The sequence below is a fragment of the Hyla sarda genome, chromosome 4 (assembly GCF_029499605.1).
Source record: "Hyla sarda isolate aHylSar1 chromosome 4, aHylSar1.hap1, whole genome shotgun sequence".
NCBI classification, from domain to species: Eukaryota; Metazoa; Chordata; class Amphibia; order Anura; family Hylidae; genus Hyla; species Hyla sarda.
This window is the reverse complement of record NC_079192.1, coordinates 17729506-17801594: the sequence shown is the minus strand read 5'-3', so window position 1 is coordinate 17801594 and position 72089 is coordinate 17729506. Positions and strand designations below refer to the sequence as shown.

Below are 72089 nucleotides of genomic sequence, written 5' to 3'. Positions count from 1 at the left end.
TCAGAACAGTTTATTCCTAACGTTGAGCAGCAGAGTACCCCTTTAAACTCAAGATACATGTGCTCAGACAGACATAGTGAATATAATGCAAACATGGTCAGAGTAACTGGTGTAATTAACAGCCCAGAGCAGCACCTGTATAGGCCTTATATATCCTCCCAGTGATGAAGGGTTAACTCTTCCCAAACCAGGGAGAATAAACACAGAAACTGTTCAGACACAAATCTAATGTCTGAACAGGAACCAAAGCAAAAAAATGCAAAACACAGACAAATGGACATTACATTTGGTTTTGCTTGATTCTGTGTATCTATAATTTGCTTGGCAAGTTCCCTGACTATTCTACTGCTTACTGTATTAGTACTGCTATGCTCTTTTCATTATGGACTTGGCTTGTTTCACTATGATTATAGGTTTGTATCTACATTCCCAGTTTGTCTGCTATAGTTTGTTAACCCTTTCTTTGCCCTGCCCATTTCTCTGACTTCAGCAATGTGTTTGTTTGTTACTTTGACTTCTCAATTCCCTGCATCTCAGCAGGCAAAGAATTATAATAGTGTATAAGGACAGAAAGGGAAATATAATAGCGTGGGGCACAGAAGGGTAACAATAATATTGTAGGAGCAAAGAGGCATATAATAGTGTGGAACACAGAAGGGAAAATACAATAGTTTAGTGGCAAAAAATATAATAGTTCATTATAATTGTGTGGTGCGCAGAAGGGTCATTATAATAGTCATGGGGCACAGAAAGGGAATTATATTAGTGTGGGGCTCAGATGATCCAATATAATAGTATGCTGCACAGAAAGGTATATTTAATAGTGTATGCACACAAAAGGGACATTATTAAAGTGCACATTCATGAAAGGCGAGGGGCAGAGAAAGGGAGTTATTTATTTAGTAATTTTCAGTAATTTATACATTTTAAAGCATTATATTAGGAAAAATACAATACACTGATATTTTTTTTTTTTAACTACCATAGGTGTAGTAGTTATCCTGTATATTGCTGCTGTGCATTTTTGGACCGGAGGGAGTAGCGGTAGTGTCAATCCGTGGCATACATTTTCATGAATCTTGCCCTATTTCACCAATCTCTGAAACCCCCTTATTCCTAACTTTCTCTTGTATCTTATTCGGTGATAATGAAAAAAGGAGTTTATAAGTCACTCCTATTTTCGGCCTAAGCTGTGATTCTGTCCTTACATATTCTATCAAATTGTGATTCCCTACACTAAATAATTTCTTACTACCCGCTTTTCTATTAGCTTTCCAAAGCTGCCTATACCAAAAGTGAGTGAGACAGTCCCTCGGCTGAAACAGCTGTTTATCTTATTATATCATTAAATATAATTATGTATTTTTTGTGTATATCCGTTCTGGGAATACGCTTCTATATACAGAAAATCACTTAATGTTTAATTCTCAGTATAATTCCCAGGATGGTCGAGAGCTTCTTATAGAAAGTGAGCCGAATAATACCAGCGGAAACTGGGAGAGAAATATAAGGTGAATGGAATAAGACATTTAGGTCTGATAATATGGTATCTAGTAACAGAGAACTGATAAGTAGATTCAGGAAACCAGGCACAGTGTGGTCTCTGCAAAAGAAAGTAAGCTATAGTCATGTTCTGACTTTAGGATTAACAGCTGTATGGAAGCACATGGAGAGGCATCACAAGGCCTGGTTACAAGTAGCACTAGTTCACCAATGCCTGCTGTCTGCTGGCTTCTACTAACACTAGTGTACCACCCCTGCTGTCTGCTGGCTACTCTAACTTCCACTACCAACTACCGTGATCCCAAAAAAAAGGGATAATTTTTTTAGGCTTTTCATACATAATCTGCTGTATTTCTTCTTCACTATTTTAGGACACCAATCCTGTTGCAAGTGTCGGAACACTTGGTAAAAGCCATTCCAATAGCTAGGCATTCATTTTAACACCAGCAGGCATCTGCCAACAACCAGGGATATTTTTCACAGCTTGATTTTAGTGTTAGTAAACATACAAAATCCCTTAGCACATTAATTAGTTACCATGGGTTACCGCATGTCGCCATAACTGAGCCATTCTTATGTGACCCTAGCAGTGTTATACAGGGCTCTAGAGCTCTTAGGCAGTGTTATATGTGTGTTTTGAGGATTATTGCATTATGGGCTTTAGTAGAACCTGTTCTTTAGACCCGGCAAATCGAACTTTTGAAGAGCTCGCTCACCGCTAAACCCTACTATAGATGATACTGTCTAAAACAACCGCACAGTACTATGTTCCCAATTCTATAGAAATAATAATTATTTCTAAGTTTACATAGCACCAACATGTTCCATTGCATTGTACAGACCTTGTCATCACCTCTGGAGCTTATATTAACCTATCAATATCTTTTTGGAGTGTGGGAAGAAAACATTTTTGGGAATTGAACCTAGTGCCAGATATGGATTCATTCCTATTTTTTTTTTATTGCAGGGTTCTGGTTTAAACAATATCTTCTTCCTCTATGACCGATTCTCCATCTTGATGACACAATTCTTAGAGACAATGAGGCTTCGGTTCATGCTCTGTATCTTACACTTCTTCTATTGTATTGAATCTAGTTGCAGACTGACCGGTAAAGAGCTCACAAGCATTTCTATGGATGGGAATATAATAATCGGGGGGTTAATAAATGTTCACATTGTAAGACTCACGACAGTAGGCAGAAGCACTCAGGGTAGTAGTGGATCCGCTGGACCTGTGTGGTATATGACGTGGGCCATGTCAGCGAGTGGAGTCTAAGGTGCCGCTGGTTATCACCAGAGCCTGCCGCAAAGCGGGATGGATTTGCTGTGGCAGGAGGCACCCAGGTCACTACCCCTGGCAAGACTCGACCACACAAGTGGCTGAGGAGATTCGGCAATTGAAGGTCTGGATTAGAGATGAGCAAACTTTTGAAAAATTTGATTCGGCTGATTCGACAAATTTTTTGAAAAAATTTGGTTCAATCCAAATTTATTTGTGGCGAATTTATATTAAAAATGGCTATTTCTGGACTACACAGAGCCTCAATAGGGGTGTAGAACACTTTGCTTTATTCTATCATGCATTTGGAGTGTGCTGAGGTAGTGAAATAATACTGTTATTCAGAATGACATGCAGATTACAGGCATCACTTTTAGTATCACTGCCGAAAAGCGGCACAATGACAGAGCCTGGAGGTGGCATCAGTATGAGGAGGCCATATAGTGGCTGAATGACACAGCTTGGATGAGGCTGAAGCATGAGGAGACCATATAGTGGCTGAATGACACAGCGTGAAGGTGTTGGCAGCAAAAAGGTGACCATACAGTGGCTAAATGACACAGCGTAGAAGTGTTGACAGCATGAGGAGACCATATAGTGGCTGAATGACACAGCTTGGATGTGGCTGAAGCATGACGAGACCATATAGTGGCTGAATGACACAGTGTGAAGGTGTTGGCAGCAAGAGGAGATTATATAGTGGCTAAATGACACAGCGTGGAGGTGTTGGGAGTATGAAGAGACCATATAGTGTCTGAATGGCACAGCCTGGAGTTGGCAGCAGCATAAGTAGACACTAGGGCTTCACAATCCCTAACATTAAAATACAAATTTTGAAATTTAAATGGAAGATTTAGGGTAGCTAGTGTTACCATAAAAAAAATTTTTAGGCCCAGACCCAGGCCCAGCAGCATCAGTAAACCATATATTGGCTGAATGTCACAGCCTGGAGTTGGCTAAAGCATCAGGAGACCATATAGTGTCTGAATGGCAAAGCCTGGAGTGTGCAGAAACATGAGGAAACCACTGAAATTTAAGATTTTAAAATTGAAATTTAAGATCTTTAAATTGAAAATTGAAATTTTAGCTCCCAAGTTTTAGAGTCCTGGGCCCAGTGTGTGGGTATAAATCTAATCTAACAAGGAGTCACATGTCACATGGCAGCATAATGACAGAGCCTGGAGGTGGCATCAATATGAGGAGACCATATAGTGTCTGAATGAGACAGCCAGGAGCTGGCAGCAGCATGAGTAGACACTAGGGCTTCACAATATCTAAGATTAAAAGATTCATTTTGAAATTTCCATTGAAGATGTATGGTACCTAGTGCTACCATAAACAGATAAAGGTAATGTTTGTGAGAAGTTGGGTCTGGCACCACTACTGTGAATGCATCTAGAGAGCTATATTGGGAACAGTATAACACAGCTTAATGGTCATGTCTGTCTGCTAGATAGTTGCTACGGGTGATGGCGGTGCTCGTATCAAGAAAGTCCAGTATAATAACACAAACTTTGCAAGTAGAGAGTATAGATAAAGCACTCACCACAGCCAGAGGTTCAGCAACAAATTTGAGCTTTAATTCCAGACTGGAGTCGGTAAAGCAGAGCAGACAGACACACAGGGAGCATGGATGGAACAGGTGAGGCGGGGGCGGGACAAAGGGGTGGCAACCGGTTTCACGCACTTAGGCGCTTCCTCTGTCCTAGGCCCAGCAGCATCACTAAACCATGTAGTTGCTGAATGACACAGACTGGAGCTAGAGTTTATGGCAGCATACGGAGACCATATAGTGTCTGAATGGCACAGCCTGGAATTGTCTGAAGCATGAGTAGAACATAAAGTGGCTGAATTGCATAGCTTGGAGTTGGCTGAAGCATGAGGAGACCATATAGTGGTTGAATGAGACAGCCTGGAGGTGACATCAGGAGTCCTGAAAGTGACCCTAATGCAAGGAATTTCTGAAACTAGCAAACAGCACCTTAATTATGTTTTGCAGTATCCATGGCAGCACAATGAGAGAGCCTGAAGGCGGTAGCATCAGCATGAAGAGACCATGGAGCAGCACAATGAGAGAGCCTGGAGGTGGCAGCATCAGCATGAGGAGACCATAGAGCCGCACAATTAGAGAGCCTGGAGGTGGCAGCATCAGCATGAGGAGACCATATGGTGGCACAATGACAGAGCCTGGAGGTGGTAGCATCAGCATGAGGAGACCATAGAGCAGCACAGTGAAAGAGCCTGGAGGTGGTAGCATGAGGGCCATGCCAACTGAGGGTTGAGTCTGAGGAACCCCCCGACTGTTGACTGGGGCTGTCAGATGTCACTTGGGATGAAGTAGATGACTGAGTGAACCGATCAATCATGGCTGCTGGGTTGCTGGTTGCAACATGACTGCTAGCTGACACCGGGAGCTCAGACCTCTCACTGCGACTCTGGCTGCCACACACACCCCTACTCTGCTGTGACTTCTGCCTGCACCTGATGAATTTAGTCCTCTGCCACTCCTCTGTGCATGTCTTGACACTACTCTGCCTGACATACTTATTGCGTATATGAGGAGAGTACAATACGCTTTACTACGCTTAAAACAGTATTTGTCTAGAACAGCAGCAGGTGTGTACTATTGGCTGTCCTTTCACAGTATCTAGGCCCTTGGCAGATTAACAGGTACAAAATAGTACACTACTTAGATGTACGCATGTGGTATGCACTTATTAGGGCATAAAAATCTGCTACAGTACGCTTAAAAACTGAGTATTTTTGTAAAACACCAGCCGGTAATGACTTTTGCCTGGGCTTTCACAGTATGTAGGCCCTTGACAGATTAACAGGTACAAAATACTACACAACTTAGATGTACGTATGTGGTGTGCACTTATGAGGGCAGAAACATTTACTGCAGCACACTTAAAAACGTATCTGAGTACAACACCAGCCAGTAAGTACTTTTCCCTGGACTTTCACAGTATCTAGGCCCTTGACAGATTAACAGGTTTAAAATAGTACACTACTTAGATGTAGGTATGTGGTATGCACTTATGAGGGCAGAAAAATGCGCTACTGTACACTTAATAAACATATTGGAGTAAAACACAAGCCGGTGATTACTTTTGGCTGTCCTTTCAAAGTTTGTAGGCCCTTGACAGATTAAAAGGTACAAAATAGTATACTACTTAGATGTAGGTATGTTGTATACATTTATGAGTGCTGTAAAATGCTCTGTATACTGTATGCTTCAAAACTTATTTGAGTAAAACACCAGCCGTTGATTACTTTTGGCTGTCTTTTCACAGTATGTAGGCCCTTGATAGATTAACAGGCACAACATAGTACACTACTTAGATGTAGGTATGTGGTATGCACTGATGAGGGTAGAAAAATGCGCCACAGTACGCTTAAAAAAACTTATTTTAGTAAAACACCAGCCGGTGATTACTTTGGCCTGGACTTGTACAGTATCTAGGCCCTTGACAGATTAACAGGTACAAAATAGTACACTACTTAGATGTAGGTATGTGGTATGCACTTATGAGGGCAGAAAAATGTGCTACAGTACGCTTCAAAAATTATTTGAGTAAAACACCAGCCGGTGATTACTTTTGGCTGTCCTTCCACAGTATGTAGGCCCTTGACAGATTAACAGGCACAAAATAGTACACTACTTAGATGTACGTATGCGGTATGCACTTATGAGGGCAGAAAAATGCAATACAGTACGCTTAAAAAAAAATAAAAAATTTGCACAACACCAGCAGTACACAACAGGGCTGTAGCACAAAAAAAGTTGTGTACTAAACACAAAATTGCACTCTGTCAAAGACTATTAGGAATGGACTGCTGGGTATTATACCGTCTACAGACTAGTATAACCAGCAGATAATTTGTTGTGGAACAAAGACACAGAATTGCGCTGAAAAATTATTCCTCCCTCCTCTGCTAAGGTTTATGAAGTTGAGGCAGCTTGTTGAAATGTATGAGGCAACACACAGCTCTCTGCCCCTCACTGTAATACAATGCTGAAGAAAGTGACTGGGAGGTTTATGGCTACCGTAAAAATCCTTTTCAGTGGAAAAAACACTGCTCTCTGTCCACCAGAACGCTGATGTGACTAGGATGTGAAACGCTGCTGGAATGAGCTTATCAGTGTAACACACACACATCAATGACCGTCCCATCTGTATGCAGTGTAATGAATGAAGAGCCGCAAAATGGTTGCCGAATATATAGGGCTGTGACATCACAGGGGTGACTGGCTGCTGATGGGCTGCATCTTGCATGTGATTCATGGTCATCCCGCCTACTTTCCTTCCCGCCAGAGGTATCAGCAGAGAGCACTGTGGTCTACGTCATCTTACTTTTTGGTGAGTAAATATTCAAGACTTCTTGGAACAATCGGTTTTACCCTCCATAGTGGAAGCATGCCAGGGTTTGGAGATTTTCTCAACTTGATCAATCCATCCATGGTGGTGGGAAATCAATGTGTGATGAGCTGGTTGAGGCAATGGTGTAGCAGGGTCTGGTGGTATTAACCCCTTGGTTTGTCATGACGCCAGGGTGAGGTTGTATTGTATAGAAGGTCCTGCCGACAACCTGCCCAGAAACGGCAGGATAATAAACGGAATGTCCACAGCAGGATTTATGAGATAACTGGAACTTTTACTTAACTTCTTGTGCAAAAAGACTAGTAGTCTTTAGCTTTAAGCGAGCCACAGTGCTACTAATAGTATGAGTTGAGTTGAATTGTAGTCACAAGGAATTAGTAAACAGAGCTTTATAACTCACGGTTTGAGTGGCTGCTGTTCTTTAGGCTTTGGCCCAGTTGAGATGAATTGAAATATGCTGATTTGTGCTTGTTTTGGATCCAGGAGATAAGAAAGAGAATTTAGTGACTACAGACCCTTATATATCAAGGAGGCTGGACTAATCCCATTGGCTGCAAAGCCTGTAGGTCCTGAACCCAGAGTACTCTGGGTACATCACATGACCCAGGAAGGTCCTAAATATCTGTACCACCATTATAATATATCATTTGATCTAGGTAGGTCATTTACAAGCCCTGCAGGAGAGCCCTGTGGAATGGAGGGACTCTAACTGAGGGGACAGGGACAGGACAAGGTCCTGTACCGGGATACCACAAATGAATACAAATATTTTAGGGAAAAAATTTTTGGCTACAAATTCAGAGACCAGATGCCTCCTAAAGTCATTTTAAACTCATCGATAAAAAAAAGTATGGGCCAAGAAAGTGCAGTGAACATTCGGAACAATTACAATGATACAATGTCTATCTAGCAGTTCATGCAGGCTCTGCACAATTTCGGTAATTGTAGGTAAGGGAGATGAACCATTCCTCAATGGATCATGAGCTGATATTGAGAACTTCAAGCCTTGGGAGGTTAGTGTAAGCTGACTGAAAAAACTTTGACAATGTTCGTACTACCACGGCTGGATTATTTTGAATTAACCCTTCTTTACTTACTCGGCTCTTTTATTGCCCATATGTTGCTGACCTGGCCTGTCCGGCTTTCCTGACGCCCATGCACTTAGCGAGTGTAGGGCCATCGCCCAGTTGGGGACTGTCGTTAAAGGCGGATCGGCTAAGCAGGTAGGGACACTGGTTGGGTCAATATTTAGGTCTGCATTGATCCCTACCATGAAGGGGACAGCTAGTGAAAGACAGTACAGAAATAAACATGCTGCAGATAGCTTGGGGGGGGGGGTTATCAGTCAGTGAGTTAAGTAGGTGTCACACATGATACATCTCATGGTGGATAAAAGCAAAGAGCTGTCTCAAGACATTTACAACCTAATTGTTGAAAAAACATTATCTACAACCCAGTCCAGTCTAAAGTCAAGTCTAAAGTCAAGTCTATTTTAGTCTGCGTGGCTGTACTGAAACATGTTCTTGTAGACCCATATTTTTTATTTTTAAAAGAGGTAAAAGGAGAAAAAGCCCCCCAAAGTTTGTAACCCCATTTCTCTCAAGTAAGGAAATGCCTCATATGTGGATGTAAAGTGCTCTGTGGGTGTACTAGAGGGCTCAGAAGAGAAGGAGCGACAATGGGATTTTGGAGAGCAAATTTTGCTGAAATGGTTTTTGGGGGGCATGTCACATTTAGGAAGCCCCCATGGTGCCAGAACAGCGAAAAACACCCCATATGGCACACTATTTGGGAAAATACACACCTCAAGGAATTTAACAAGAGGTACAGTGGGCATTTACACCCCACCGGAGCTTGACAGATCTTTGTAACAGTGGGCTGTCCAAATGAAAAATCTAATTTTTCATTTTCACGGACCACTGTTCCAAAAATCTGTCAGTCACCTGTGGGCGGTTAAGGCTCACTATACCCCTTATTATGTTCCATGAGGAGTGTAGTTTCCAAAATGGGGTCACATGTGGGTAATTATTTTTTTAGCGTTTATGACACAAAAAGTGTTCTATCGGTAATGTATTACCATCCAAAATGATGCATAGTACAAAGACAAACTGTTAAATATAGTAGTGAATTCTCATTTGTCATATATACATAAATATAGTCACTATCCCATTGAACATGTCTCAAATGCTGCCCGACGTGTTTCAGACATAAGTATGGTGTCTTCTTCAAAGGCATAGAAGGAGACAGTGACCTAATAAGAAATACACTATTGCATATAGTTTTAGCATGGACCAGAGTCACCTATACAGTTGCGACTCTAGTTGAGGTACTCAGTGCTTGTCATAGCACGTCAACAAAGATAAAAGATATAGTGAGCAGTGATGGCCTTAGGTCCAGTCTGATGACCTGTTTTGGCTACTGCGTCTGTGCTCCAATATGCGCAAACCCGCTGTGGCGGGGAGCCGAGCAGTTGTGCTGGCTTCTGTGCGCACGATCTCATCTAATCTCCTCATCATTGGTTCCTATGGGGATCTTTGGACTTTTTATTTACTACAGAACAACCCCCATTGTTCGGGCCAATAACTACTCCTTGAGTTGTCTTCTCCTGTTGTCACTATCGCTCTGTTTTCTTTGCTCTTTAGTCTTTATTGGTTATCTCCAGTATGAGATATGTCTTTTAAGACAAGTGACTTTTGGTGTTGTATTTGCACTTTGTGTCTCCTGCATCTTGGCCAAAACCAATATGGTAGTCATTACTTTTAATGCCACAAGGCCTGGGAGTAAACTAAGGAAATGGACTAGACCACATGTATCCTACCTCATAATCATCTCCTGTATCCTTATTCAGATATTTCTTTGCATTATGTGGCTGACATTCTCTCCTCCCTTCGAAGAAGTCAATTCAGAAAGTAATTCTGGAGTACTAGTCATTCAGTGTAATGAAGAGTCACCATTGGCTTTTTAGTCCATGCTTGGCTACCTCAGTCTCTTGGCCTTCATTAGCATCATTGTAGCTTTCTTGGCCAGGAGACTTCCAGACAGCTTCAATGAGGCCAAGTTCATCACCTTCAGCATGCTGGCCTTCCTGAGCGTCTGGTTGTCCTACATTCCAGCATCTCTCAGTTCACAAGGAAAAAATATGGTGGCCATGGAGATCTTTGCTATCGAATCATCAACCTGGGGTCTTGTTATTTGCATATTTCTTCCAAAATATTTTATTATTGTATTCAGACCCATTCATACCTATATTAATGGACACCTCCCAAATTTTTCCGGAGTATGTATTCTATAATCTCCCCTGACCAGTGACAACTATATAGTTATTACAGTAAATTATGAGAATATATTCTAGTGCTATTAGGCACCCTAAATCCATTATGTGATGATAATATGGGATAATTTGGCTATTATGCTTTGTACTATTAGGCACAATATATCCATGAAAGCAGTTTTTCTCTTTCTTTTTCTTTAGATTTTTGTTTCTTTTTTATTTACCTTTATTAGCTACTATGCAGATTTAGTCTAATCCTTTGTACGTGGGTAGTTTGGCCGAGTGTGTGAAGTGGGCGTGTCTTGCTCCCGCGGCACACACACACCTAAACTCCGGTTAGCAATGCATATACATGAACTTCCCTATGATCTTAACTGTGGGATCATAGGGTGTTTATAGAGGTCCGAGGAACCTCTGCCTTAAATACCAAATTGTTATGAATAAGAGCAAAGCCCGCCCACTAGCAGGCATTAAAGAACAAGCGTTGGTCTGAATTAGACAACGCGTCATTAAGCTCTGCCCCCTGCCTTGCGTCATGGAGGGGACGGCCCGGGAAAGTCGCGGAAGTGGTACAGGCTTTAACAAGAGAGATGCCGGCGTGCTCTCAGTGCGCTACTCGAGTGAACAGGCTCGCAGACCGGCCACTGCAGGTCTCGTTCAAACTATAGACGACCCGGGCGACACGTGAGTTACTTGATAGTTGATATGTGATGAGTCTCAGTGTTCGGTGATTGTTAGAGATACATGTATATTGAAGGTGGCATTTGCTATTTACAGGTTTATCCCCCTTACATGGTGCGTACCTTGAACATGCTAGAGATATGGAAGTAACAGTGCATATGTGCATATGAGGATATCGTACACAGGTAGTGTGAAGCAATTTTTCTGTTTTATTTTTCTCCACAAAATGAACAGTTCATGAGTGACGCCTATTACAGTGTGACCGGGGATATCTTCCTTTCTTTTAAATATATTTATATTTCACATGGAATATTCACTTTCAAACGCGTCCCCAGATAAAATGTGCCACAAAATCTGAATCATAAAACAACTTTTGCATTCTTTGGTGACAGGCCAATGAAGCTATTGATACACTAGGACCAGGATGGGACTTCAACTCCTCCACCTCTTACAGTTGTGACATTGAACATTATATTTTTTATGATTTCACACCATTCTCCATCTACAAGTTCTGCTTAAAGGAAAACTGTCGCATATTTACTCCCGCACTATCAACAGGTACTGAGTGTGGGAGACGCTGATTCCTATGAGCCCTACCTTGCCCGGATCCGCCTGGCCGTTTGCCCGCAATCTTAGTTTTATTACATGTGGAAATCTGTCTGTAACTGGCACGGGCGGGGCTACTGTAGCTTAACTTGCACTGACGTCAGTGCCTCCCGCTTATGAATATTCTACACCCCTCCCTCCAGTTAGGAGCAGCGAAGAGAGGAAGAGCTGGAGGGAGGGGGGATGAATATTCATAAGCGGGCGGCGCTGACGTCAGTGCAAATTAAGCTACAGAAGCATCGGCCGTGCCAGTTATAGACAGATTTCCACATATAATAAAACTACGATTGCAGGCAAACTGCCAGGCGGATCTGGCCAAGGTAGGGCTCATAGGAATCAGCGTCTCCCGCACTATCTATCAGTACCTGTAGATAGTTTGGGAGCAAATATGTGACAGTTTTCCTTTAACCATCTAAGAACTCCATTGAACTTAACTTCATTATTAGATACAACTGGTCTATGTGACCCCTGAATATTAGTTCGCCTCACACGATGGGGAATAACATAAGGAAATTGAAAAAGCTAGAATTTTAAATAGAGATAATCAAACTACTTCTCCATGAACAGGCAAGAAGATACAGTAAGCCTCAAAACATGTGTATAACACTGCTCTAAAGCTCTGTATAACAGTGCTAGGAATGTATTCAACTAACGTTAAAGTGGTTTTAAGGCTCATTTATTTTTTGCGACATGCGGTAACCCATGGTAACTAACAGCTTGTTCACTACACTAGCAGATTTTTTTTTTATGTAGCAGAGGTGGTCCGCTCACAGAGATCCCCAACATGCAATAGAGCACAGAGGAAGGCGTGGACGCATTTCGGGTCGTGACCATTCATCTATGCTTGCAAATATTGGTTACACACAGGTATATATGGTGATCCCTAAGTGTAGAGGGAGGGGCAGAGGGAGACAATCTCCTACCTTAACCTCTGCCTCACCACCAACGGATCAAACCAGTACACAAACGCATAGAGAAAACTAAATTTGAATATAACCTGAGTAAACAAAGGCACATATAAAAAAATAAATAAAGGCTGCACATATAAAAAATGGAGCAACACATTCTAAACAACCTACTAATTAAAGGCTAGTAACAAATGAAGAAACAATATTTAATGATGAAAAATGTCATCCGTTCTGCAGTTCAAACCTGATGGTTGCAAGGTCTGTAATGCGTAAATCCAGTATATTTCCCTATTCCGCAACAGTTTCCAATGATCCCCCTCCTCGTAGAAGTTTGCAAACAAATTCCACCGCTTGCTGATTTTTTAATTAATATATATATATATATATATATATATATATATATATATATATATAATAAAGCTGCATGAAGTATCCCTGTTAGGAAAATGCCTGCCGGTGTTAAAACGCACATGAGATATTGAAAGGCACAGTGGCTTTTTCCAAACCTTCCAAAAATAATCCATTTTTGAGAGTGGCAACAGGTTTGGTTCCCCCAAAAAATGAAGGAAAAATATATTTAGTATGAAAATTTTACAAAATAATCTTTTTTTTGTTGATCTTGGGTTGTGTGTGGGTGTGTAGGCCTTTCTGGTAGTATCAAGCGCTATGGTGTGCTGGTGGTGGTAGTAGTAGTAACCAGCGTACAGAAGAAAATGGCAGACTGGTGGGTGTTGAATTCGCAAGTGTACAGCATGAGATGATGGATCGGTAGGAGTAGTAGTGGCCAGATTAAAGCAGGAAGTGACTGAATGGTAGTATCCAGCGTACAGCAGAAGATGGCAGATTTGTGGGAGTTCTACTATCCAGTGTAAGCAGAAGATGGAGACAAGTAGTATCCAAGGTACAGCAGGAGTTGACAGACTATTGGAAGTTGTAGTAGCCAGCTTACAGCAGAAGGTGGCAGTCTGATGCGAGTTGAAGTATCCAATGTAAGACAAGAGAAGGAGACCTATAGCATCCAGCTTATAGCAGAAGTTTGTAGACTGATGGCAAAGTAGTAGCCAGCATACAGCAGTAGATGTTAGACTGGTTGAAGTAGTAGTACACAGTGTACAGCAGGAGGTGGCAAACTGGTAAGAGTTGTGGTAGGCAGCGGACAGCAGGGGTGGTGGTAGTACTGTCTAATCAGTGGCATCTGGCACAAGAGGTTTAACCCCTTAGCGCAAATGGACGTTAAGTAACATCCATATACGCGTCCCCAGATAAAATGTGCACTTTCAAGGTGAGTGCGCATCATACCCGGTGGGTCCTGGTTGCTATAAGCAACCGGGACCCACACTAATACCGGACATCGCCGATCGGGCTGATGTCCGGCATTAACTCTTTAGACGTGGAAATCAAAGTTGATCGCCGCTTCTAAAAGTGAAAGAAAAAGCATCCCAGCTGCTCAGTCGGGCTGATCAGGACCATCACGATAAAAATGTGATGTCCCGATTAGCTAGGACGCAGCAGGAGGGTGGCTTACCTTCCTCCTATGCGTCCGATTGTAGATTGATTACTCCAAGCCTGAAATCCAGGCTTGAGCAATTAATCACCGATAACACAGATAAATGCAAAGCTATGGCTTTGCAGTAATCTGTGTAAAAGATCAGTGTGTGCAGTGTTATAGCCCCCTATGGGAGCTATAACACTGCAAAAAAAAAAAAGAAAAAAAAAGTTAGTAAAGATCATTTAACCCTTTCCCTGATAAAAGTTTGAATCAGCCCCCTTTTCCCTTAAAAAAATAAAAATAAAACTGTGTAAATAAAAATAAACATATATGGTATTGACGCGTGCGAAAATGTCCGAAATATAAAAATATGTTGTTAATTAAAACTGCATGGTCATTGACATACGCGCAAATAAATTCCAAAGTCCGAAATAGCGTATTCTTGGTCACTTTTTAAACCATAAAAAATGAATAAAAAGCAATGGCTCAAAAAATTTACCCTTATTACGCCCTGTACATGGAAAAATAAAAAAGTTATAGGGGTCAAAAGAGGACAATTTTAAACTTAAACATTTTCCTGCATGTAGTTATGATTTTTTACAGAAGTGATACAAAATCAAACCTATATAAGTAGGGTATCATTTTAACCATATGGACCTATGGAATAAACATAAGGTGTCATTTTTACTGAAAAATTTACTACGTAGAAATGGAAGCCCCTCAAAGTTACAAAATGGCGTTTTTTCTTCCATTTTGTCACACAATGATTTTTTTTTCCCGTTTTGCTGAAGATTTTTGGGTAAAATGACTAATGTTATTACAAAGTAGAATTGGTAGCGCAAAAAATAAGCCATCATATGGATTTTTTGTTGCAAAACTGAAAGGGTTATGATTTTTTAAAAGTAAGGAAGAAAAAATGAAAGTGCAAAAACAGAAAAACACTCCCTTCTTAAGGGGTTACATTCCTGGCAGACAATATTGTTCTCTTAGGGGTGAAGACACCACCAGTTGCACTGAACCCTCTCTCTGATGCTACACTGAAGGGTCGCCAAGACAGAGCACCCATGGTGAACTGGGCAAGTTCTACCCAATTGTCTAATCTGGTGAACCAGATGTTGATGGGATTTGGTCTAAGGATGTCTGTCAGAGACAGGGCACTGCTTAGGTAGGCCTCAACCTGAAAGTTCAAGTGGTGGTTTATATCTCATTGGGGACAATTCATTTCAGGGTGGAATACCAGATTCAAAAACATTGACATCATGTACTCCAAAGTAAAGATGCCACTGCTCCACCTGCCTCTCTCCAGGGTAGTGCTTGCAAAGGGAGTGGAGCGTTGACCCACCAGGGAGCGGAGACTGGCCCCTCATTCGGCAGTTGGTGCTGGAAAGCATTGGCAAGCAGTGGCGATTGTATAAAAATAAAATTTTGTCACTTTCTCAGAAGGTGAAAAAAATTCCCCTGTTTTGGCTTTATACCGAGGGTCTAAGAGAATGGCTATCCAGTATTCAGCTCTTTCCATTAAGTGTGCAAAATGCCTGTTACTGTGCAAGCAAGAAAGCATACAGCTCGCCATTTGCTTTTCTGGGGGCCCAGCTTGTTCCACCTCCATCCCATACTGTCAAGGTTAGTCATGATCCTTGTCATCATCATCGTCATCACTGTCACCTTGTTTAGGTTCTTTGCCCCTATACTTTTGACAAAAGATCCATCTCTAAATCCTCCTCAGGTCCCACTTCCTTTACCTCCTTATCCAACTTCTCCTCAACAAGAACATCCATACTGCTGCCAGCCAGATGTTAACCTTCCTCTATCCTTCCTTTCTCAACATCACTGTGAGCACTTGCTCCAGAAGAAATATCAGCTTCATTACATCACTAATTCCACTCTTGTTGCTTCTTCGAAAGATCTAAGCACACGGCAGGTGCATCTGATTGACTGCCAATGCCTTTGATAAAAGTCACACTGGCACCAAAAATTGTCTGTCTCCTGCATTAGGAAGTATGTCACCACATTGCATTGTTGGTACAGGCAGTCCAACTTGTGTAATGTTGAGTGTGACCATGTTGCAACATCGCAAATAGAGTGGTGTTGTAATAGACCATTTTGCTGCTGTAGGTGAAAAAACATAGAAAGGGCTAAATCAAAAGGCACACTTTCCTACAAATAGCCACCACAATCTCTACAGAAAAGCTTCAGATCATGAACAAAAAAACTGTGTAAAAACTTCATGTTGCAGACAGGGTAACAACTCTTACCCAGGCTCAGCAGATGCAATACAGCATAGAGCAATGAGGAGAAGGGTAAGCTACACTCTTCCAAGTAATGGACTGCAAGATGTCTGTATATGAAGAGTAAATTGAGGAGGAGAATGAAGATAAGTGGCAGGTGTCAGAAGTTGAACCGGATCGTGCAACCATGGAGGTGTAACTACAATTTCCTGGGCCTTTTGTGGAGGAGCCTTCTTCTGCAGGATGTTAACCCAGTGGACCATAAAAGTCATGTATTGGCCATGGCCAGGGCCTCTACTCAAGAAATCTACAGTGGCATGCACTATGCTGAACATCTATGACTGCATGGAGTGGCCCACCTTCCCCTCCACATGATTGTGCAAAGCAGGGACTAAAGGTAGTTGGAGCCAATGGATGGCAGGCATTGGTGGACAGCTAATTCCCTATCCCTAGTTCCTAAGGTTGGAGACTGGCTGTGCCTTATTTTTTTCTGCAGAGACAGCACTGTGCCTTGTTTTCTGCATTTGGTAAAATAGTAAAGAATTGTCACACAGCCGGATACAGAAAAGAGATAAATACACCATCACCCAACTGTGCCCCTTCTCTGTAATGCTTTTTTTTTTGTTTTGTTTTTAAGCCTGCCACAGTGCTATCCCTTACTGGCTTTCCAGCTGATCAGACCAACAGGCCTGCTGAGATCCCCATCATCAAACTCCACATCATCATCCCCTCCATTCCACTTTGCATGGACTCTTAGTGTTTCTTACTCCTCCCTTAGCATATCCAACAAGACACCTTGCAGTATCTCCACCAAACCTACCACCACCAGTCCCACCAGTGCTAGGCTCAGCCACTGCTTCCACCTCCACCCCCTCTGAAACACATTCTAAAAGCTGACTGTCCTCACACAACTCTCCGTGATCAATTATATTGTTCTGCTTAGGGGAAAGAAGTAAAGACAAAGGATCAGACCACCGAGGACAGACATTTCAACAGCGCAAGGTCTCACTGTCAAATCGTCAGACTCTTCTTCCTTCTCATGAGAAGACCTCAAACAAGTCAACCAGTTCACAGTCCGTACTATGCTTTGAAACCCCACAAACCCTGGAAGATAATGAGAATTTTTTTTTGCTGACATGGCAGGCACCTGGCTGCTGCTGCTACCTGTCCTGGTGCTGGTACTGCCACCAACATTCTAACTGGCATGGCATGGGTGCTCTGTCCTCTATCCAGTCCAACAATTTTTTGCATAATACTTGGAGATTATTTTTATCTTTTTGGGGTGATTTTAACTGCATTGTTATGTTATACCCAAGTATAATAACGTGATTTTATTAAACCAAGAAAATATGTATGAAGGCACTTAAGATAGCTAATTTGTGTTCAATTGAAATGCTATTTGTTGTGTTGTTAAGTTACAACCAGGTAGAAAATCTTTGTGAGATAATACCCCAAAAATATGGTTTATTGCACTTTAGATGGCTAATGCATTTTTAATATACACACTTTAAGATACGTTGTTATCTTACAACCAGTTAAAAATACGTTGTGTGTAATTAAACCCCAAAAAAATGCATGCACATGGGCTTTGGATGGTTATGCTACGTTAACTGCACTTTTCATAAATATTACTAAAATACAGGTCAGCCCGCTGCTTTGCTCAGTTTTATAGATATTTGTATGTGATACTTGTAATTTGTAGTGCACAAACAAACTTTAGCAGGTAGGGACAGGATAGGAGGTCCCTGAGATCAGCCCACAGATTAATGCTGTGCTCAGCTTTCTGTGGAATTGTATAGAATAGGGTTTGTGCTAAGTTTGCTGTGAATTTGTGGAATTGGTGGTATAGTTTAGAATTCCATGCAGGGATTGCTCCCTGTCTCTCTGGTGGCTTCATGCAGTACATGGGGCTTTATCTATGTCCTAAATCCTACCTCCTTTGCCATCTCCTATTGTCCTGGAAGCTGACTGACACATAAGCCAGCAAATCATTCTATATCCTGGGGTCATCATGTTATAGTTGAAAGGTATGCTGGTCTACCATGGTGTCATGTCAATACCCAGTACTTCCTCCTTCCCTATGGGCGCCTGTTTCTCATCCCTTATGTTATTGTTGCACACATTTCCAGGTTCACACGAGCCACGGCCATCCTGAAATTCAGGTGAAATACAGGTTTGTGTGGCATGGCTCACTCATCTCTACATATAAACTACAATAATCCTGCTGCCACTCCCCTGGGAACCATTACTTCCCTAACCTCTGTCATTTACTATATGTCATGTTCATTCCACCTGCGCGTGTATTTCAACACTTGTCCAATGTACAGTGTTTTGTAACCAAAGGGACTATATAAATAAAAAAAATCAAATAATAATAGGAATTATTTTCAGCCTGACCACAGTGCTCTCTGCTGACACCTCTGTCCAAATCAGGAACTGTCCAGAAAGAAATAAAACTTCCTCTGTAGTGTACAGCAGCTGATAAGTACTGGAAGCATTAATAGTTTAAAGGGGTATTCTGGTGAGAAAATATTTTTTCCTTTCAACTGGCTCCAGAATTCTAAATTCCTTCTTTAAAAAAATCTTAATCCTACCAGTACATATCAGCTGCTGAAGTTGAGTTGTTCTTTTCTGTCTGAAAACAGTGCTCTCTTCTGACACCTCTGTCTGTCTCTGGACAGTTCCTGAGACAGACAGAGGTGTCAGCAGAGAGCACTGGGGTCAGACAGAAAAGAACTCAAATTCAGCAGCTGATAAGTACTGGTAGGATTAGGATTTTTTTTTATAGAAGTAATTTATGAATCTGTTTAACTTTCTGGAGCCAGTCGATATGAAAAAAAATAGTTTTTCACCGGAACACCCCTTTAAATAGAAGCAATTTACACATTTTGTTTAACTTTGTGACAAGTTGATTAAAAAATGTAAAAAAAAATTTTTTCCACCAGAGTATCCCTTTAAGGATTGCCACTTCACCTCACTTGCATTGCAAGAAACACACAGAAAATAGCCAGAAAAGCTACCTAATACATGGGTGCATAATGCTGTTACAAATACAACATATACAACTAGAAGGTTGCAGCAGCACTCTTAGATGGGTGACACATTTTCATCAAAAAGTGCACCAAGAGCCTCCATTTTTTTGACCAAGAGTGCTGCAACCTACTAGTTGTCGGCTTTGTACAGTACTGACATTTACCTACTTGGGCCCCAGTAAACAATCATACATAACCCACCTCTGTTTAATGTATAGGTTCAGGGACACCTGACAAAATTAGGTCCCTGCTCTATATTAAGCTTTTTTGGGTGCCTTATGTTACGGCACTATAAAAATTAAGTACTTAAAGGGGCACTTTGCTGCTCAGTATTGGAACAAACTGTTCACGCTGGAGCCGGCACCGGGAGCTTGTGACGTCATAGCACCGCCACTCATGATGTCACTCCCCACCCCCTCAATGCAAGCCTATGGGAGGGGGCGTGTCATCCGTCAGGGCGGGGCATGATCTCATGAGGGGGCAGAGCTATGACGTCACAAGCTCCCGGCGCAGTCTCCAGCATTCGGAACAGTTTGTTCCCAACGCTGAGCAGCGGAGTACCCCTTTAACAAGTAGCATAAGCTGGACAAGGCCCACTCTTCTACTTATGGTAATAAACTGGCTATCCAGACACAGTTCTGGAAATACTTATTCCATCCAAAATCAGTGTAAAAGCCTAGTGTATATGACATATAGTAAGCCTCAGCTGGGATCATGAACTGTGGTAGATACCCAGAAACCTTTAGGTCATCAGGTATGTATGTGTATGTGTAGGTTAGTGTATGATATACTGTACAATGGGCACCTGTCTTTTTTTTTATGTGGAAAAGCCCCTCATCTGTAACGCCTGTAACCACGGCCAAGTATCACTTCTTAAATCTCACATTTCCCTCCATTCTGTTGCAGTTTGCCTTTGACCATCAGAAAATTCAGCGAGATGGTCCCTCGGGTGACATAGCTGTTTATCTTATTATATCATTAAATATAATTATGTATTTCTCCTATAATATGAAGGGGATAATTCCCCTGCTGGGAACGAGCTTCTACATACAGGAAAAGGCAGAATGTTTCAATATAATTCCCAGGGCAGACAAGAGCTTCTTATATAAAGTGAATGTGTGATAATACCAGTGGAAACTGGGAGATAAATATGAGGTGAGTGGAATATGACACTTAGGTCTAATAATATGGGATCTAGTGACAGCGTACTGCTGAACTGGTGTGTCTATCATCTGTGATACTGTTTGCTGCCGAGCGGTGCATCTAAGCCCATCATTTGTTATATTATGTTCTATGCTTCTGGGTATATTGAAGCCTATCATATATGACATTGTCTTCTGAGTTGATGTATGAATGTCTCTTGGCTGGCTCTCGACACCTAGGTCTCCTCGCTCATAAAGTCTACTGAAGGGAGACCTCTGGTCAACGGTTCTCACTAGCTGCAACATTGAATGATCTGAGAAAAAAATGTAAACATTTATAATACAAAAAAAAATCTCCTTTTTGGAGTTGCAACAGGATCCTATACACAGAAAAGTATTGTTTTGTTTTTTTATTCGAAAATTAAAAAAAATGATTCTCTTTGGTATTTGCAGCAGTACATTGAAGAACCTGTGCACAGCAGATTCATTTATTTATTTTAATTTACATAGTTACATAGTTAGTACGGTCGAAAAAAGACATATGTCCATCAAGTTCAACCAGGGAATTGAAGGGTAGGGGTGTGGCGCGATATTGGGGAAGGGATGGGATTTTATATTTCTTCATAATTTGAAAGTATTAAAATGAGGCTTTTTGCATTACTGGTTCAGGTAGAACCTGTTCACCACAAACCAAACTTTTTCAAAAGGCTTGCTCAACATCGAAAATCTACCATAGGGTATATGGCAAACCATTACATTGATGTGATCAACCCTAAGTGCAGTTGTGCACCTACGTTGGAGTGGAGGACCTGCACCCATGGATCACAATGTGGTTTCACTGCTGTGGTTAATGTAAACAATGACATTAGCTAACCCTCAAAACTGATGTAAAATTGAGACATTAGCCAGTATATCCTTATATGAAGGACGCACTTGAGCCCGCACACCAATGCCAAGGTTTCTCAAATGGTGCGGGACCTATCAGCTAACCTACCTGGCCAGATAAATAAAACCAGAAACCAAATTACGGCAGCCACAGGTCCGACTTGCAGATTGCTCCTCAGTCACCTCCAGTGTGGACTAGGAACACATACAATGGGAGGGAGTAGACAAGCTACAAGCCCCACCCCTGGTTGGTTCATTTATAGCAGGCCTCACAGGTGAAACCCTAATGCTACCAAGCAAGATAAAAGGGGGCATTAGTATAAGCCTTAAGCAAAGACATGTTGGCTTATATTTGCATGCATGTGGTTATAGCAGGAAACTCAACCCCAAGTGCAATTGCGCATCTTTGCTGGGGCGGAGGTCCTGCACTTGTAAACCGTTGCTAAGGGCGATCCCCAGCAAAAATTGCATACAATGGAGGATGCCTGCAGACGGTGACAAGTACCACAGTGCCATCCTGACACCTGATAAACGTGTATGTGGATGCGTTAACCATGACTAACTTTAAACAAACAATTACATTGACGTGATCTAAGGTGATACAAGGTGCTCAACCCCAAGTGCAGTTGTGCACCTACGTTTGAGTGGAGGACCTGCACCCATGGATCACAATGTGGTTTCACTGCTGTGGTTATTGTAAACAATTACATTAGCTAACCCTCAAAACTGATGTAAAATTGAGACATTAGACAGTATATCCTTATATGAAGAACACACTTGAGCCCGCACACCACGCCAAGGTTTCTCAAATGGTGCGGGACCTATCAGCTAACATACCTGGCCAGATAAATAAACCAGGAACCAAATTACATCAGCCACAGGTCCGACTTGCAGATTGCTCCTCAGTCTACTCCAGTGTGGACTAGGCACACATACAATTGGAGGGAGGATAGGGTATATTGCCTCAAACAACCATACAATACCATGTTCCCAATTCTGAAGTAAATAATAATTATTTCTCAGTTTACATAGTGCTAACATATTCCACAGCACTGTACAGAGCTTGCCATCACTCACTGTCACTTCGGGAGCTTATACTCTATAATAACCTATCAATATGTTTTTAGGGTGTGGGAAAAAATAATTTCTTTAAATTGAACCCAGTACAAAATAATGGATTCATTCTTATTATTTCATTGCAGGGTTTTGGTTTATACAATTTCTTCTCCATCTATGACCGATTCTTCATGCCACAATTCTTAGAGACAATGAGGCTTCGGTTCTTGCTATTTATCTTACACTTCTGCAATTGTAATGAATCTAGTTGCAGACTGACCGGCAGCGAGCTCACAAGCATTTCTATGGATGGGAATATAATAATCGGGGCAGTGATACCTGTTCACATAGACAAGATCTACCCAAAGGTCAATTACAAGGAGAGGCCTGGTCCAGCCAACTGTATGACGTAAGGTTTCTTCTTATCTACTGTTTGGGTGGTTGCTAGTGGTTCAGGTAAAAGTCTGTGCGTGCGCCAGAAACAACAAGTATTGGTGCACACACACACAAGATTGATCTTCTTATAGTCAGACATTGTGGGATGTCAATCATTTGGCTGTGATGTGGTGATAGAGGCATGACGGATCAATGCTGGTTTGGATCCCCTGGACCCGCCTCTAGGACACTCTAAAGCGATTTTCAAAGTTTTTTGTTAACTATTTTTCAGCCACCAAACAAGATAATGAAGGTATGTAAGGAAAGGGGACATTAAGAAGGATGACTTCATAAAGAGATTTGGTGACTGATTCCCTTTAAATACTAAATATCCAGGAAACAATAACTTGTCTCTGTTGTCCTCAGCTTCAGGTTAGATACCTACCAGCGTGCTCAAGCCGTGCATTTCGCTGTGGAAGAAATTAACAAAACCCCAGATATTTTGCCAAATATCACCCTGGGATTCAAGATTTTTGACTGTTGTAAAGTCCTCCAGAGAGCTGTGTCAGGAACTCTGCAGTTGTTAAGTGGATATGGAGAATCTCTTCCCAACTATCGATGTAACCAGGAGACCCAATTGGCTGCAGTAATTGGACATTCTACATCTACATACACAATTTCGATGGCTCATATACTGGGGCTATACAGGTATCCTCAAGTAAGTGTTGGGGCCTCCATGCCACTAAAGTCCTTTTCATGGCTGAACATCAAAAAGATTTTGATCATTTGTATTTGATAATTTCCTAGAGATTTAATGGGTTCTTATGGGTTCTCCTGGCCTGCTTTCTCTGAATCTGGGTTGTCTTTATAGATTTTAGGCCTTTGTATGAATACACATACCCATTTCTTTATTTGCCAGGATCCAGTTCAAATGTATCTTTTCTTTGAGTAAATAAATACAATTCCCTAGAGTCTGAATTTTAACCACTTAGAGGCTCAGCCTATTTTCGCCTTAAAGCATTTTTGGTTTTTTTCCTCCTTCCTTTCTAAAAACCATAGATCTTTGAATTTTGCACCTACAGACCCATATAAGGGCTTGATTTTTGCGTCACCAATTGTACTTTGTAATGACATCAGTTATTTTATAATATAACCTGCGGCAAAACCAGAAAAAATATTTGTGAGGTGAAACAAAAACAGAAACGCCATTTAGTAAATTTGAGGGGCTCCCTTTCTATGCAGTGCACTTTTCTGTAAAAATGTCACCTTATGTTTATTCTGTAGGTCCATATGGTTACAAAGATATACAATTTATATAGGTTTTATTTTATTTTAATACTTTAAAAAATTAAAAACTACAAGCGCCAAAATTAGTATGTAAAAAATTGGCATTTTCTGACCCCTATAACTATTTAATTTTCCCGTTTACACGGCGGTCTGAGGGCGCATTTTTTGTGCCGTTATCTGTAGTTTTTATTGTTACCATTTTTGTTTTGATGGGACTTTTTGATCGCTTTTTATTAATATTTTTATGGTATATGAAGTGACCAAAAATGCACAATTTTTAACTTTCGATTTTTTTACATGTACACCATCGACCGTGCAGTTTAGCAAACATTATATTTTAATAGTACGGACATCTACACACGCGGCGGTACCACATATGATTATTTTTATTCTTTATTACATTATTTTATTTTAAAAAATGGGGATAGGGGGGTGATTTAATCTTTTAATAGGGAAGGGGTTAATTAACTTTTATTACATTTTTTTTACACTTTTTTTTTAGCCCCCATAGGGCGTTACAACATGCAATCTCCTGATTGCATACACCGTTCAATGCTATGGCATTGTACAGCATCGATCAGTGTAACCAGTGATCTCCTGCTACGGCATGGAGCAATAGATCGCTGATCAGACAACGGAGAGACAGGTAAGTTGGTAGGAACATAACAAGAGGTTAATGATTGCAATAAAGGGTGGGTTCACATTTTACACTTACACTTAAATGATTACTGTTAGATTCAAAAACACTTCATATGTTGTACATTATGGCAAAATGTTAACCTTTCTAACATACTTCATACACATAAAAAAATATTATCTCCTTTTAATAGAAATCATGCATAACAAAAAGGATTACAAGGGGTCTTCATACCATCCAGAACATATTCACGTCTGGCTGTAGCTTCATCTTTGTTCCAGCTGAAGCACAGGCTAGGAAAAAGTCCAGTAAGTGAGGGTGGGGCTAGCACTACTCTGTGCTCACTCCTGTCCTATCATACTGCAACATGAAAACAGAGAGGAGGGGTTAAGAGAGAAGCCTGCAGTGATAAGATGAAGAGACCCAGCAAAACAGACATAGGGAGATAGAGAATGAATGGAGAGTGAGGGTGGATACAGACACACCCTTTCCTGAGCATTGGATGTCAAAATGAGTGAGCAGCAGGACATATGGATTTATGAGTTAAATACAGAAGCTAGACACATAAAAATACATGTAAAGAATCTGCATGACCTAGTGAGTAACATATAGAAGCATTGCTTTAAATGTTAAAATCTTTAAATATGGTATTCTGACAAGTGCAAGTGCAAGGACCCACTCCAGGTAGTCATGGAGAACCTTCAAGCATCACTACTGATAAAATCTTACATGTAGGAATGTACACAATTTTTTGGCCTTACTTCTAATTTCATAGAATGCCCAGTTTCCCTTCACTCAGTTGTCGATCTACCGTTGCAAAAAAAGGTAAGTGAACCCCTTGGAATTTCTACACTGATTAATAATAAAATAGTGGGGCTGGATCTAAATCACAATTGTAGACACATCTAATCTAATAACCCACAAACAGTTGTACTGTTCTGAAAAAAAAAAAATATCTCATTTGAATGAATCTTCATTGTTTAGGAAATACAGGGCAAAATCATCTCTAGTCTTCAAACCTATTTCATCAAATACACTGAAAAAGTGCAACTAGTTGAAAATGTTGAATGGCTGGAAAACCGGACTACAGTTATCTGATTAGACACTAGGTCCTGCTGAAAAAAGGCTTCTAAGTTTTCCCCCTTGTGCCCTATAAAAATGATCCCAGAGGCTACTTTTGGGGAGTGTACCTTCACATTTGGGGATGTGCACCTGCACATTCAAAGGCAGCTGACAGACTTTGAGAGAAGGCAAATTATTGGACTGAGAGAAGCAAGATTGGCATGTGGATGAATTGTCCACCATCTAGGTGGTTCTGACCAAGTTGCCAGGAGTTCTCAGGAACAGTGATTATGTGAGGGCACACACATAGGGTGAACAGGCTCCAGACAGCCCTGACAGACCACCAGTAGAGAAGATCATTTGATTCACCAACAAACCACAGTTTTCTTGCCCCACCATCCAAACACAGATGGATCCTTCATTACACATGCCCGTCTCTGCCCAAACCATTTCCAGGCACATTAAAAAATAAAATTTTGTGTCACAGCATCCATTAGGAGTTTTGTCACTGACAGCAGCCACACCACCTTTATTTGTAGTGGTGTTGTGAACATGAAACCTGGATGGACTACTATGGACTGGAACTGTATCATCTTTACTGACAAATCTACTGACAGATCCATTCTCTGTTTCGCAAGCCAACAATGGAAAGGAGCATGGAGGCCTGATGGTGAGCACTTCAATCATTTCTTTGCTGGACGTGAAACACTGCTCCAACTGCTGGTATGATGATCTGGGGAGCCATCGCATATATCAGTCGGTCACCCCTAGTAGTAATATGAGAAACACTAACAGCCCAGCAATATGTCCAGGACATCCTGCAGCCACATGTGTCACCTCTTATGGCCTCCAGCTGGCCTTTTTCAGCAGGATGCTCATACACACACCAAGGGTTTCCGGAAATGTCTCTGCATTCATGGTGAGCCAGCTCTAGCAACCTATGAGTGGTTGGCCAATGTGCCACAGGATGTCATACAGACCCATATGCTTCTGTTACGCCGAGCGCTCCGGGTCCCCGCTCCTCCCCGGAGCGCTCGCTACACTTCCCTCACTGCAGCGCCCCGGTCGGTTCCACGGACCCGGGGCGCTGCGTTACCACCTCCGGCCGGGATGCGATTCGCGATGCGGGTAGCGCCCGCTCGCGATGCGCACCCCGGCTCCCGTACCTTACTCGCTCCCCGTCAGTTCTGTCCCGGCGCGCGCGGCCCCGCTCCCTAGGGCGCGCGCGCGCCGGGTCTTTGCGATTTAAAGGGCCACTGCACCGCTGATTGGTGCAGTGGTTCCAATTAGTGTTTACACCTGTGCACTTCCCTATATCACCTCACTTCCCCTTCACTCCCTCGCCGGATCTTGTTGCCCTAGTGCCAGTGAAAGCGTTCCTTGTGTGTTCCTTGCCTGTGATTCCAGACCTTCTGCCGTTGCCCCTGACTACGATCCTTGCTGCCTGCCCCGACCTTCTGCTACGTCCGACCTTGCTTCTGTCTACTCCCTTGTACCGCGCCTATCTTCAGCAGCCAGAGAGGTTGAGCCGTTGCTAGGGGATACGACCTGGTCACTACCGCCGCAGCAAGACCATCCCGCTTTGCGGCGGGCTCTGGTGAAAACCAGTAGTGACTTAGAACCGATCCTCTAGCACGGTCCACGCCAATCCCTCTCTGGCACAGAGGATCCACTACCTGCCAGCCGGCATCGTGACAGTAGATCCGGCCATGGATCCCGCTGAAGTTCCTCTGCCAGTTGTCGCTGACCTCACCACGGTGGTCGCCCAGCAGTCACAACAGATTGCGCAACAAGGCCAACAGCTGTCTCAACTGACTGTTATGCTACAACAGTTACTACCACAGCTCCAGCAATCATCTCCTCCGCCAGCTCCTGTACCTCCTCCGCAGCGAGTGGCCGCTTCTGGAATACGACTATCCTTGCCGGATAAATTTGATGGGGACTCTAAGTTTTGCCGTGGCTTTCTTTCCCAATGTTCATTACACTTGGAGATGATGTCGGACCAGTTCCCCACTGAAAGGTCTAAGGTGGCTTTCGTAGTCAGCCTGCTGTCTGGAAAAGCCCTGGCTTGGGCCACACCGCTCTGGGACCGCAATGACCCCGTCACTGCCTCTGTACACTCCTTCTTCTCGGAAATTCGAAGTGTCTTTGAGGAACCTGCCCGAGCCTCTTCTGCTGAGACTGCCCTGTTGAACCTGGTCCAGGGTAATTCTTCCGTTGGCGAGTATGCCGTACAGTTCCGTACCCTTGCTTCAGAATTATCCTGGAATAATGAGGCACTCTGCGCGACCTTTAAAAAAGGCCTATCCAGCAACATTAAAGATGTTCTGGCCGCACGAGAAATCCCTGCTAACCTACATGAACTCATCCATCTTGCCACTCGCATTGACATGCGTTTTTCCGAACGGCGTCAGGAGCTCCGCCAGGATATGGACTCTGTTCGCACGAGGCGTTTCTTCTCCCCGGCTCCTCTCTCCCCTGGTCCCCTGCAATCTGTTCCTGTGCCTCCCGCCGTGGAGGCTATGCAGGTCGACCGGTCTCGCCTGACACCCCAAGAGAGGACACGACGCCGCATGGAGAATCTCTGCCTGTACTGTGCTAGTACCGAACACTTCCTGAAGGATTGTCCTATCCGTCCTCCCCGCCTGGAAAGACGTCCGCTGACTCCGCACAAAGGTGAGACAGTCCTTGATGTCTACTCTGCTTCTCCACGTCTTACTGTGCCTGTGCGGATGTCTGCCTCTGCCTTCTCCTTCTCTGCTGTGGCCTTCTTGGACTCTGGATCTGCAGGAAATTTCATCTTAGCCTCTCTCGTCAACAAGTTCAACATCCCGGTGACCAGTCTCGCCAGACCCCTCTACATCAATTGTGTAAACAATGAAAGATTGGACTGTACTATACGTTTCCGCACGGAGCCCCTTCTAATGTGCATCGGATCTCATCACGAGAGGATTGAACTGTTGGTCCTCCCCAATTGCACTTCTGAAATCCTTCTTGGACTTCCCTGGCTTCAACTCCATTCCCCAATCCTGGATTGGTCCACTGGGGAGATCAAGAGTTGGGGGCCCTCTTGTTCCAAGGACTGCTTAAAACCGGTTCCCAGTAAACCTTGCCGTGTCCCTGTGCTTCCTCATGTAACCGGTCTCCCTAAGGCCTATATGGACTTTGCGGACGTTTTTTGCAAAAAACAAGCTGAGACTCTACCTCCTCACAGGCCTTATGATTGTCCCATTGACCTCCTCCCGGGCACTACTCCACCCCGGGGCAGAATCTATCCTCTGTCCGTCCCAGAGACTCTTGCCATGTCTGAATACGTCCAAGAAAATTTAAAAAAGGGCTTTATCCGTAAATCCTCCTCTCCTGCCGGAGCCGGATTTTTCTTTGTGTCCAAAAAAGATGGCTCTCTACGTCCTTGCATTGACTACCGCGGTCTTAATAAAATCACGGTTAAGAACCGCTACCCCCTACCCCTCATCTCTGAACTCTTTGATCGTCTCCAAGGTGCCCATATTTTTACCAAACTGGACTTAAGAGGTGCTTATAATCTCATCCGCATCAGAGAGGGGGATGAATGGAAAACGGCATTTAACACCAGAGATGGACACTTTGAGTATCTGGTCATGCCCTTTGGTCTATGCAACGCCCCTGCCGTCTTCCAAGACTTTGTTAATGAAATTTTTCGTGATCTACTATACTCCTGTGTTGTTGTATATCTGGACGATATCCTGATTTTTTCTGCCAATCTAGAAGAACACCGCCAGCATGTCCGTATGGTTCTTCAGAGACTTCGTGATAATCAACTCTATGCCAAAATAGAGAAATGTCTGTTTGAATGCCAATCTCTTCCTTTTCTAGGATACTTGGTCTCTGGCCAGGGACTACAAATGGACCCAGATAAACTCTCTGCCGTCTTAGATTGGCCACGCCCCTCCGGACTCCGTGCCATCCAACGTTTTTTGGGGTTCGCCAATTATTACAGGCAATTTATTCCACATTTTTCTACCATTGTGGCTCCTATTGTGGCTTTAACAAAAAAAAATGCCGATCCCAAGTCCTGGCCTCCTCAAGCGGAAGACGCCTTTAAACGACTCAAGTCTGCCTTTTCTTCGGCTCCCGTGCTCTCCAGACCTGACCCATCTAAACCCTTCCTATTGGAGGTTGATGCCTCCTCAGTGGGAGCTGGAGCTGTCCTTCTACAAAAAAACTCTTCCGGGCATGCTGTTACTTGTGGTTTTTTTTCCAGGACCTTCTCTCCGGCGGAGAGGAACTACTCCATCGGGGATCGAGAGCTTCTAGCCATTAAATTAGCACTTGAGGAATGGAGGCATCTGCTGGAGGGATCAAGATTTCCAGCTATTATTTACACCGATCACAAGAACCTCTCCTACCTCCAGTCTGCCCAACGGCTGAATCCTCGTCAGGCCAGGTGGTCTCTGTTCTTTGCCCGATTTAATTTTGAAATTCACTTTCGGCCTGCTGATAAAAACATTAGGGCCGATGCTCTCTCTCGTTCCTCAGATGCCTCTGAAATTGAACTCTCTCCTCAACACATCATTCCTCCTGACTGCCTGATTTCCACTTCTCCAGCCTCCATCAGGCAAACTCCTCCAGGAAAGACCTTTGTTTCTCCACGCCAACGCCTTGGGATCCTCAAATGGGGTCACTCCTCCCATCTCGCAGGTCATGCGGGCATCAAGAAATCTGTGCAACTCATCTCTCGCTTCTATTGGTGGCCGACTCTAGAGACTGATGTGGTGGACTTTGTGCGAGCCTGCACTATCTGTGCCCGGGATAAGACTCCTCGCCAGAAGCCCGCTGGTTTTCTTCATCCTCTACCTGTCCCCGAACAACCTTGGTCTCTGATTGGTATGGATTTTATTACTGACTTACCCCCATCCCATGGCAACACTGTTATTTGGGTGGTCGTTGATCGATTCTCCAAAATGGCACATTTCATCCCTCTTCCTGGCCTTCCTTCAGCGCCTCAGTTGGCTAAACAATTTTTTGTACACATTTTTCGTCTTCACGGGTTGCCTACACAGATCGTCTCGGATAGAGGCGTCCAATTTGTGTCTAAATTCTGGAGGGCTCTCTGTAAACAACTCAAGATTAAATTAAATTTTTCTTCTGCATACCATCCTCAATCCAATGGACAAGTAGAGAGAATTAACCAGATCTTGGGTGACTATTTACGACATTTTGTTTCCTCCCGCCAGGATGACTGGGCAGATCTTCTACCTTGGGCCGAATTCTCGTATAATTTCAGAATCTCTGAATCTTCCTCCAAATCTCCGTTTTTCGTGGTGTACGGCCGTCACCCTCTTCCCCCCCTCCCTACCCCCTTGCCCTCTGGTCTGCCCGCTGTGGATGAAATTTCTCGTGATCTTTCCACCATATGGAAAGAGACCCAAAATTCTCTCTTACAGGCTTCTTCTCGCATGAAGAGATTCGCAGATAAGAAAAGAAGAGCTCCTCCCATTTTTTCCCCTGGAGACAAGGTATGGCTCTCCGCTAAATATGTCCGTTTCCGTGTCCCGAGCTATAAGTTGGGACCACGCTATCTTGGTCCTTTTAAAGTTTTGTGTCAAATTAATCCTGTCTCTTACAAACTTCTTCTTCCTCCTTCTCTTCGTATCCCTAATGCCTTTCACGTCTCTCTTCTTAAACCTCTCATCCTCAACCGTTTTTCTCCTAAATCTGTTCCTCCCACTCCTGTTTCCGGCTCCTCGGACATCTTCTCTGTCAAAGAGATTTTGGCCTCTAAAAAGGTCAGGGGAAGAACTTTTTTTTTAGTGGATTGGGAGGGTTGTGGTCCAGAAGAGAGGTCCTGGGAACCTGAGGACAATATCCTGGACAAAAGTCTGATCCTCAGGTTCTCAGGCCCCAAGAAGAGGGGGAGACCCAAGGGGGGGGGTACTGTTACGCCGAGCGCTCCGGGTCCCCGCTCCTCCCCGGAGCGCTCGCTACACTTCCCTCACTGCAGCGCCCCGGTCGGTTCCACGGACCCGGGGCGCTGCGTTACCACCTCCGGCCGGGATGCGATTCGCGATGCGGGTAGCGCCCGCTCGCGATGCGCACCCCGGCTCCCGTACCTTACTCGCTCCCCGTCAGTTCTGTCCCGGCGCGCGCGGCCCCGCTCCCTAGGGCGCGCGCGCGCCGGGTCTTTGCGATTTAAAGGGCCACTGCACCGCTGATTGGTGCAGTGGTTCCAATTAGTGTTTACACCTGTGCACTTCCCTATATCACCTCACTTCCCCTTCACTCCCTCGCCGGATCTTGTTGCCCTAGTGCCAGTGAAAGCGTTCCTTGTGTGTTCCTTGCCTGTGATTCCAGACCTTCTGCCGTTGCCCCTGACTACGATCCTTGCTGCCTGCCCCGACCTTCTGCTACGTCCGACCTTGCTTCTGTCTACTCCCTTGTACCGCGCCTATCTTCAGCAGCCAGAGAGGTTGAGCCGTTGCTAGGGGATACGACCTGGTCACTACCGCCGCAGCAAGACCATCCCGCTTTGCGGCGGGCTCTGGTGAAAACCAGTAGTGACTTAGAACCGATCCTCTAGCACGGTCCACGCCAATCCCTCTCTGGCACAGAGGATCCACTACCTGCCAGCCGGCATCGTGACAGCTTCCTTGCCCAACCGTATCTCATCCAGCTTAGAGACAACCCAAGAGGTACTAAAGACTTTTGTGTTCTCTATGATATGTCACATATTATGTTCACACATACAAAGTTAATTCGATTCCAACAATTTTTGGTGCATTATATTTTTTAGTAATGAGGGTTTATGTCATACATATTTAAATGAGAAATAGTGTTTCTAAAACATGGTTCTCGCTCAATAATATTCTTACATTTTTCCAATAGATCAGTAACTTTGCCACAAGTTCTCTTCTCAGTGACCGTATCCAGTTCCCATCATTCTTTAGAACAGTCCCCAGTGATGCCTTCCAGTCTCAAGGTCTTGCACAGCTGGTGTTGCACTTTGGATGGACCTGGATTGGTCTAGTGGCCATTGATAATGAATATGGACAGCAAGGTATCCAAATGTTCAGGAGGGATATAATAAAAGCTGGAGCCTGTGTGGCTTTCACAGAGACCATAATCTCCAGTCGGCAAGATCGAAACACCCCACACATTGCTCGGGTGGTTAAAGACTCAACAGCCACAGCGGTGGTCATCTTCTCTCCTGATATAGACTTAAGCTTTGTACTAGATGAGATGCTGAGGCAGAACGTCACAGGAAAAGTATTTATTGCCAGTGAAGCTTGGTCTACGTCATCTTTCTTGTCAGTAAGTAAATATTCAGGACTTCTTCTTGGAACAATTGGTTTTGCCCTCTATAGTGGAAGCATGCCAGGGTTTGGAGATTTCCTTAACAGGATAAATCCATCAATGGTCGTGGGAAACCAGTGGACAAAACTATTATGGGAACAAGTTTTTGGCTGCAAATTCAGAGACCAGATGTGTCCCAAAGTCATCTCAAACTCATCGATAAAAGAGTGTACTTGCCAAGAAAGTCTTAAGAGCATTCTGAACAATTTCAATGATGTCTCCAATCTGAGGGTAACATACAATTTCTATCTAGCAGCTCATGCAGCTGCAAAGGCTCTGGACAATTTGGGTAAATGCAAGAAGGAAGATGGACCATTCCTCAATGGATCATGTGCTGATATTGAGAACTTGAAGCCTTGGCAGGTTAGTGTAAGCTAAATGAAACAACTTTGACAATGTTCTCACCACCATGTTTGGTGTATAATGCTGTTCATCTATACAAAGGTTACTCCTCATTCCTATTATCTTGATATACTGGTCAAGAATTCATCCATATTCACGTGTTTTTTTTTTTTTTAAGGTTTTTTAGATATATACCATTGAAAAAATATTAGAGTAAGTATTTATGTAAGTTTCAAAAAAAAATGAACATATCTTTAGGATTAGTTGCATAAAGTCTAAGTATAGCAACAAAGGCGGTCACAAAAGACCAGCAAAATGTTTAATCACAAAACAGATTTGATTAGGAGTTCTCAAAATGTATGCCATTAAAACAATGAAAATATGCAAAACTTTAATAATTTAGTTTTTTTCACTAAATACTAATAGAAAAAAAAAAGAAAAATATAGCCGGATGTGTCCCAAATAATGACTAAAAAATTATATGATTACGCATGTACTTAAAAACTGGTCCTGAAGGGGTGAGGGGGCTATCATAGTTTCAAGGTGGTTATGGCAGCTGAGCTGTAATTCCCAATACAGCCTGTGAATAAGTATGGAGTTAATGTCCAGAGAAAGCATGATTTCATCCGGAACAACCTCTCTAATGTACTTCATCATCTCCACACAGTTGCTGCACTATTTGAAGAAGTTACATCTGAACACGTCCAATGGTAGAGAACTCTTTTTTGATAAGAACGGAGATCCCCCTGCTGTGTACGATATCGTAAACTGGCAGCTGAGCCCTGAAGGACAAATCCAGCAAGTAAACGTGGGCAGTTATGATACCACTATAACCAGTGGGAACATCTTCACTATTAATACCAACCACATACATTGGGGGACTGGAGACCTCAAGGTGAGATACTATGTATATCCCTTTTATGCTTTCCCATTTACTATTATCAAATTATAAAAAAAACTTTTATGATAAGGAAATAAAGTACAATAAGACATACAACATTCTAACCTATCCAATTTTTTAATCCTTTGCTTATAAAACCCAAAGAATGGAAACATTCATATTCACATGGCCGATGCAAAAACCCACATCCAGATGATACAGGAGCCCAATATACAATAAGGATCTGACATACCATAATAATCCCTGCAGCCACGATCAGCAAAAATCAATTGCAAATCTTTCCATTTACAAACCAAGAATGGTTTGTAAATGGAACTCTTTATTTAACCCCTTAGTGACACAGGGTTGTTTTGATGACCAGGCCAATTTTTAGTTTTTGCATTTTGTTTTTTACTCCTTGCCTTTTAAAATCCATAACTCTTTCAGTTTATCACCTTTAGGGCCTTATGAGACTTGTTTTATGCAGGACATGAAAGTACGGCCTTTGTGTTATCACAAAACTTATCTGTGGGGCAAAAGTAAAAAGAAAGAAAATGGAATAAAAAAATTATTTTAAGTAACTTTACAAATTGTAGGTAATTTTTTCTTTTTTTCCAACACAGTGCACTTTTACAGTTAAAATGAAAAAAGTTATCTGTGGGTCCGTTTTATTACACTGAAATTATATACCCAAATTATATTGGTTTTGTTTTATTTTACTATTTAAAATTTTTTGTTGAACTTTTTGTGAAAATTTGTATGCTTAAGATTTCCCTATTTTGACCTCTATAACTTTCTTTCTTTTCAGTATAAGGTGATGTGTGAGTGCTGCTTGTGCACTGTGATTTGTAGTTTTTATCTATATCATTTTTGTTTTAATGGGACTTTTTAAACTTTTATTAGGGAAGGTACTTATTAACATTCATAAAAAAAATTCCACTATTTTTTTTGGTCCCCATAGAGGACTTTTACATGCAATGTTTTGATTCCATACACTGGCATAGCATTGATCAGTGTTATTGGTGATCCACCTTTTTTTTTTTTTTTATTAACACCAAAACCCCAGTCACCAAAGTGACGGTGTATAAAACCCCTATTAATTTATATTCCCCCTCCTATAGAAATTATATTGTGTTAAAACGTCACTTTTATTTATTATCCATTAAAAGGTCCAAATTGTGTTAAAATTAACAGCACAGTCCAAAGATTATAATATCACTCTCCTACAGGAGTAGTATTTATGTATTAACGCCTGCAGTACATATTAAGTGGGATCGTATGCTGTTTTAAAACCACAGAAATATGTCTCCCCTACATGTTTCGTGGCACCAACCACGTCCTCAGGGGCTATGAGACATACTAACATGTGCAAGCCAAGGTGGCTCCTTTTATAACATCTTCTGGAACCTCCCATTATTGATTAGCCAATCACGCTCTGTATAAATTGTATATCTAACTAAGTAGCCAATAGTAACTAACCTTATTTATATGACATCATATCAACTCGTAACTTCCGGCGTCCAGAGATGACCTGTATAGGATGCAGAATAAACACATACTTCCTGTTATGATCAAGTGATGTTTCGCAAACCTTGTGCATGCTCGTGTACTTACACTGCATTTAAAGTCCTGTACGCACATCGCGAAAGCTACCGAAATTACCCGCGCGTGTGCGCCGACTTGAAGAAATGAAACTGAAATCAGTTGCGGTGCGCATGTCAGGGCACTTAGAACAAAAAAGACCGATGTTGATGGATACATAGCAAATGTCTCTTATTGTTTACAAGGTTAGATTTTAATTAGAGATGAGCGAACTTTTCAAAAATGCAATTCGGCCGATTCGCCGAATTTTCCGAAAAAGTTTGTTTTGATTCAAATTTTTCTCAGCGAATCTATATTAAAAAAGGCTATTTCTAGTCTACATACAGCCTCTATAGGGGTATAGAACACTTTGTTGTGTTCTAAAACACATATGGAGTGTGCTGGGGTAGTGAAATAATACTGTTATTCAGAATAACATGCAGATTACCAGCATCACTTTTAGAATCACTGCCGCACAGCAGCACAATGACAGAGCCTGGTGGTGGTATCAGTGCCAGGAGACCATATAATGACTGAATGACACAGCGTGGAGGTGTTGGCAGCATGAGGACACCATATTGTGGCTGAATGACAGAGTGTGGACATGTTGGCAGCATGAGGAGACCATATAGTGGCTGCATGACACAGCGTGGAGGTGTTGGCAGCATGAGGAGACCATATAGTGGCTGAATGGCACAGCATGGAGGTGTTGGCAGCATGAGGACACCATATAGTGGCTGAATGACACAGTGTAGACATGTGGGCAGCATGAGGAGACCATAGAGTGCCTGAATGACACAGCGTGGAGGTGTTGGCAGCATGAGGAGACCATATAGTGGCTGAATGGCACAGCCCAGAGTTGCCAGCAGCATGAGTAGGAAGTAGGCCTTCACAATCCCTAAGATTAAAAGATGAATTAAGAAATGTAAACCTAACATTTTGGATAGTGGGTGCTACTCAGCAGGGCTTCACAATCCCTAAGAAAAAACACATCAATTTTAGAAATTTTTGAAGAACATTTTGGATAGCGGGTGCTACCTATGAGAAAATTTTTAATTCCCAGACCCAGGCCCAGCAGCGGCATCAGTAAACCATATATTGCCTGAATGACACAGCCTGTAGTTGGCTGATGCACGAGTACACAGCAGGGCTTCACAATCCCCCCCAAAAAAACACAAAAATTTTTGAAATTTTTCAAAAAGATTTTGGATTGCGGGTGCTACCTATGAGAAAATTTGAAATTCCCAGACCCCTGCCCCACAGCGGCATCAGTATACCATATATTGCCTGAATGACACAGCCTGGAGTTGGCTGATGCATGAGGAGATCATTGAAATGTCAGATTTTTTTATTTGAAATTTAAATCAAACTTTGAGGGGCTCGGACCCCATCGTGTGGGTACGAAGGACCAAATCCAACAAGCCCCATAGCAACATCAGTAAACCATATATTGCCTTACTGACACAGCCTGGAGTTGGCTGATGCACGAGTACACAGCAGGGCTTCACAATACCCCGCCCCCCCCCCCCCCCCCCCCAAAAAAAAAAAATGTTAGAAATTTTTGAAAAAGATTTTGGATAGAGGGTGCTACCTATGAGAAAATTTTAAATTCCCAGACACAGGCCCCACAGTGGCATCAGTAAACCATATATTGCCTGAATGACACAGCCTGGAGTTGGCTGATGCACGAGTACACAGCAGGGCTTTACAATCCCCCCCAAAAAACACAACAATTTTAGACATTTTTCAAAAAGATTTTGGATCGCGGGTGCTACCTATGAGAAAATTTGAAATTCCCAGATCCAGGCCGATCAGCGCCATCATTTTTTTATTTGAAATAAAAAACAAACTTTCAGCATCCCGGACCCCAGCGTGTGGGTACGAAGGACCAAAAATAACAAGCCCCCACAGGGCTCATGTGGCCGTGAGATGTAGGCGCAACGTCTCCATTGCCCTGACCGGCCATTGTTTCCAAGACTTTTCGCCAAGGCAAACCATGTGAAGAACAGCGTGAGACTGCCGTGCCCTGCACACATGGTATGCTGAAGGGCCACTGAGTCTTGTCCGGGCAGTGGAGGATTAAGACACAGTGGAGGATGTGGAGGCGGAGTAGCACACTGTCACAGGATCAACGGGCTGACAGAGTGTAGCAGGAAGCAGCATGGAATACACACCAGGGCTTCACAATCCCAAAGAAAAAACAACCATTTTTAAAATTTTTGAAGAAGATTTAGGACAGCAGGTGCTGCCTATATATTGCCTGAATGACACAGCCTGGAGTTGGCTGATGTATGAGTACACAGCAGGGCTTCACAATCCCCCCCAAATACACAACAATTGTAGAAATTTATGAAGAAGACTTTTGGATAGCGGGTGCTACCTATGAGAACATTTTAATTCCCAGACCCAGGCCCAGCAGCGGCATCAGTAAACCATATATTGCCTGAATGACACAGGCTGGAGTTGGCTGATGCATGAGTACGCACCAAAGCTTCACAGTCCCTAATAAAAAAGACAAAAATGTTGTCGAAATGTTGACGAAAATTTAGGACAGCGGGTGCTACCTATATATTTCCTGAATGACGCAGCCTGGAGTAGGCTGCAGCATGAGGAGACCATTGAAATGTCTGATTTTTTTATTTGAAATTGAAATCAAAATTTGTGTACCGGACCCCGCCGTGTGGGTACAAAGGACTTAATCTCACAAGCACCCACAGAGTTCATGTGGCCGTGAGATGTAGGCCCAGCGTCTCCATAGCCCTGACCGGCCATTTTTTGGTTTTGTACCTTTGTTTAAGAACAAGCGCATACCCAAGAGTCGAGAAGACTCTATAATGCAGGACGGTGGACCATCAAAAGACATTCTTCTCTAAAATAATTTTTTTCTGAAATAAAGAAGCAGAGTTCATCCCTCTCCATATTATTTTTGAAAATGTTACTTAAAAAATCACACACAACAAGCGTTCAATGGTGTAATGGTTATTATTCTGGAAAATTCAAGTTAATTACTGTAAAAACTTATCAGAAAATTTGAAAGAAACACTACCCAAGAGTGTTTAATAACCCTATACATTGCACCATAAATGATGAAATTTAAATTAAGCATGTATGTATGTATAAGGCCCAAGCCCAGAAGCATCATGAAGTCAAGTAGTTCGAGAAAGACACAGGAGCAGTCAGGAGTAGGCATCAGCAGTACCCAAGAGGCTCTCATAACCCCTCACATTGCACGATCAATCCTGAGATCGAGCAATAACAGGTGTGTTATGCCCTGAGAAGTCCGGGGCTTCATGCGCGCTACACTGAACGGACCAGCGTGTGTCTGTCCTTCTCCGACAGGGGAAGTAACACGCTGAACCCCGTTCGTGATAGGGATCAGGGATAGCAATTATTTGCCAGGAATGAAGAATCCCAACTAAGTGCGGGTCATAAACTCGGGTTCATTAAGTCCCTGCCCTTTGTACACACGGCATGTCTCTACTACTGATTGGATGGTTTAAGTGAGGTCCTCAGATCGGCCCCGGAGAGCGCTGAGAATTTAAAGATCATTGTTGAAATTTGCATTAACCATGTATTAGCTACTGCTAAACTTCAAAAAATTAAAGGCCCAAGGCCAGAAGCATCAGTGAGGCAAGAAGTTCCTGAAAGACACAGGATGAGTCAGGAGCAAGTATTCGCTGTAACCAAGAGGATTTCATAACCCCTTACATTTAAAGATCAATGTTAAAATTTACATTAAGCATGTATTTAGCTACTGCTAAGCATCCAAAAATTAAAGGTCCAAGGCCTGAGGCATCAGGGAGGCAAGTAGTTCCTGAAAGACACAGAATGAGTCAGGAGCAGTGATTCGCAGTACCCAAGAGGGTTTCATAACCCCTTACATTTAAAGATCAATGTTGAAAATTTGCATTAAGCATGTATTTAGCTCCTGCTAAACATCCAAAAATTAAAGGCCCAAGGCCAGAAGCACCCGTGAGACAAGTAGTTCCTGAAAGACACAGGATGAGTCAGGAGCAGGCATCCGCAGTACCCAAGAGGATTTCATAACCCCTTGCATTTAAAGATCAATGTTGACATTTGCATTAAGCATATATTTAGCTACTGCTAAACATTCAAAAATTAAAGGCCCAAGGCCAGAAGCGTCAGTGAGGCAAGTAGTTCCTGAAAGACACAAGATGAGTTAGGAACAGGCATTCGCAGTACCCAAGAGGGTTTCATAACCCCTTACATTTAAAGAACAATGTTGAAATTTGCATTAAGCATGTATTTAGCTACTGCTAAACTTCAAAAAATTAAAGGCCCAGGGCCAGAAGCATCAGCGAGGCAAGTAGTTCCTGAAAGACACAGGATAAGCCAGGAGCAGGCAATCACAGTACCATAGAGGGTTTCATAAGAGGTGGAAATTCCAAAGAGGTGGAATTCCAACGTGTGGCAACGTCACAAATGAGACTATGTTGTGGGATACCGTCCTGACGCTGCAGCTCAAGGAAGGTGTGCTTGGGGGTGTACGAGTGGCTGAAGTGCATGCACAGTTTCCTTGCCATTTTCAGGATGTTTTGCAAATGGGGTGAAGACTTGAGGAAGTGCTTGACAACCAGATTCAACACGTGTGCCATGTAGGGCGCATGTTTCACACTTCCTTGTCGCAGCGCGGACACGATGTCCTTCCTGTTGTCGGTCACCAAGGTCCCTATTTCCAGATTTCGTGGAGTAAGCCATACTCGGATTTCTTTACGAATGAACTTTAGCAGTTCATCCCCTGTGTGACTCCGTTCGCCAAGGCAAACCATGTGAAGAACAGCTTGACACTACTGTGCCCTACACACATGGTACGATGAAGGGCCACCGAATTTTGGACGTGCAGTGGAAGCCGAGGACACGGTGGAGGATGAGGAGGCGGCGTCGCACACTTTAGCAGGACCAACTGCCTGAGAGTGAGAGCGTGGAGGAGGAAGCGTTGGGACCTGTCCAAGTTGCTGTTGTGGCTGTGCAGGAACCACATTTACCCAGTGGGCCGTAAAATACAAGTATTGTCCCTGCCCGTAGTTACAGCTCCACACGTCGGCGCTGCCATGCACTTTTGAACACACTGACAGGATCAAGGACTGGCCCACCTTTTCTTGTACAAACTTATGCAGGGCTGGTACTGCCTTCTTCACAAAGAAATGACGGCTTTGAACTCTCCACCTCGGCTCGGCACAAGCCATCAATTCTCTGAAAGGTGCAGAGTCTACGACTTGAAAAGGGAGGGACTGCAACACTAGCAACTTGGACAGGAGCACATTCAACTTCTGTGCCGTTGGATGAGTGGGCGCATATTGTTGTCTCTTGGACATGGCTTCGCCGATGGTTTGTTGGCGGAATGGCTGACTAAAAGCGGGAGAAGCAGGAGCAACAGAAGGAGGGTTTGACACACAACTCCCTTCGGCTGAGGTGGTGGAGCCTTGGCTGGATGAAGGAGGGATCGGATGGTCACTGGGTGATGCAGCTGGCTGGACCACTACATCGGAGCCAAGTTTCTCCGAGGCCACTTTATGGTGGCGAAGCATGTGTTGACGCAGGGCCGTGGTGCCGACATTGGGGCCCTGGCCACGCTTCACCTTCTGCCGACAGATCTTGCATGTGGCTACGTGAACCTCCTCCGGATGCCTGATGAAAAACTTCCACACCGCTGAGTAGCTGATTTTCCCACATACAGTTCGCACTAATTGACTGCTACTGGCGCCATCTCCAGGAACCCCTGTTCCATTTCCTCCCGGAAAGGTAGGCTGCCGCGAAGCAGGTGGTCTCCTCCGGGCACGTTTGGCTCCTGAATTTTCACTCCTGCCACCACGCTGACTGCCAACCGTTCTATCGCCTTACTGCCTCAAGGGCAACTTGCAACTCTCTTCTCCTGTTGATGATGAAGCCCCTTCTGCACCCGGCTCCCAATTGCGATCGGCTTCATCATCATCAACAGGTGTGTGCACGTCACTGATGTCCTCCTCAGGTTCCCCAAGAGTGTCTGCATCAGGACCCTGAACCCTTGCAACACCGACTCCCACGTCACTCTCCTCATCACTACTTGGCCGTCTAGCGGAGCAAGCGACGCATGTCTCCTCCCCTTCTTGGCTGGGCAGTAGCTGCTGACTGTCCTCTATTAGATTGTCCTCAGTATATAGTGGAGCTGAACCCACAGTATAAGGTACTTCTCTAGGAGAGGGAACAGCATAGGACAAAGGCTATGGGAGGACACGGACTGCTCCCGGGCCATGCCAACTGAGGGTTGTGTCTGAGGAACCCACCGACTGTTGACTGGGGATGTCAGCTGTCACTTGTGATGATGTAGATGAGCGTGTTAACCAATCGACGACGGCAGATGGGTTGCTTGTCGATACACGACTGCTGGCTGATAACGGGAGCTGAGGCCTCTCGCTGCGACTCCTGCTGCCACTCGCCCATAGCCTGCTGCCAACTCTGTCTGAAGTATTTAGGCCTCTGCCACTTCTCTGTGCACGTCCTGGCACTTCTCTGCCTGACATACTTAGTGCGTATATGAGGGTATTACAGTACGCTACACTACTCTTTAAACAGTATTTGTCTAGAACAGCAGCAGGTGATTACTTACGGCTGTCCTTTCACAGTATGTAGACCCTTGACAGATTAACAGGTCAACTATATGCAGAAAAAACTCTGTATTTTTTAAAAACACCAGCCGGTGAATACTATTGTTTGAACTTTGACAGTATGGAGCACCTTGACAGATTAACAGATACAAAATGGTACAATACTTGGATGTATGTATGCGGTATGCACTGATAAGGGCAGTAATATGCGCAACTATACGCAGAATAAACTCTGTATTTTTGTAAAACACCAGCCGGTGAATACTATTGTTTGGACTTTGACAGTGTGGAGCCCCTTGACAGATTAACAGGTAAAAAGATACAGAATAGTAGACTGCTTTGTTGTAGGCATGTGTAGGCACTCCTGTCTTTCCCCAATACTGATGTGACTAGCAGTTGCAGTGTAACGCTGTGGTATAAGCTAGTCACACACACGCAGTCCCGTTCTCTCTATCTCTGAGTGCATAGATGAAAATAAGAGAGGCAAGATGGCTGCCGATTATATAGGGCTGTGACATCACAGGGGTCAATGAATGCTGATTGGCTGCATCTCACATGTGATTCAGGGTCATCCCGCTTACCTTCATTCCCACCGCTGTTTCCCGCCCTCCCATAATCCCCTGCCCCATGTACTCACACGTGGATCCGCTATTTTAGGTCTCCAATAGCCAGGAACGCTGTAAAATGAAGTTTAATGAAGTGATTTGCGCAATCAAATCGCGGCGATATTCGCATTCGTTGCAAATCGAATACTTCATGAAATTTGTAAGGAATTCGGGTTCGTCGGCTTCGATTCGCTCATCTCTAATTTTAATAATAAAGATAAAAATGTTGAACATTTTGCCTTGTTATTTCTATTGGTGTATATCCTTACATTAAATCAAAGATTTTCTAGGACAGCCAATTAAAACTACAGGTAAGTACCAGAGTAATAACAAGCCATATATGAAGTAATGGTAGGTATTGGTGTTATATACAATACATTCTCGGAGATAACTGGAAGATAAATCAAAGGTTATCTAAGGCAATCAATGAATGCTTCAGGTAAGCAACAGAGTTATTAAATACCGTATATAGAGTAATAGTGGATATTGATGTTATATACACTACATTGTAGGAAGTAACTGAACATGACTTTATAGTCTGGTTTTCATATGTCCCTAGATAGTTTAGGATCCAAATAATAATTATTACATGAATACATAAAATAATGTGTACTCCAAAACACTTTGTATCCTGATATAAGAACCAAAAAGGGTACACTCAAGTATATATTTACCACTAATACAGATTCACAATTTCATTTGTGTTATATTACATATCAATCATCTTGTTAATGCTCGTGAAAGGATGGACCTTTATTTTGCCATCATTGATTCATAATCAAAAATTATTTTAAGTATAAAAAGGAAAGAAAAATGGAATCAAAAACATTACCGAAGAAAAACTCTATCATTTTATATGAAAGACCCAAAAGAGAATCCCTCATTCACACCATATGGACTTCTTGTGCCAAATCTGTATATCCATCTGGACACTTCCTGTAATAGAAGTTTGTCCAGATTGCCTTTGCGTTGGCCAGGCTTTTTTGACACACTCTCCCAAATTTTATGTCAAACATACTTGTACTATGTACTGTCTTCATATGTCTTGTGAGTGGTGGGTCACTGTTGGTACGAATAGTGCTCAGATGTTTCGAGATTCTCCTTTTAAAGTCCTGTGTTGTTTTACCAACATATAATTTTTCACAACCACATTTCACTATATAGAAACATAGGGGGAGACATATTTCTGTGGTTTTAAAACAGCATATGGTCCCACTTAATACGTACTGCAGGCGTTAATACATAAATACTACTCCTGTAGGAGGATGATAGTTTGACCTTTGGGACTGTGCTGGTAATTTTAATGCGATTTAAACCTTTTAATGGATAATAAATAAAAGTGACGTTTTAACACAATATAATTTCTATGGGGGGGGAGGGGTTAAGTTAATAGGGTTTTTATACCCTGTCACTTTGGTGACTGGGGTTTTGGTGTTAATTCTTTTTACTCCTTCCCTGCTCTGGGCTTTTGTGATTAAATTGGTGATCCACCTACACAGGCTGCCATGGCTGTCTCAGTGGAAGGTTAGATTGGCATATGATTTTCTTTCTTTAAGACATTACCTGCCCATTTAAATACATTTTTCCTCAAAATTGTTCCCAGGTACCTGTTTCAGTCTGCAGCCCTAGTTGTCCACCAGGCTTCAGGAAAGCATCCAGAAAAGGCCAACCTTCCTGCTGTTTTCAATGCATTGCATGTGCTTACGGAGAGATATCTAGCCAAACAGGTAGAAGACAAAAATATTTAGCCCATAAAATGTATTACTTTCTAATTCCATTATTAAGTCCTTTCTGGAACACAAGTTCAAGTCTATCGATTTCACAATATGTTTTAACACTCTTTTTAAGATTCACTACAATGTACAGAGTGTCCATGGGATATGTGGCCAAATCAAACCCAAGATCATTGTGTTCCAAAGACTCAAGAATTCCTTTCACATGAAGATCCATTGGGCATCACCTTAACAACTACTGGCCTCTCCTCATCATTGGTTCCTGTGGTGATCTTTGGACTTTTTATCCACTACAGAACAACTCCCATTGTTCGGGCCAATAACTACTCCTTGAGTTGTCTTCTCCTGTTGTCACTATCTCTCTGTTTTCTTTGCTCTTTAGTCTTTATTGGTTATCCCCAGTATGAGATATGTCTTTTAAGACAAGTGACATTTGGTGTTGTATTTTCACTTTGTGTCTCTTGCATCTTGGCCAAAACAATTATGGTAGTCATTGCTTTTAATGCCACAAGGCCTGGGAGTCAACTAAGGGGATGGACTAGACCACATGTATCATATCTCATAGTCATGTCCTGTATCCTTATTCAGATATTTATTTGCATTATGTGGCTGACATTCTCTCCTCCCTTCTCGGAAGTCAATTCAGAAAGTAATTCTGGAGTACTAGTCATTCAGTGTAATGAAGGGTCACCATTGGCTTTTTGGTCTATGCTTGGCTACCTCGGTCTCTTGGCCTTCATTAGCTTCATTGTAGCTTTCTTGGCCAGGAGACTTCCCGACAGCTTCAATGAGGCCAAGTTCATCACTTTCAGCATGCTGGCCTTCCTGAGCGTCTGGTTGTCCTACATTCCAGCATCTCTAAGTTCACGAGGAAAATATATGGTGGCCATGGAGATCTTTGCTATCCAATCGTCAACCTGGGGTTTGGTTATTTGCATGTTCATTTTAAAATGTTATATTATTGTATTTAGACCCGACATGAACTCAAGGGAAAAACTGATGGCAAAACAAAAAAATGTTAATTGACAATTAAAAATGTTCTCTTTGCTATGTCTGTTTTCAGTGTTTGGTTTACATTTTTTGTTGAATCCTGTAAGGTCAAATCTGGCGTTTTATATAAGTGTCAGAAGTTCTAGGTTCACTTTAAATTTAGGAACAATCCATACCCTGTCACTATCATGTGACTTCACATATTGCATTATTGTAGTGTAAAAACAATGTCAACTGGTAGTCAAAAGGCAAATATAAAATGCTCTTATAACCCTTTTCACTTTTTGGCATTTGTTCTCCCTTGTGGTGAATCTGTGGGAGTTTTTACAAAATGAAGCATACCTTATCTATGGTGTTTTTCTCTTGTAGACATTCATTGTTTTGTTCCATGTGAATAAGTCTGTGGTATTTTTTTCACATTCTTAATTACAATCACATCAAGTACTATCTACGATCTTCTTCTAAGGTCTGCCAGAAGGCTAATCATAGAAGAAGACTGCATCAGAAGGCAGATAAGGTGATCTTCGAACACCATCTTCAGGGCCATCTTTAATTTTGATTGGACCCTAGGCAATCAAGCGGGCTCAGCAGCAATAATCATACTTGGGGTGCCACTGTGTATATCAGTAAATTAACATAACTCCACAAAAAAAGACAATATACCAAAAAGCGCACACCCACTATTCATGTACCATTAGAAAGTATACTTTATTACAATTTACACAGAGATGATAAAGCAGAAAAGGACACTTAAAACCATCTAAAAGACACAAAGGCCACTACACAACAGGGGGGACCCCCCAAAAAATGGGGAGACCACTCCCGGGGCACCTGCTAAATCAAAACATAAATATTACAATAGTCCCAATAGCCCAGAACATCAATGAATAAAGTACAAAATCACAAATACATTTTCTTCATTTTGAAGATAATAATGATGATATTAGGCCTGTAAGCAATAATATAATAAATACAACATCATCCCATATGTATGCCACGGGAAAAGTAGGGCTATTGACAACAGATGAAGGATAACCCTGCAGGTGCACCCCTGGACCCTGCGTGTTCCGTTGCCCATCGGCAACTTCCTCAGGGGTGTTCGCTATTGCTTACAGGCCTTTGTTCTGGAACACAATGGGAGGGGGGAGACAGGATGGAGCTAAATAGCATTGCAACTGTCCCATTGCAACTGATTGAATACGTGCTATATGTGTCATGTTTTGTCTTAATGTGTCCATGGATTATTGTTAAATTAGCTAATTCAGACGAAAAGAAGGAGTCGACTTCCCCTTTCTAATACTAGACCAAACTGCATTTAAAAGTATTAGTGTTTTAAAGATATCTCCTAAAGTAAAGAAGGGGTTGAGTGCAACAGCTGGAGGCCCATAATTAGGTCCCACCAGGAAGGGGGGGCTGTGGGCTCTGGATGAGAAGCAGGGGGCCTAGGTCTGCAGGCTTCACAGACCTCGCTGTGCTGAAAGGAAAGGGGGAGGGGAGCTGTAGGGGGCCACCCTAGAAAGTGTGAAAAGATGGGAAACTTATAAAAGCTGGAGAATCTGAAAAAGAGTGTGTATGTATAATGGGATGAATAGAAGGTATAATGGGAGTTGTAGAACCCTCAGAAACTTCAAAACTGTGTCTGTATGGTAAACTAAATTGCTGATTAGGATTGTCCAATTAATTCCCAGAGAATGTTCCTTTGTGGAATTGGATATAGTAGCTTTCCTCCTTAACTTTTAAAAATTATAACCCTTTCAATTTTGCACCTAAAAATCCATATGATGGCTTAATTTTAGCACCACCAATTCTACTTTGTAATGACATCAGTCATTTTACCCGAAAATCTTTTTGGGGGCTTACGTTTATACGCAGTACATTTTTCGGTAAAAATGACACCTTATCTTTATTCTGTAGTTCCATACAATTAAAATGATATCCTACTTATATAGGTTTGATTTTGTCGCTTTTAAGGCCACAAGGCCTGGGAGTCAACTAAGGAAATGGACTAGACCACATGTATCATATTTCATAGTCATCTCCTGTATCCTTATTCAGATATTTCTTTGTATTATGTGGCTGACATTCTCTCCTTCCTTTCCAGAAGGGAGAATTCAGAAAGTAATTCTGGAGTACTAGTCATTCAGTGTAATGAAGGGTCACCATTGGCTTTTTGGTCTATGCTTGGCTACCTCGGTCTCTTGGCCTTCATTAGCTCCATTGTAGCTTTCTTGGCCAGGAGACTTCCCGGCAGCTTCAAAAGGCCAAGTTCATCACCTTCAGCATGCTGGCCTTCCTGAGCGTCTGGTTGTCCTACATTCCGGCATCTCAGTTCATGAGGAAAATAAATGGTGGCCATGGAGATCTTTGCTATCCAATCGTCAACCTGGGGTCTTGTTATTTCCATATTTCTTACAAAATGTTTTATTATTGTATTCAGACCCAACATGAACTCAAGAGAAAAACTGATGGCAAAAGAAAAGAATCTGAATCTATTGCTTTTGTGACATCTTTTCACATTCTCAAGTACAATCATATAACTTGCAATGAGAAAAATGCAGCAAACAACAACATATATTTGAGCACACTAGTGGTGGTGATGGCGGGGGGGTGGGGGGGGGGGATGTGAGGGGAGCCACAAAACCTGAATCATAAAACAACTGTTCCATTCTTTGGTGACAGAAAGGCCAATGAAGCTATTGATACACTAGGACCAGGATTTGACTTCAACTCCTTCACCTCTTACAGTTGTGACAGTGAACATTATATTTTTCATGATTTCACACCATTCTCCATCTACAAGTTCTGCTTAACCATCTAAGAACTCCATTGAACTGAACTTCATTATTATGACCCCTCAATATTAGATTTCCTCACACGGTGGGGAATAACATAAGGAAATTGAAAAAGATAGAATTTTAAATAGAGATGATCAAACTACTTCTCAGTGAACCGGCAGGAATATATAGTAAGCCTCAAAACGTGTATTAGACTGCTCTAAAGCTCTGTATAACAGTGCTAGGAATGTATTCAACTAATGTTAAATTGTTATAAGGCTAATTTTTTGCGATATGCGGTAATCCATGGTAACTAACAGCTTGTTCACTAAGCTAGCAGTTTTTTTTTTATGTAGCAGAGGTGGTCCGCTCACAGAGATCCCCAACATGCAATAGAGCACAGAGAGGTAGGCGCGGATGCATTTTGGGTCGTGACTCTTCGTCTATGCTTGCAAATACTAGTTACACACAGGTATATATGGTGATCCCTAAGTGTAGAGGGAGGGGCAAAGGGAGACAATCTCCTACCTTAACCTCTCCCTCACCACTAACGGATCAAACCAGTACTTGAACGCACATAGAAAGCTAAATTTGAATATTACCTGAGTAAACAAAGGCACATATAAACAAATACAGGCTAGAAATACAGTAGATACATGGAGCAACACATCCTAAATAACCTAATAATTAAAGGCTAGTAGTGTTGAGCGGCATAGTCCATATTCGAATTCACAATATTTCGCGGATATATGGATGAATATTCGTCATATATTCGCTAAATTCGCATATTCTTAATATTCGCAATATATATTTTCGAAAAATTTGCGAAAAACTGGCATATGCGAAAATTTGTATAAGCGAAAATTCGCATATGCAAAAATTAGCATATGCTAATTTTCACATATGCAAAAATTCGTACGACAGTCTCACACAGTAGTATTAGAGCCTTCTTTACACCACACAAGCTGGAAGCAGAGAGGGATGATCACTGTGATGTGTACTGTGAAGGAAAAAAAAACAATATTCGTAATTACGAATATATAGTGCTATATTCGCGAATATTAGCAAATTTGCATTGCGAATATTCGTGAGCAACACTAAAGGCTAGCAACAAATGAAGAAACAATACTTAATAATGAAAAATTAAATCTGTTCTGTAGTTAAAACCTGATGATTGCGTGGTCTGTAATATGTAAATCCAGTATACTTCCCTATTCCGCAACAGTTTCAAATGATCCCCTTCTCGCAGAGGTTTGCGAACCAATTCCCCCCATGCAAATTTTTTTATTAATATAATATATATATATATATATATATATATATATATATATATGCTGCATGAAGTATCCCTGGTTTTTGGCAAATGCCTGCTGGTGTTAAAATGCACATAAGATATCGGAAGACACATCGCCTTATTTCAAACGTTCCAAAAATAATCCCTTTTTGAGAGTGGCAACAGGTTTGGTGTCCCAAAAAAGTGAAGAAAAAATTCATTTTGTATGAAAATCTGACAAAATTATCCTTTTTTTAATTAATCTTGGGTTGTGTGTGAGTGTGTAGGCCTTGCTGGTAGTATCAAGCATAATGGTGTGCTGGTGGTAGAAGTAGTATCCAGCATACAGCAGATTGGTAGGCGTTGAAGTCGCCAGTGTACAGCATGTGATAATAGACTGGTAGGAGTAGTAGTAGCCAGATTAAAGCAGGAAGTGACTGAATCGTAGTATCCAGCATACAGCAAGAAGATGGCAGACTTGTGAGAGTTCTACTACCCAGTATAAACAGGAGATGGAGACAGGCAGTAGCCAATGTACAGCAGGAGTTGACAGACAGCTGGAAGTTGTAGTCGCCAGCTTAAAGCAGAAGATGGCAGACTTATGGGAGGTGAAGTAGTAAATGTAAGGCAGGAGAAGGAGACTTATAGTATTCAGTGTATAGCAGAAGTTGGTAGACTGATGGTAAAGTAGTAGCCAGCATACTGCAGTCGATGGTAGGCTAGTTAAAGTAGTAGTACACAGTGTACAGCAGGATGTGGCTAACCTGTAGTAACCAGAGTACAGCAGAAGAGTTGTAGTAGGCAGCGGACAGCAGGGGTGGTGGTAGTACTGTCTAATCAGTGGCATCTGGCACAAGAGGTTTACATTTCTGGCAGACAATCTTGTTCTCTTAGGGGTGAAGGTACCACCAGTTGCACTGAACACTCTCTCCAATGCTTCACTGAAGGGTCGGCAAGACAGAACACCCATGGTGAACTGGGCAGGTCCTGCCCAATTGTCAATTCTGGTGAACCAGATGTCGATGGGATTTGGTCTAAGGATGTCTTTCATAGAAAGGGCACTGCTTAGGTAGGCCTCAACCTGAAAGTTCAAGTTGTGGTTTATATCTCATTGGGGACAATTCATTTCAGGGTGGAATACCAGATGCTAAAAATTTATCATCATGTACTACAAAGTAAAGATGCCACTGCTCCACCTGCCTCTCTCAGGGGTAGTGTTGGCAAAGGGAGTGGAGCGTTGACCCACCAGGGAGCGGAGACTGGCCCCGCATTCAGCAGTTGGTGCTGGAAAGCATTGGCAAGCAGTTGCAATTGTATAAAAATAAAATTTAGCCTTCTTCTCAGAAGGTGAAAAAAAATCCCCTATTTTGGCTTTATACCGAGGGTCTAAGAGTATGACTATCCAGTATTCAGCTTTTTCCTTTAAAGGGGTACTCTGCCCCTAGACATCTTATCCCCTATCCAAAGGACAGGGGATAAGATGTCACATCGCCGGCGTCCTGCTGCTGGGGACCCCCGGGATCTCCGCTGCGGCACCCCGCTATCATTACTGCACAGAGCAGACTCGCTCCATGCATAATGACGGGCAATACAGGGGCCGGAGCATCGTTACGTCACGGCCCCGCCCCTTCGTGACGTAACAGTCCGCCCCCTCAATACAAGTCTATTGACTTGTATTGAGGGGGCGGGCCGTTACATCACGAGGGGGCAGAGCCGTGATGTAACGATGCTCAGGCCCCTGTATTGCTGGTCATTACGCACGGAGCGAGTCTGTTCTGTGCAGTAATGATAGCGGGGTGCCGCAGCAGAGATCCCGGGGGTCCCCAGCAGCGGTACTCTGGAGATCTGACATCTCGTCCCCTATCCTTTGGATAGGGGATAACATGCTAGGGGCGGAGTACCCCTTTAAGTGTGCAAAATGCCTGTTACTGTGCAAGCAAGAAAGCATACAGCTCGACATCCTTCACAGTCTTTCTGGGGGCCCAGCTTGTTCCACCTCCATCCCATACTGTCAAGGTTAGTCATGATCCTTGTCATCATCATCGTCATCACTGTCACCTTGTTTAGGTTCTTTGCCCCTATACTTTTGACAAAAGATCCATCTCTAAATCCTCCTCAGGTCCCACTTCCTTTACCTCCTTATCCAATTTCTCTTCAACAAGAACATCCATATTGCTGCCAGCCAGATGTTAACCTTCCTCTATCCTTCCTTTCTCAATCATCACTGTGAGCACTTGCTCCAGAATAAATATCAGCATCATTACATCACTAATTCACTCTTGTGGCCTGTTTAAAAGCATAGAAAGGACTAAATCAAAGCCCCACTTTCCTGCCAATAGCCACCACAATCTCTACAGAAAAGCTTAATGACAAGATGTTTGCCTTGCCTTTTAAACACAGTGGCCGACATTTATCATTGTCTTTAGACAGTTTTTTGTGTCTGGAAAAGGCGCCTTTTGGTTTACACATTTCTTCTGATTTTGAGTTGCAATCCACTGATTTTGGCAATACACATGATATGAAAGAGTTTTATAAACTGCGCCTTTTTGTTTAAAAGGATAAAAAGAAGGCACAAAGCCACTGAAAAGTCTCTAAAACTACAGCAGCGGGGACTTAGCTTAGCTTTATGGTGTATGTGAAGAGAAAAATTTCAGAAAATGTGACCTGTACAAAATTTATTAAATGCTCTGTGACCATTTAATAAATGTGGTGCTCCTACACATTACTAGTACACACAAAAAGAAAAATGCTTCACTTACAACTACAATGATAAATGCCGGCTATTGTTTTTACAATGTTTTTGCCATTACCGGTGACCACATTTCCAAATTTCCGATCATGACCAAAAAAACTGTGTAAAAACTTGCAGATAGGGTAACAACTCCTCCACATTGTGGCCTTTCTCACCCTGGCTCAGAAGATGTAATACAGCATAGAGGAATAAGAAGAATGGTAAGCTACACTCTTCCAAGTAATGGACTGAAAGATGTCCGTATATGAAGAGAACATGAGGAGGAGAATGAGGATAGGTGGCAGGTGTCAGAAGTTGAACCAGATCGGTGCATCCATGGAGGTGTCACTACAATTTTCTGGCCCTGTTGTGGAGGAGCCTCCTTCTGCAGGATATTAACCCAGTGGACCATTAAAGTCATGCATTGGCCGTGGACAGGGCCTCTACCCAAGAAATCTACAGTGGCATGCACTATATTGAACACCTACGACTGCATGGAGTGGCCCACCTTCTCCGCTACATGATTGTGCAAAGCAGGGACTTCAGGTAGCTGAAGCCAGTGGACGGCAGGCATTGGTGGACTACTAATACTTGTAGCCAGGCCTTGTGATGCCTCTTCATGTGCTTTCGTAGAGCCCTAGTTCCTAAGGTTGGACCCTGGCTGTGCCTTATTTTTTCTTGTAAGATAGAAAAGAATTTTCACACAGCAGGATACAGCAAAGAGATAGGTACACCATTACCCAACTGTGCCCCTTCTCTGTAATGCTTTTTTTTCAAGCCTGCCACAATGCTGTCCCTTACTGACTTTCCAGCTGACCAGACCAACAGGCCTGCTGACATGCCGATCATCAAACTCCTCATCATCATCCCCACCATTCCACTTTGCATGGACTTTTAGTGTTCCTTACTCCCCCCTTAGCATAGCCACCATGACACCTTACAGTATCTCCACCAAACCTACCACCACCAGTCCCACCAGTGCTAGGCTCAGCCATTGCTTCCACCTCCACCCCCTCTGAAACACATTCTAAAAGCTGACTGTCCTCACACAACTCCTCTTCATGATCAATTATATTGTTCTGCTTAGGGGAGAGAAGTAAAGACAAAGGAACAGACCACCGAGGACAGACATTTCAACAGTGCAAGGTCTCACTGTCAAATCGTAAGACTCTTCTTCCTCCTCATGAAAAGACCTCAAACAAGTCATCCAGTTCACAGAGCCCATACTATGTTTTGAATCCACACAAACCCTGGAAGATAATGAGAATTTTTGTTTGCTGACGTGGCTGCTACTACTACCATCAGGCACCTGCCTGCTGCTGCTAACTTAACTGGTGCTGGTACTGCCACCAACATTCTAACTGGCATGGCATGGGTGCTCTGTCCTCTACCCAGTCCAACAACTTTTTTCATAAGACTTGTAGATTATTTTTATCTTTTTGGGATGATCTGTTACTCACATACTAGTCAACTCTTGCTGTCAATGCTTTTAACTGCGTTGTTATGTTATACCCAGGTATAAAAACTTGATTTTATTAATCCAAGAAAATATGTATGAAGGCACTTAAGATAGCTAATTCGTGTTCAATTGAAATGTATTGTTAAGTTACAACCAGGTAGAAAAACTTTGTGTGGTAAAACCCAGAAAATATGATTTATTGCGCTTTAGATGGCTAAAGCATTTTTAATATACACACTTTAAGGTGCATTGTTATCTTACAACCAGTTAAAAATACTTTGTGTGTAATTAAACCCAAAAAAGACATGTAAATGGCTTTGGATGGTTATGCTATGTTAACTGCACTTTTCATAAATATTACTAAAATACAGGTCAGCCCGCTGCTTTGCTCAGTTTGATAGATATTTGTATGTTATACTTGTAATTTGTAGTGCACAAACAAACTTTAGCAGGTAGGGACAGGATAGGAGGTCCCTGAGATCAGCCCACAGATTAATGCTATGCTCAGCTTTCTGTGGAATTGTATAGAATAGGGTTTGTGCTAAATTTGCTGTGAATTTGTGGAATTTGTTGTATAGTTTAGAATTTGATGCAGAGATTGCTCCCTGTCTCTCTGGTGGCTTCATGCAGTACATGGGGCTTTATCTATGTCCTGAATCCTACCTCCTTTGCCATCTCCTATTGTCCTGGGAGCTGACTGACACATAAGCCAGCAAATCATTCTATATCCTGGGGTCATCATGTTATAGTTGCAAGGTATGCTGGTCTACCATGGTGTCATGTCAATACCCAGTACTTCCTCCTTCCCTATGGGCGCCTGTTTCCCATCCCTTATGTTATTATTGCACATGTTTCCAGGTTCACATGAGCCACGGCCATCCTGAAATTCAGGTGAAATACAGGTTTGTGGGGCATGGCTCACTCATCTCTACATATAAACTACAATAATCCTGCTGCCACTCCCCTGGGAACCGTTACTTCCCTAACCTCTGTCATTTACTATATGTCATGTTCATTCCACCTGCGTGTGTATTTCAACACTTGTCCAATGTACAGTGTTCTGTAACCAAGGGGACTATATAAATAATTAAATCAAATAATAATAAGTATAATAATAATAATAGGAATTATTTTCAGCCTGACCACAGTGCTCTCTGCTGACACCTCTGTCCATATCAGGAACTGCCCAGAAAGAAAGAAAACTTCCTCTGTAGTGTACAACAGCTGATAAGTACTGGAAGCATTAGGAGTTTAAAGGGGTATTCTGGTGTGAAAATATTTTTTCCTTTCAACTGGCTCCAGAAATTTTAACAGATTTCTAAATTCCTTCTTTAAAAAAATCTTAATCCTACCAGTACATATCAGCTGCTGAAGTTGAGTTGTTCTTTTCTGTCTGAAAACAGTGCTCTCTTCTGACACCTCTGTCTGTCTCTGAACAGTTCCTGAGACAGAGAGAGGTGTCAGCAGAGAGCACTGGGGTCAGACAGAAAAGAACAACTCAAATTCAGCAGCTGATAAGTACTGGTAGGATTAAGATTTTTTTAATAGAAGTCATTTATAAATCTGTTTAACTTTCCGGAGCCAGTCAATATGAAAAAAAAATGTTTTTCACAGGAAAACCCCTTTAAGTAGAAGTAATTTACACATTTGGTTTAACTTTGTGACACAAGTTGATTAAAAAAAAAATGTAAAAATTATTTCCCACCGGAGTGCCCCTTTTAAGGGTTGCCGGCAATGGAGGGGATCCCGAAGAGGACGCTCCGGAGCCCCGAAAACAGGTAGGAGACCATCACCGGAGCACACGGGGCACCGTAAACGGCTATCCGGTGGCAGCTGAAGCAGTCAGCGCTGCCGGATAGCCGTTTATGCGATGGCCCCGACATACAAAAGCATCGTATGTTGATGCTGCCTTCAACATGCGATGGGCTCTGAGAGGCCATCGTATGTTGAAATGCTCGTGTGTCGGGGCCATCGTAGGTCGGGGGGTCACTGTACATGGGTACATAATGCTGTTGCAAATACAACTCATACAACTAGAAGGTTGTCGCAGCACTCTTGGATGGGTGACACATTTTGATCAAAAAGTGCACCAAGAGCCTCCATTTTTTGACCAAGAGTGCTGCAACCTACTAGTTGTAGGCTTTGTACAGCACTGACATTTACCTACTTGGGCCACAGTAAACAATCATACATGGCCCTTCTCTGTTTAATGTATAGGTTCAGGGACACCTGACAAAATGACAGAGGTTTATTTTGATGCCTTATGTTACAGCACTGGGAAAATGAAGTACTTAAAGGGGTACTCTGCCCCTAGACATATTAAGGATAAGGGATAAGATGTATGATCGCAGGGATCCCGCCGCTGGGGACTTCCGTGATCTCGGCTGCGACATCCGGTGCACAGAGCGAACGTCGCTCCATGTCGGATGACTGGCGATGAGGAACGGAGGCTTGTGACGTCACGGCCACGCCCCATAAATGCAAGTCTACGGGAGGGGGCTTGACGGCCGTCACGCCCCCTCCCGTAAACTTGCATTGAGAGGGAGTGGCCGTGACGTCACGAGCGGGGCGCTGCCTTGATGTTACGAGCCTCCCGTGCTGCACCAGACGTTCTAAACGTACGCCGGGTGCAGCACCCGAGATCACGGTGGTCCACAGCGACGGGACCCCCGCAATCAAACATCTTGTCCCCTATCCTTTGGATAGGGGATAAGATGTCTAGATGCAGAGTACCCCTTTAACAAGTAGCATAAGCTGGACAAGGCCCACTCTTCTACTTATGGTAATAAAGTGGCTATCCAGACACAGTTCTGGAAATACTTATTACATCCAAAATCAATGTAAAAGCCTAGTGTATATGACAAATAGTAAGCCTCAGCTGGGATCATGAACTGTGGTAGATACCCAGAAACCTTTAGGTCATCAGGTATGTATGTGTAGGTGTAGGTTTTTACTGTGGAAAAGCCCCTAATCTGTAACACCTGTAACCACGGCCAAGTATCACTTCTTAAATCTCACATTTCACTCCATTCTGTTGCAGTTTGCCTCTGACCATCAGAAAATTCAGCGAGACAGTCCCTCGGGTGACATAGCTGTTTATCTTATTATATCATTAAATATAATTATGTATTTCTCCTATAATACGAAGGGGATAATTTCCCTGCTGGGAACGAGCTTCTACATACAGGAAAAGGCAGAATGTTTCAATATAATTCCCAGGGCAGACAAGAGCTTCTTATATAAAGTGAATGTGCGATAATACCAATGGAAACTGTGAGATAAATATGAGGTGAGTGGAATATGACACTTAGGTCTAATAATATGGGATCTAGTGACAGCGTACTGCTGAACAAGTGTGTCTATCATCTGGGATACTGTTTGCTGCCGAGCGGTGCATCTAAGCCCATCATTTGTTATACTATGTTCTATGCTTCTGGGTATATTGAAGCCTATCATATATGACATTGTCTTCTGAGTTGATGTATGAATGTCTCTTGGCTGGCTCTCGACACCTAGGTCTCCTCGCTCATAAAGTCTACTGAAGGGAGACCTCTGGTCAACGGTTCTCACTAGCTGCAACATTGAATGATCTGAGAAAAAAATGTAAAACATTTATAATACTAAGAAAATACTCCTTTTTGGAGTTGTAACAGGATCCTATACACAGAAAAGTATTGTGTATTTTTTTTCTTCGAAAATTTAAGATAAGGATTCTCTATGGTATTTGCAACAGTACATTGAAGAACCTGTGCACAACAGATTCATTTATTTATTTATTTATTTTAATTTGAAAGAATTATATTGAGGCTTTTTGCATTACCGGTTCAGGTAAAACCTGTTCACCACAAACCAAACTTGCTCAACATGGAAAATCTACCATAGGGTATATGGCCTCAAACAACCACAATACTATGTTCTCAATTCTAAAGTAAATAATAATTATTTCTCAGTTTACATAGCACTAACATATTCCACAGCACTGTACAGAGCTTGTCATCACTCACTGTCACTTCTGGAGCTTATACTCTATGATAACCTATCAATATGTTTTTAGAGTATGAGAAAAAATAATTTCTTTAAAGGGGTACTACTGTGGAAAACTTTTTTTTTTTTTTAATCAACTGGTGCCAGAAAGTTAAACAGATTTATAAATTACTTCTATTTAAAAATCTTCCAGTACTTTTTAGGGGCTATATACTACAGAGGAAATGCTTATCTTTTTAGATTTGTCTGATTTTATGACCACAGTGCTCTCTGCTGACCTCTACTGTCCAGAACAGGAGAAAATCCTCATAGCAAACATATGCTTCTAGGGACAGTACCTAAAATAGACAGCAGGGGTCAGCAGAGAGCACTGTGGTCCTGACATCAGAGAAATCTAAAAAGATAAGCATTTCCTCTGTAGTATATAGCCCCTAAAAAGTACTGTAAGGATTAAGATTTTTAAATAGAAGTAATTTACAAATCTGTTTAACTTTCTGGCACAAGTTGATTTAAAAAAAAAAATTCCACGATAGTACCCATTAAAATACAACCCAGTACCAAAAATGAATTAATTCTTATTATTTCATTGCAGGGTTTTGGTTTATACAATTTCTTCTCCATCTATGTCCGATTCTTCATCTGATGCCACAATTCTTAGAGACAATGAGGCTTCGGTTCTTGCTATTTATCTTACAATTCTGTGATTGTATTGAATCTAGTTGCAGACTGACCGGCAGCGAGCTCACAAGCATTTCTATGGATGGGGATATAATAATCGGGGCAGTGATGCCTGTTCACATAGACAAGATCTACCCAAAGGTCAATTACAAGGAGGCGCCTGGTCCGGCCATCTGTATGACGTAAGGCTTCTTCTTATCTACTGTTCGGGTAGTTGCTAGTGGTTCAGGTAAAAGTCTGTGCGTGCGCCAGAAACAACAAGTATGGGTGCACACACACACAAGATTGATCTTCTTATAGTCAGACATTGTGGGATGTCAATCATTTGGCTGTGATGTGGTGCTTAGAGACATGACGGATCAATGCTGGTTCAGACCTGCCTCTCGGACACTCTAAAGCGATTTTCAAAGTTTTTTGTTAACTATTTTTCAGCCATCAAACAAGATAATGAAGGTATATAAGGAAAGGGGACATTAAGGAGGATGACTTCATAAAGAGATTTGGTGACAGATTCCCTTTAAATCCTAAATATTCAGGAAACAATAACTTGTCTCTGTTGTCCTCAGCTTCAGGTTAGATAACTACCAGCGTGCTCAAGCCGTGCATTTCGCTGTGGAAGAAATTAACAAAACCCCAGATATTTTGCCAAATATCACCCTGGGATTCAAGATCTTTGACTGTTGTAAAGTCCTCCAGAGAGCTGTGTCAGGAACTCTGCAGTTGTTAAGTGGATATGGAGAATCTCTTCCCAACTATCGATGTAACCAGGAGACCCAATTGGCTGCAGTAATTGGACATTCTACATCTACATACGCAATTTCAATGGCTCATATACTGGGGCTATACAGGTATCCTCAAGTAAGTGTTGGGGCCTCCATGCCACTAAAGTCTTTTTCATAGCTGGACATCAAAAAGATTTTGATCATTGGTAGTTGATAGTTTCCTAGAGATTTAATGGGTTCCTATGGGTTCTCCTGGCCTGCTTTCTCTGAATCTGGGTTGTCTTTATAGATTATAGGCCTTTGTATGAATGCAAATATCCATTTCTTTATTTGCGAGGATCCAGTTCAGATGTATCTTTTCTTTGAGTAAATAAATACAACTCCTTATAGTCTGAATTTTAACCCCTTAGGGCCTATTTTCACGTTAAGGCATTTTCGTTTTTTCCTCCATCCCTTATAAAAACCACAACACTTTGAATTTTGTACCTACAGACCTATATAAGGGCTTAATTTTTGCATCACCAATTGTACTTTGTAATGACATCACTTATTATATAATATAACCTGCGGCAAAACAAGAAAAAAAATATTTGTGAGGTGAAACGAAAAAAGGAACGCCATTTAGTAAATTTTGGGGGCTCCCGTTTCTACGCAGTGCACTTTTCGGTAAAAATGACACCTTATCTTTATTCTGTAGGTCCATATGGTTACAAGGATACACAATTTATATAGGTTTTATTTTATTTAAATACTTAAATTATAAACTACATGCACCAAAATTAGCATGTTTAAAATTGTCATCTTCTGACTTCTATAACTTTTTTATTTTTCCATCTACGGGGCGGTATGAGGGTCCATTTTTTGTGCCGTTGTCTTTAGTTTTTATCGGTATCATTTTTGTTTTGATGGGACTTTTTGATCGCTTTTTATTAATATTTTTATGGTATATGAAGTGACCAAAAATGTACAATTTCTAACTTTGGTATTTTTCTCGTGTACACCATGGACCTTGCGGTTTAGCTAACATTATATTTTAATAGTTTGGACATTTACGCACACGGCAGTACCACATATGATTATTTTTATTCTTTATTACATTATTTTATTTAAAAAATGGGAAAAGGGGGTGATTTAAACGTTTAATAGGGAAGGGGTTAATGAACTTTTATTAAAAAAAAATTACACTTTTTTTTTGCCAAAAGCATGCTACAACATGCAAACTTCTGATTGCATACACCAACCAATGCTATGCAATTGCACAGCATTGATCAGTGTAACCAGCGATCGGACAATGGAGAGGCAGGTGAGGACCCTCCCATTGTCCGGTAAGCTGATAGGGACATAACAAGAGGTTAATGATTGCAATAAAGGGTGGGTTCACAATACAATTTGGGCTTAAACTTAAACGATTACTGTTAGATTCAAAAACATTTAATATGTTGTATATATTGGCAAAATATTATCCTTTATAACATACTTCTTAAAAAAAACATGCATAACAAAAAGGAAGACAAGGGGTCCTCATACCATCCAGAACATATTCACGTCTGGCTGTAGCTTCACCTTTTTTCCAGTTGAAACACAGGCTGGGAAAAAGTCCAGTAAGTGAGGGTGGGACTAGCACTACTCTGTGCTCACTCCTGTCCTATCATACTGCAGTATGAAAACAGAGAGGAGGGGTTAAGGGAGCAGACTGCAGTGATAAGATGAAGAGACCCATCACAACAGACTTAGGGAGAAAGAGAATGAATAGAGAGTGAGGGTGGATGTCAAAATGAGTGAGCAGCAGAACAGAGGGATTTGTGAGTCAAATACAGAAGCTAGACACATAAAAATACATGTAAAGAATCTGCATGACCTAGTGAGTAACATATAGAAGCATTGCTTTACATATTAAAATCTTTAAATATGGTATTCCGACATGTAAATGTGCCTACTGACAAAGGCAAATTGTAATAAGGACGCACTCCAGGTAGGCATGGAGAACCTTCAAGCATCACTACTGATAAAATCTTAGATGTAGGAATGTACACGATTTTTTTGGCCTTACTTCTAATTTCATAGAATGCCCAGTTTCCCTTCACTCAGTTGTCCATCTACGGTTGCAAAAAAAGGTAAGTGAATCCCTTGGAATTTCTACACTGATTAATAATAAAATAGTGGGGCTGGATCTAAATCACAATTGTAGACACATCTAAACTAATAACCCACAAACAGTTGTACTGTTAAAAAAAAAAAAGCTTTCCCCCTTGTGCCCTGTAAAAATGATCTCAGAGGATACTTTTGGGGAGTGTACCTTTTGATGAGAGATCATTGACTGCTAGACATATGACACATTCAAAGGCAGCTAACAGACTTTGAGAGAAGGCACATTATTGGACTGAAAGAAGCAAGATTGGCATGTTGATGAATTGTCCACCATCTAGGTGGTTCTGACCAAGTTGCCAGGAGTTCTCAGGAATGGTGCTGCTCTCTAATATTTGCAATGCGAATATTCGCGAATATAGCACTATATATTCGCAATTACGAATATATATATTTTTGTTTGTTTTTCACAGTACACATCACAGTGATCATCCCTCTCTGCTTCCAGCTTGTGTGGTGAAAAGAAGGCTCTAATACTACTGTGTGAGACTGGCATGCAAATTGTCGTACATGCAAAAATTTACATATGCGAGTTTTCGTATATGCGGAAATTTGCATATGCAAATTTTCACATATGCTAATTTCCATATATATGCATTTTTGCATATGCGAAAATAAACCGTGAATATTACGAATATGAGAATTTAGCGAATATATGACGAATATTCATCCATATATTCGCGAAATATCGCAAATTCGAATATGGCCTATGCCGCTCAACACTACTCAGGAAAAATGATTATGTGAGGGCACACACATAGGGTGAACAGGCTCCAGACAGCCCTGACAGACCACCAGTAGAGAAGATCATTTGATCCACCAACAAACCAGTTTTCTTTCCCCATCATCCAAACACAGATGGATCCTTCATTACACATGCCCGTCTCTGCCAAAACCATTTCCAGGCACATTAAAAAAGAACATTTAGTGTCACAGCACCCATTAGGTGTTTTGTCATTGACAGCAGCCACATCACCTTTATTTGTATTGGTGTTGTGAACATGAAACCTGGATGAACTACTATGGACTGGAACCATATCGTCTTTACTGACAAATCCATTCTCTGTTTTGAAAGCCAACAACGGAAAGGTTGGAGCATGGAGTACTGATGGTGAGAACTTCAATAATTTTTTTGCTAGGATGTGAAACACTGCTCCAACTGCTGGTATGATGATCTGGGGAGCCATCGCATATAACAGTCGGTCACCCCTAGTAGTAATATGAGGAACACTAACAGCTCAGCAATATGTCCAGGACATCCTGCAGCCACACGTGTCACCTCTCATGGCTTACAGCTGGCCTTTTTCAGTAGGATGCTTATACACACACCAAGGGTTTCCAGAAATGTCTCTGCATTCATGGTTAGCCAGCTCTACCAACCTATGAGTGGTTGGCCAATGTGCCACAGGATGTCATAAAGACCCATATGCTTCCTTGCCCAACTGTATCTCATCCAGGTTAGAGACAACCCAAGAGGTACTACAGACTTTTGTGTTCTCTATGATATGTCACATATTATGTTATGTCACATACAAAGTTTCATTTGATTCCAACAATTTTTTGGTGCATTACATTTTTTAGTAATGAGGGTTTATGTCATACATATTTAAATGAGAAATAGTGTTTCTGAAACATGGTTCTCGCTCAATGATATGCTTTTCCAACAGATCAGTCACTTTGCCACAAGTTCTCTTCTCAGTGACCATATCCAGTTTCCATCATTTTTTAGAACAGTCCCCAGTGACGCCTTCCAGTCTCAAGGTCTTGCAGAGCTGGTGTTGCACTTTGGATGGACTTGGATTGGTCTAGTGGCCATTGATAATGAATATGGACAGCAAGGTATCCAAATGTTCAAGAGGGAAATAATAAAAGCTGGAGCTTGTGTGGCTTTCACAGAGACCATAATCTCCAGTCGGCAAGATCGAAATGCCCCACACATTGCTCGGGTGGTTAAAGACTCAACAGCCACAGCGGTGGTCATCTTCTCTCCTGATATAGACTTAAGCTTTGTACTAGATGAGATGCTGAGGCAGAATGTCACAGGAAAAGTATGTATTGCCAGTGAAGCTTGGTCTACATCATCTTTCTTGTCAGTAAGTAAATATTCAGGACTTCTTCTTGGAGCAATTGGTTTTGCCCTCCATAGTGGAAGCATGCCAGGGTTTGGAGATTTCCTTAACAGGATAAATCCATCAATGATCGTGGGAAACCAATGGACAAAACTATTATGGGAACAAGTTTTTGGCTGCAAATTCAGAGACCAGATGTCTCCCAAAGTCATTTCAAACTCATCGATAAAAGAATGTACGGGCCAAGAAAGTCTTAAGAGCATTCTGAACAATTTCAATGATGTCTCCAGTCTGAGGGTAACATACAATGTCTATCTAGCGGTTCATGCAGCTGCAAAGGCTCTGGACAATTTGGGTAAATGCAAGAAGGGAGATGGACCATTCCTCAATGGATCATGCGCTGATATTGAGAACTTGAAGCCTTGGCAGGTTAGTGTAAGCTAAATAAAAGAACTTTGACAATGTTCTCACCACCATGTTTGGTGTATTATGCTGTTCATCTATACAAAGGTTACTCCTCATTCTTAATATCTTGATATACTGGTCAGGAATTCATCCATACTCATAGGTCACCATAAGACCGATATTTAATTAGCAATTAGTTTTTTAATAAGAATACTTGCAGTGTTTTTTTTAGGCTTTTTAGACATATACCACTGAAAAAATAAAGTAACACAAGTATAGCAAAAAAGGCAGTCACTAAAGACCATCAAAATGTTTCATCACAGATTTGACTACAAATTCTCAAAATGTATGCCATTAAAATAATAAAAATATGCAAAACTTTTATAATTTAGTTTTTTTCACTAAATACTAATAGAAAAATAATAGAAAAATATAGCCAGATGTGTCCCAAAAAATTACTCAAAAATTATATGATTACGCATGTACTTAAAAATTAGTCCTGAAGAGGTGAGGGGGCTATCCCAGTTTCCCCATACAACCTGTGAATAAGTATGGAGTAACTGTCCAGAGAAAAGCAGGGTTTCATCCGGAACAACCTCTCTAATGTACTTTATCATCTCCACACAGTTGCTGCACTATATGAAGAAGTTACATCTGAACACGTCCAATGGTAGACAACTCTTTTTCGATAAGAACGGAGATCCCCCTGCTGTGTACGATATTGTGAACTGGCAGCTGAGCCCTGAAGGACAAATCCAACAAGTAAAAGTGGGCAGTTATGATACCAGTATAACCAGTGGGAACATCTTCACTATTAATACCAGCCACGTACATTGGGGGACTGGAAACCTCAAGGTGAGATACTATGTATATCCCTTTTATGCTTTCCCATTTACTATGATCAAGTTATGAAAAACTTTTATAATAAGGAAGTAAAGTACAAAAAGATATACAACATTCTAACCTATCCAATGTTTTAATCCTTTGCTTATAAAACTCAGTGAATGGAAACATTCATATTCATATGGCCAATGCCAAAACCCACATCCAGATGATACAGGAGCCCAATATAAAATAAAGATCTGACATACCATAATAATCCCTGCAGCCAGGATCAGCAAAAATCTAATAAAAATCTTTCCATTTACAAACCAGGAATGGTTTGTAAATGGAACTCTTTATTTAATCCCTTAGTGACACAGGGTTGTTTTGGTGTATATGACCAGGCCAATTTTTTGTTTTTGCATTTTGTTTTTTTACTCTTTGCCTTTTAAAATCCATAACTTTCAGTTTATCACCTTCAGGGCCGTATGAGACTTGTTTTATGCAGGTCAAGAAAGCACAGCCTTTGTGTTATCACAAAACTTATCTGTGGGGCAAAAGTAAAAAAAAAAAAAGAAATGTAGGTTATTTGTTTTTTCAAAACAGTACACTTTTACAGTTAAAATGACAAGTTATTTTTATTCTGTGGGTCAGTTTTATTACACTGAAATTATATACCCAAATTATGTTGGTTTTGTTTTATTTTACTATTTTAAAAACAATTTGGAACTTTTTGTGACAGTTAGTATGCTTAAGATTTCCCTAATTTGACCTCTATAACTTTCTTTCTTTTCAGTATAAGGTGATGTATGAGTGCTCATTGGAAAACAGCAAGTAGCCAGCTGTAAAAGAACTTCACTTTATTTCACGATCAGACATCAGTAAAAGCACTGAAACGGCAGTCCATAAAAACAGGAACGCTAAAACATGCATGACAACGTTTCTGGTCTTGCGACCTTTATCAAATGCATTCGATAAAGGTCGCAAGACCAGAAACGTCGTCATGCATGTTTCAGCGTTCCTGTTTTTATGGACTGCCGTTTGAGTGCTTTTACTGATGTCTGATCGTGAAATAAAGTGAAGTTCTTTTACCGCTGGCTACTTGCTGTTTTCCACATTGCTTTGGAGATTTGCCGTGCGGACGGGTCGTGGAAGCTGACTTCTCTTGCTTGCTACTATGAGTGCTCATTGTGCACTGTGATTTGTAGTTTTTATCTACATCATTTTTGTTTTGATGGGACTTTTTAATCACTTTTTATTCAATTTTTATTGGTATATGTACTAATTCTTTACTTTGGTATGTTTTACTTTTATACTATTTACTGCAGTTAAACTAGCATCCTATTTTAATAGTTTGGACATTTCCTCACATGACAATATCACATATCATTATATTTATTTTTATTTACAGGGGGTAATTTAAACTTTTATTAGGGAAGGGACTTATTAACATTTATTAAAAAAAAAAAATCCACAATTTTTTTTAGTCCCCATAGGGGACTTTTACATGCAATGTTTTGATTCCATACACAGGCATAGCATTGATCAGTGTTATTGATGATCCACCTACACAGGCTGTCATGGCTGGCTCAATGGAAGGTTTGATTGGCATGTGATTTTCTTTCTTTAAGACATTACCTGCCCATTTAAACAAATTTTTCCTCAAAATTGTTCCCAGGTACCTGTTTCAGTCTGCAGCCCTAGTTGTCCACCAGGCTTTAGGAAAGCAGCCAGAAAAGGCCAACCTTCCTGCTGTTTTCAATGCATTCCATGTCCTTACGGAGAGATATCTAGCCGAACAGGTAGAAAACAAAAATACTTAGCCCATGTTTTACTTTCTTATTCCATTAAAGAATAACACCAAAAGAACCCCTATGCAATAATGCAGTCCTACGCTAAATAATAGCTAATTCAAAAGGAAGAGCGTATGTAGACCAAAGTATCAAAAACTCATCAAGCTTTATTAGTACAAAATGCACAAATATAGGACAAACACTTAAAAGCACATAAAATTAGAGATACAACTCCAGATCCACAAGGGCAGGAAGGGGGGGGGGGGAACTGGTGAGAGTACATCAGATTCATGTATACAATGCCGCAGGTACAAAGATAGATGGGTAATAGGGAAATACAGCAAAATGCCCAAAGTAAATAAATCAATAAGCCGGGAAGGGGTTAAATCCCAATTAATAGCCCCATAACAAGGTGCATAGAAACTAAGTAGATTTCACCCGTAAAGAATATATGCAGGCTGGAACTGAGAACCCAACAGGACGTAAATAAGATATAAACAGTAAATCACCTAGTGGAGAGGGTGAGAGAGTGTAAGACCAGACCACCGTGGCCCAACGTTTCCGCCCCGGAAGAAGCCTATCTTGGTGAAACGTTGGGCCACGACGGTCTGGTCTTACACTCTCTCACCCTCTCCACTAGGTAATTTACTGTTTATACCTTATTTACGTCCTGTTGGGTTCTCAGTTCCAGCCTGCATATATTCTTTACGGGTGAAATCTACTTAGTTTCTATGCACCTTGTTATGGGGCTATTAATCGGGATTTAACCCCTTCCCGGCTTATTGATTTATTTACTTTGGGCATTTTGCTGTATTTCCCCATTACCCATCTATCTTTGTACCTGCGGCATTGTATACATGAATCTAATGTACCCTGACCAGTTCCCCCCCCCCCTTCCTGCCCTTGTGGATCTGGAGTTGTATCTCTAATTTTATGTGCTTTTAAGTGTTTGTCCTATTTTTGTGCATTTTGTACTAATAAAGCTTGATGAGTTTTTGATACTTTGGTCTACATACGCTCTTCCATTTGAATTTTCTTATTCCATTGTTAAGTCCTTTCTGGAACACAAGTTCATGTCTATCGATTTCACAATATGTTTTAACACTCTTTTTAAGATTCACTACAATGTACAGAGTGCCCATGGGATATGTGGCCAAATCAAAGCCAAGATCATTGTGTTCTAAAGACGCAAGAATTCCTTTCACTTGAAGATCCACTGGGCATCACCTTAACAACTACTGGCATCTCCTCATCATTGGTTCCTGTGGTGATCTTTGGACTTTTTATCCACTACAGAACAACCCCCATTGTTCGAGCCAATAACTACTCCTTGAGTTGTCTTCTCCTTTTGTCACTATCACTCTGTTTTCTTTGCTCTTTAGTCTTTATTGGTCATCCCCAGTATGAGATATGTCTTTTAAGACAAGTAACTTTTGGTGTTGTATTTTCACTTTGTGTCTCCTGCATCTTGGCAAAAACCATTATGGTAGTCATTGCTTTTAATGCCACAAGGCCTGGGAGTCAACTAAGGAAATGGACTAGTCCACGTGTATCATATCTCATAGTCATCTCCTGTATCCTTATTCAGATATTTATTTGCATTATGTGGCTGACATTCTCTCCTCCCTTCTCGGAAGTCAATTCAGAAAGTAATTCTGAAATACTAGTTATTCAGTGTAATGAAGGGTCACCATTGGCTTTTTGGTCTATGCTTGGCTACCTCGGTCTCTTGGCCTTCATTAGCTTCATTGTAGCTTTCTTGGCCAGGAGACTTCCCGACTGCTTCAATGAGGCCAAGTTCATCACCTTCAGCATGCTGGCCTTCCTGAGCGTCTGGTTGTCCTACATTCCAGCATCTCTAAGTTCAAGAGGAAAATATATGGTGGCCATGGAGATCTTTGCTATCCAATCGTCAACCTGGGGTTTGGTTATTTGCATGTTCATTTTAAAATGTTATATTATTGTATTTAGACCCGACATGAACTCAAGGGAAAAACTGATGTCAAAACAAAAAAATGTTAATTGACAATTAAAAATGTTCTCTTTGCTATGTCCGTTTTCAGTTTTATGTTTACCTTTTTTGTTGAATAAAAAGATGTCTTATATGGTTCTACACCTTAGAGACATGTAAATCAATATATCCTGTAAGGTCCAATTTGGTGTTTTATATAAGTGTCAGAAGTTCTAGGTTCACTTTAAATTTAGGAACAATCCATATCCTGCAACTATCATGTGGCTTCACACATTTCATTATTGTAGTGTAAAAACAATGTCAACTAGAAGTCATAAGGCAAATATAAAATGCTCTTATAGCCCTTTTCACTTTTTGGCATTTGTTCTCCCTTGTGGTGAATCAGTGGGAGTTTTTACAAAATGAAGCATACCTTATCTATGGTGTTTTTCTCTTGTAGACATTCATTGTTTTGTTCCATGTGAATAAGTCTGTGGCATTTTTTTCACATTCTTAATTACAATCACATCAAGTACTATCTACGATCTTCTTCTAAGGTCTGCCAGAAGGCTAAGCATAGAAGAAGACTGCATCAGTAGGCAGATAAGGTGATTTTCGAATGCCATCTTCAGGGCCATCTTTAATTTTGATTGGACCCTGGGCAATCAAGTGGGTTCAGCAAGAATAATCATACTTGGGGTGCCACTGTGTATATCAGTAAATTAACATAACACCACAAGAAAAGACGATATACTAAAAAGCGCACACCCACTATTCATGTACCATTAGAAAGTATACTTTATTACAATTTACACAGAGATGATAAAGCAGGCAAGGACACTTAAAACCATCTAAAGGCCAATAGACAACAGGAGGACCCCCCAAAAAAGGGGGAGACCACTCCCGGGGCACCTGCTAAATCAAAACATAAATATTACAAAAGTCCCAATAGCCCAGAACATCAATGAATAAAGTACAAAATCACATATAAACTTTCCTCAGTGTGAAGATAATAATGATGATATTGGGCCTGTAAGCAATAATATAATTAATTATGTTAATTTACTGATATACACAGTGGCACCCCGAGCATGATTATTGTTGCTGAGTCCGCTTGAGGTTGTATATATTAAAGGGGTTGTGATGTCACTGCCACGCCCCCTATATTCATGTCTGTGGGAGGGAACATTTCTTCCAACACGCCCCCTCAACACGCCCCCTCCCATAGACTTGAATGGAGGGGTGTGTTGACATCAGGAGAGGGTGTGGCTGTGACATCACAGCCACTGCCGCAGGAACCTGGTGTTTGTTTACAATGCCGGGTGCTGCGGGAGATCACGAGGGGTCCCAGCAGCGGGACCCTGATGATCAGACATCTTATCCCCTAACCTTTAAATATGGGATAAGATGTATAGCAGCAGAGTACCCCTTAAATGGAAAAATTATTACATTATTTAGAAAGTGAAGAGGAAAAGACAAAAAAAAAAAAAAAAAGCTTGGCTATTAAATGGTTTATCCAGGAAATATACCATTTTTTTTTTATATCAACTGGCTCCAAAAAGTTAAACAGATTTGTAAATGACTTCTATTTAAAAAATCTTAATCCTTTCAGTACTTATGAGCTGCTGAAGTTGAGTTGTTCTTTTCTGTCTAAGTGCTCTCTGATGACACCTGTCTCGGGAACTGTCCAGAATAGAGCAAATGCCCATAGCAAACCTCTTCTACTCTGTGCAGTTCTCGAGACAAGCAGAGATTTCAGCAGAGAGCACTGTTGCCAGAACAACTCAACTTCAGCATCTGATAATTTTTGGAAGCATTAATATTTTTTAATAGAAGTAATTTAGAATTTCTGTTTAACTTTCTAAGCCAGTTGATCTAAAAAAAAAAAAAAAGTAAAAGTTTTTTCCTGGAATACCCGTTTAACCCCTTAAGGACGGAGGGCGTATCCATACGCCCCTGTTTCAAAGTCCTTAAGGACTGAGGGTGTATGGATACACCCGCGAAAATTTCGGTTCCTGCCACTAGCCGGTCGGGGACCAGACCGGGATGCCTTCTGAAATCATTCAGCAGGCATCCCGTGCAAATGCCTGGGGGTGGTCTTGAGTCTTTGTTGCTGAGTCACTTAATTTTGTTCTTGGTAATAACGTTTTTTTGCATGGGGAACAGTGGTACAGGCAGGCCCATGGCACAGCCATGGGCACATCTGTATCATGTACCTATGCAAACGTTTTCCTCACAATATATGAACAGGCTTGTATTTTTTTCTATCAACAATCCATATATTAAACACATAAAATATTATCTAAGATAGGTAGATGACGTTTTGATAATATGGGACGGCTCCTCCGATGAATTTGCAAAGTTTGTTTCATTCCTAAATACCACCAATACTGAAAATATGTTGTTTACTAGCTTCTTTGGAGGAAAGACATTGGATTTTCTTGATATAAAATTGCAAATAATAAATGGTTCCCACCAGACTTCAAGTTATCGTAAAAGCATTGCCAAAAATTATTTACTTCACTATCAAAGTTCTCATCCCAATTATATCAAAGACAATATACCTTAAAGTCAATATCTGAGATTGAAACGTGCAAATAGGGATAATGATAAATTTCTAGAACAGGCCCAAGAACTCACTACACGACTTACTAAACGTGGGTACCCTCTATCTACTTAAAACAGCCCTCAAAAAAACGGAAAATAAACCACGGCAGGAATTACTTACACCTAAACTTAAAAATAAAAATACTAACACTAACAGACGGTTCACTTTTTCTTTTGCCAATCCTCCATTGAATGATACCATAAGAAATATTATATACAAAAATTGGTTTATGATTGAACATGATGCCGACATCGGTGAAGAGGCAAGAGAAAAAACTATTATAACCTTCCGAAAATCTAGAACAATCGGGAACATGATTAAAAAAGGAAAACAGAGAATTGACAATAAAAACTAAACATGGTTAAAGAAATCTCTACCTAAGGGAAAATTTCCCTGTAAAAATCGTAATTTTTGCCAATTTAATATTGGCAAAAATTACGATTTTTACAGGAAAAGTTTCCCTTAGGTAGAGATTTCTTTAACCATGTTTTGTTTTTATTGTCAATTTTTTTTCACATACGCGAACACTTTTATTCTTTAAAAACGAAAACGGGATCCCCTCGTTTTGTCTCCCATATGATAACTCATCACGGAGGCAGGACTGATGGGCTAAAATTCGCTGGGCTAGAGCCCATAGACATAATCCCCGAGGGCACAGACCGTCACACCTTCTTATTACACCGAGAGGCTTTATGGATCATAAAGTGTGAAGCTACTGGCCCTCTCGGACTAAACGAGCGTAACAATTTCTCTGCATTTCTGTGAGTCACTAAAATATTGT

The 72089-nt window shown here is 41.7% G+C and overlaps 2 protein-coding genes across 2 annotated transcripts; both read left to right on the top strand.

Moving 5' to 3' along the window:
- Positions 1-22790: 22790 nt before the first annotated feature.
- LOC130366748 (extracellular calcium-sensing receptor-like) lies at positions 22791-45930 on the top strand. Its single transcript, XM_056569077.1, has 6 exons — positions 22791-22874; positions 23267-23558; positions 32691-33521; positions 34168-34395; positions 44775-44898; positions 45020-45930. Exons 1-6 carry the CDS (start codon positions 22870-22872, stop codon positions 45928-45930), a joined length of 2391 nt encoding a protein of 796 aa, XP_056425052.1. The 5' UTR covers positions 22791-22869.
- Positions 45931-57379: 11449 nt separating this feature from the next.
- Positions 57380-68775, top strand: LOC130367305 (extracellular calcium-sensing receptor-like). The gene is made up of 8 exons (XM_056569713.1): positions 57380-57420; positions 58835-58975; positions 59360-59651; positions 63328-64158; positions 64762-64989; positions 65753-65786; positions 66588-66758; positions 67865-68775. The coding sequence occupies exons 1-8, from the start codon at positions 57380-57382 to the stop codon at positions 68773-68775; spliced, it is 2649 nt and encodes an 882-aa protein (XP_056425688.1).
- Positions 68776-72089: the final 3314 nt, after the last annotated feature.

Coding starts and splice junctions, on each gene's coding strand:
- LOC130366748 (XM_056569077.1), top strand. Junction 34,396..44,774: donor GGGGGACTGGAGACCTCAAG/GTGAGATACTAT, acceptor AATTGTTCCCAG/GTACCTGTTTCAGTCTGCAG. Junction 44,899..45,019: donor AGAGATATCTAGCCAAACAG/GTAGAAGACAAA, acceptor ACTCTTTTTAAG/ATTCACTACAATGTACAGAG.
- LOC130367305 (XM_056569713.1), top strand. CDS start 57,380: ATGTGCGATAATACCAATGGAAACTGTGAGATAAATATGAG. Junction 64,159..64,761: donor AGAACTTGAAGCCTTGGCAG/GTTAGTGTAAGC, acceptor ATCTCCACACAG/TTGCTGCACTATATGAAGAA. Junction 65,787..66,587: donor TGAGTGCTCATTGGAAAACA/GCAAGTAGCCAG, acceptor TCTTTCTTTAAG/ACATTACCTGCCCATTTAAA.